At 36.2% G+C, this 72,089-nt stretch overlaps 2 long non-coding RNA genes across 2 annotated transcripts; both read left to right on the top strand.

The window, feature by feature from the left end:
* Window positions 1-35,545: 35,545 nt before the first annotated feature.
* Window positions 35,546-40,129, top strand: LOC128803667 (uncharacterized). The gene is made up of 4 exons (XR_008435801.1): window positions 35,546-35,908; window positions 36,060-36,200; window positions 38,475-39,543; window positions 40,001-40,129. It is a non-coding gene; the product is annotated as an uncharacterized LOC128803667 (long non-coding RNA).
* A 4,431-nt stretch (window positions 40,130-44,560) lies between these two features.
* Window positions 44,561-49,348, top strand: LOC128804189 (uncharacterized). Its single transcript, XR_008435964.1, has 4 exons — window positions 44,561-44,681; window positions 45,085-45,192; window positions 49,019-49,060; window positions 49,251-49,348. It is a non-coding gene; the product is annotated as an uncharacterized LOC128804189 (long non-coding RNA).
* Window positions 49,349-72,089: the final 22,741 nt, after the last annotated feature.

Below are 72,089 nucleotides of genomic sequence, written 5' to 3' on the forward strand. Positions count from 1 at the left end.
GTGTGGTTATAAGATATTGGTCCCTAAACATGTTATTTATGGCTAAGAGAGAATTTCCTGTTCTGGAACTCAGTATTATTTGAATGCATAGAAAGGAAAATAGGGGAATCATGATTTTGGTATTTGTGTCTGACAATATATACTTCAGAAATTGATTTAAAACTAAATATAAAATTCTGACACTAAAAGCCCCAACATATCATTGACTACCAAGATTTTATTCCATCATGTGGATACTTTACCATGGCTCTGTGGCAATACAGCACTTCTGAGTAGAAGTCACTTTCAAACAATCTTAAAGACTTTATTCCAACATCCATAATGACTTAATAAAGATTTTAATGAAATAGAATGAGAGAAGTAGCAGACCTTAACTAGGTAATTTTGCAAAGTGATGTGTAGTTAAGGTTGTTAATAAATTAGGTTTACTTTAGGAAAAAAAGTCACTAATTTTCCAAAATCCACAAAGCTATAGTGTCAATGTTCATCAGAAAAGTGTCCAGTTCACTGTGTTTATATTGTAAGCCTGAAATTATTTATTTTTGATATTTGAAAGATGCATTTCTTCAAAATATTTCAGTGCAGAACTGGAAATCTTTAATTTTGAATGACTGTAGTTTTTTTTAAAGGATTTGCCATGCTTGGTTATTAACTCTCAGTGTTAACAAACTCAGGGGAGTAAGCACCTGCTACTGCTTCCAGTTTAGTCCTTTACCAGTCTCCAGCTTTACACTGTTGGAAGAGGAATTTAATATTTCAGTGCAAAAATTTTGGACATATTTTATTTGGTTAAAAAAAAAAAAAAAAAAAAGGAAATCCCCCAGCTTTATTGGAATTCTGCTTGTTGTTTGAAAACCTGATTTTATGTTCACAGTTCAGAGTAGATGACAAATAAATATAATGTGGACAGGACTGGAAAAAGGGTTAGAGACCATTGATTTCTTTTGTTTGGTACTTTATTTACAACCATAAAATCTGTACTGTGCTCTTGAATCATGTTCTATTATGCAAGTTCATGTTTACGACATCTGTGTGGGAAAGAGCTGATTCTATGTTTGAACACTCTCTGCACATTGGATTCTTAGAGCACAGGTTTCTAAACTCAGTGACTTTAGATTGAATGTTTTCAAGTGCTTACTTTAGCTTGAAAATCTTTTTCTACTTAGTAAAATCTTGTGTTTTAAAATGCTGCTGGAGCTGCACAGGAGTTTTATCTGGAGTATAAATTATGAAAGATCTCAATATTAAGTCTCAGAAGTTTTAGGTATATTAACATTCCAATTGAATGCAAAAACATTGTTTTACTAGCAAGAACTTGATGCAACTTGACCTTATAATGGGAAAATGGGATTTTTCTATTCAGGATTTCTAAATGCAGTATCAGGGCAGATGTGGGAAGAAAAAACCCATCATAATATTTTAAATGCCTCTTACAGCAACTGCATTTGAAGTACTAGAAAAGAAGTTGTATTTAAGCATTTCTTTTAGGAAATCCAAATTAAATACTCCTATTTCTGTCTTCTCGTCGTATCTCTCACTGCTACATTGTATTAGGCTGTTCCTTTGGAAATGCTGCAGAGGAGCAAACATTTTGTGAAGGGATTCCTGAGTGCTTCAGTGCAGTTAATTTAAGGAAAGATTAATAGATATTTCAGCTGAACATAAAGGCAGCCCAGAAACCTTGAGACAGTTGCTTAAAAATTGTTTTTCCATGATTGCAGAAGACTGCATTGCTATTTCTGGAAAAAAAAAAAAATCCAGTATGTTGCTCTAGTATGATAAATCTTCCTGTACAGCCTAAGTATTTTAATATTGCCTAGATATCTTCCAGTTGAAATCTTGGGTTTTTATTCACATTCAGATTTTGATAAATGTAAAAGAGAACTCTTAGTAAACAATAATGGATTAGATGGATAGATCCTAAACACAGGAGGTGAGGAAACTGCAAAGCAGTAGTGGTTCTCAGGTTACAGATTACCTAAGGAACAATCTTCATGTACAAAAAAGAAGAAATAAATGACTGATACACAAGAAGTCTAAATCTATGTCAAACACTAAATAGAAATTATGAGATGGTATTGCTAAAAATTTGAAAGCTTGCTTTAAGCATCCTTCTACCTCAAAAACACTCCGAAGTTTTGGGAAGCAGAAGGCTTTTAGGTACTGCTATATTTTTTTTCTTTTCCTTTTTCTTCTGCTTCTGTCACAAGGGCAAGAACAGCTGACTCTCAGGGTCATGTCAAATTGATTTTGTGTTGTACACTTAAAAGGACATTTCTAAAGTTTTGCTTTACTATTACTTTTCTCAAACATTTCCATTTTTATTATTGATTCTAATTTTTTTCTTTGCTGTGAAATGCTGTAGGAACAAAAGACATTATTTTCATGGAGCAAAAGTATAATCCTGTATGGAATAACTGTGAGCATTTTGGTGTTGTACATCAAATTCAAAACAAACTAGACTAAAAATGCCAGTGTATTAGAAAAGAACTACAGTGATTATTGTGTGTGTTTTTTTGTTAACTGTAACAGATTTTGTGCTTTAAAGGGCATGACCCTCGATATAGGGGGTGTAGACTAGAGGACAGAGAGCTAATCGTGGGATTAATGTAGATTTTATTTATAATCCCTCCTGCCTTTATATGTTTTTCTCCACTGTTAGTGTGGAAACAAGACAAATCCCCTTTTAATTCTTGTTATTAATGAAGATTTGTCCAAAAGCTTTATTGTATTTTCAGTGAAAGCCTCATGCTTGGGAAATGCATAAGCTTACCATTGCAACTGGAGGACTTAGAGGTGTTATTCCTGAGGGACTTGTGGTACCACCTAAGGTTCAAGAGAGGCATTGTGGGAGGACATCTGCTGGTGCATCACATCATGTCTCATTCCGTTCTGACACAGAAGGACCATTGCTGTGAACGTGGATGTGGAGGGCAGTGCTTGCCACCAGCTCCATCCTGCCATTCCCTCCTGGATCCTGACCATTGTTACAGAGTTATGCTGAGCAGAACCAGCTTGCTCTGAAGAGCGTAGAAATCCTGAGTAGGCATAGGTAGGCTCAGGGCTATTTACACAGGACACTGAGCATTAGTCTGACTATCTCTTGGTGCATTTAAGGTTTTTGTTCATAGTCAACATGGTAATGCCTGAACTTTGAAGAGAGGAATGTTGTGAATGGCTTTTGTGAATGGCATGAGGAAAGGGATGGAGAGTGAGTGTAATAATTTCAAAAAAGTTAACCATCCAATTTTGTACCTTCTTGGCCAGAGCTGACTTGCTGAAGTATCCTTTTAAACCCCTCCCAAGCTCAATTGAATGTTGTGGAAAATCCCTCGCCTTACTCTATGGTTGGAAGTATTTGGTTCAAGGGCTCACAAGTTTTGGTTCAAGATTTGGTTCAAGATTCACACCATCTTTACTTTTGGAATTCCTTAGAAGGTACTTTTGATAATTTTTGTTATCCATAGTTTTGGAACATGCCTTTTTTCTTTGTTGAGTATACAGCTGCTGAATGCTCAACTTAGTGAGACTATTTTGTCAAGGTAAAAGCTTGATATGAGCTGTCCAAATTTTAGGGCTCTATAAGGCACAAAGCTAATATAAACTGAATGGCTTTTGGGTTTTGTTCTTTATTGATAACCTCAGCGCAGGATTTTTTTGACAGAAATGCCTGTCTCTGAGTCCGAACCAATCCATTTTGAAGGCTAAATTACAATCAAATGTTTTATTATCTTTGTGTCTGTTGATGTTCTATCAGATAATATGCTGTTGGGAGCTTGTGCCTGACCAAAGTACAACATTAATAAATAGACTATCTGTGCTTCCTGTGGTTTGAGCCAGCATCGTGGAGTGTGCAGCCTGAGCTACAAAAGGAATGTGGGAAAGAAGAAAATACCCAAATAGTCACCAGATTATAACAAGAATGACTCAAATTATGAGGGAGAGAAATCTTACGAAGGTTTTCTTGATGAAATTACTTTCTTCACTGCATGAAAATTAGAGAATCCCTAGATTCAAGCCCCCTTAATACCCCAGAAAAGCCTCTTGCCACCACAGGAAGCCAATTATCTCCATGGTAACCAAAACAAGCGGTGAATATTGCTTTAGCAGCCACAAAGAATAAAAATTGCATCTAAAATTAATTTATGTCTTGGGATCAGACACTTGAGATGAGAGAACTGGTCCATAAAGTACCCCAGAGGAGGTAGCAAAAGGAAAAGAAAGTCACTCCCTTTGAAGAGCACAGGGAGCTGTGCTTGGAGTGCATAAATTTGTTTTCTTGCTTTTTAAACAAATATTGTCAATGTGTCCATATTTGCATGCATATTCCCTTAACTTCCCTCTATATTTCCCCTTACTTTTGGCAAAGGTTTGGCAATAGTTGCCTGAAAAGACAATTACCTCATAATCCCCCTTGCTGTGCAGAAGAATCTCTTTATTACATTAATTAATTTGGGATGAATTAATTTATCCTTCCTTGTCTAAAAAAATGCATATAATTTGTTTAATATATATTTCAGTGGAATAAAGAAAAAGAGAGGTAAGCCTTGGAACTATATAAAATTTCCTTTACATTTATAAAGTGTGAAGGCAAGCTCAATATAATAACTAGTAAGGTGAATCAAAATAGGGAGAAGGCCACAAAAATCATGTGATTTCCATGTAACAGTGCAGCTAATCTATATATTTGTGCACTTGCAGCCAACACCAATACTGTATTTTTCTTTAGAGTCCTCCTTTTCTACTGCTGCAGGACAAAGTGTTTCGTCTTTGAAAACAATTTTATCGATATATCTGAGATATTGTCTGTATAGATAGGCTTTGGTTCATGCTACACAGCCTAGGAAATAGCATCCTTATCAGAAGTGCCTTCAGTCACTGACATTTAGGAAGACCTAGCTAAGCTGACGTCATTTGTCACATATACCCTGTTTCTGTCATTAGTCACTAAGCAGCTCTGTTAGCCACAGCCAGAGAGAGTACGAGTGAGCCTCTGCTGCCAGGGCATGCCTCATGTTCTTACAGTAAGCATAAATAATGCCCAGAATCTCAAAATGCTTCAAATCTGGCATCTCCTACTACAACACCTCAATAACTGAATTTTCAGAAAGCTTTTTCTCAGGTTGACCTGCTCCATACTGAATGCCTGGGAAAGTCTGTCCCTTTGCCTGAATTTTTGTGTCATTTTTCTTATTTGTGTATTATGAAAAGTGTAATTTAGTTCTGTCTTAAAAGTATGTTTTCCCTAACACCCTACCCCTCCTCACCTCCCCTGCCCCCTTTAAGAATACAGTATTGTGACATTTGTATTTGTAAAAAAACACCACAAAAATCTTTGGACTGTTAGTGAGACACAGCAAAAAGAACCTGGAAAAGTACACAGACAGGCAAGAATTGCTGCTATTTAAGTTGAATAAGTCTTGCCACATCTTTCAGGTTTTGCTGTAAATTATCATCTTTCTATACTATAATGCAAAGAAAAAAAGCTAGCAAAGAATTTTGATCCTTATGCTTTCCACAGCTGATGACATTTTCTCCAATTTAACAGAACAAGAAAGTGGAAGAGGATTTCTTGCCATTTGAATATTATTGCCAATTATTAAATGATGAAAGGACATTACAGCCAGCTCTAAAATGTCCCCAAAGGGAAGAGCCTGTTCTTGGTCCATTTTTTCCTTTTGTTAATTTATTTAAAATTGAAAAGAAAACTGCCATATTAGAAGTATTTTGAAATTATGGTCTGTGGGCTAAAGTTGATTGCAGTCACTAAAAATAACTCAGAACACCTTTTCCTGTTAGCTGTAGACATTCATCTTCTGGCCTGGCTGGCCAGTTAATAAGTGCAACCAGACATGACAAATCTGAGCCGTAGCTCCCTTTTGCATTCATTAAATTTCATTAAAGAAAATGCAGACATTTAAAATAAAGTCCGGCTGTCACTTTAGCAATTTCTTTCATGGAAAAGGGATTCTGTGTGACTGCAAAACATGCCCATGAGATAATACTTTTCCCAAGTAATCTGAAGCTTAGACATCCAGCTGTATTTGTCATAACTCATTGGGACTGACAAAGAAGGGCAGGCTGGTGGCCACTGCTTTGGGACCAAAATCATGTGGCTATATGTGACATACCTGTTGTGAATAGTCTCTCGTACATTCTAGTTCCCAGATTGTGCCCAGGAGTTCTTTCAAAACGTGGGAATTAGCATTGCCTAAAATCATGCCAGGCAAAGTCTGAGTAAACACCACCAATGGTCTTACCTGAAAGGGATTCTGTGCATTACTTACCCTGTTAGCACGCATCAATCCCCAGTGTAGACATCTATCCCTGTGTGAAAATTCATGTCTTTTTCTACTCTAATTAAAGAAGGAGTAAAAATGACCTGTCAGGACCACTTGCCTATATTTTAGAGGGCTGAATCCAGAGGAAGTAAATATAATTCCTATAGATACTTAATGTGTTCAAAACATTTTCTTCAGGTGTTATTTTATACTTGTCACAAAATATCCACATAGGACCTTAAAAAGGAGAAGAAAAATCTTTTAGACAAACTGATGTGACAACCTCTGTGATACACTCTGTCTTGGGTCAGCCAGGAAACCTAGAATAGAATAAAATAATATGTAGTAAGAGAAAACAAATGAAGGAAAACTCTTATATAATGATTTTATTAATTGAATAAGGACAAAAAAAATCTAGAATATGGAACATGTTAGTAACTGTAGTGTAAGTATTATTTCTGGGCTTTAAAGAGGAGATGTACACTTTATTAATCAGACCTTTAACAATATTCTGGTCTAGAACTTTAAGTATTTTAGAAGTTATTGGTAAGAAATCTGCTCAAATCATCTCCTACATGCTCAATGTAACTCGACCTTTTTGTTACACTGCAGGGCTCTTGTTCAGTGTTATCTAGTAAGCTTTGGAAAATTCTTAAATGTAAAATGCAGAACAGTAAAATGGAAATACAACATTGTAAAGGGGAAAAAAAGAGAAAAATTTAGAACATGGACACATGTATTTACACTAGGAAGAGGTTAAAATCTGGATGATATGACAAGACATAGTAAACAAACCAGGAAAATTAGGAAATTGGACAGAATTAATGTATTTCAAAAAAGATAATGAATGAGTCGAATAAATTACCAGTAAAGGCAATTGAAACAAAGATTATAAATAAAATATGAAATATAAAGTATAAATGAGGTTGGAAGACTTAGATTTATTTCCTAAGAAATAGGAAAGTGAATGACCACACAGGGAAAAGAGGGGAAAGTGTGAAGGTGAGACTAATACGTTGCAATTGCATTCAATAATTTACTTTTCATACTTCATTGAAGTAATAATTAAAGATAATTTATAATATCTAATTAAGAAACAGTACTAAATATGATTTTTTTTCCTTGCAATTTAGAAAGACCCCTTGACAAAATGGAAAATCATCAAGAAGAGCAGCAGCACAAATAAAGACCGTTATGTATAAGCTAAACTTGTGGTACTTTACCCGAAGAAGTTACAATGTAAATATTTAAAGAGAACAGACGAATGTGAGGACTCCCAACATAAAATAAAGGGGAATAATAAATACCCTGAAAGTTTGAAAGGTCAAAAGTCTCTCAGACAGATTAAATTTTCATGGTGTTTTTGCTAGAAAAATGACTGTGTTCCCTTAACAGAACCATGACCTCAATTAATTTGTGCTCTAAATGGAGAAAAGCAATACCGAACAGGCTTTTTATTGTTGCAAAATAAAAATAAGTATGCTAAAAATCTTCCATACACAACAGACAATTTATAAAACTTTATGAATATTAAGTTTTTCCTTGATTTCTTTTGCACATTCAATGTCATAATCTTTAGGAGTAAAAAGGTTTGCTGTGAAACATCTGCAAATGTCCAATAGAAAACCACACTAATTTTTAAAAAATTATTTTGTAGTTAAAGAGAACAATAGCACTATGCAAGGATATGCAGCATAATTTCAAAGAAGAGAAAAAAAGGATCTAACACTGAAATAACCCGACTTTAGCAGGATGGTGCCTGTGTATAAGGATACTTTTGTTCTAATCCTGGTAGTGTTAGTGCCTTGGGCAATACATTGCAGAAGACAAAGAATTTCACTATTGCAGTCAGTGCCACAATACTAAGACATCAAGAACACTAACCTCAGCCAAATCTTTTAAAGTTGATGTTTTTTAGCTCAGTGTTTTGGCTTTCTCAAGGGCATATCCCTTCTAATGCTAATTTATTTGCAGTCTTTTATCTCCATAGGAAGAATCAATGCCATTTAATACTCAAACCTCCTGGAGGGGAAACAGCAGAACCTGGGTTAGGTAAAGTCCAGAGTGAATTTTAATCAGCATAGCATGAAAATATACGAAGACCCTGAATTAATTTCTGCCTCCTCACAACTGGTAGCCCACAGCCTGAAAATTACTTTTCTCTGGCAACATTTTCCTCAAAAGAAATGTGTTACAGTCCAGTGTCTTCCCTGCTCCTGCACAGTCCTGTGCTTACCAACCATTTCACTCTGACAGAGAGGAGTAATAGGGTAGCTCTCTTGTAAATGTGAGTGACCCAGTAGAGATTACTGGGCTAAGTTACCAAGGCAGAGGCACAACTGAGATTCCTTTACTGCAGCTGTACCCTATTTCTAGCCCTGGGGTTTGAATGGAAGCCTATCACATACGGGACTACAGAAGTAAAAGTTGAAACTAGAGTTTGCAGGTGACATTCCAGAACTGGAAGTGGTCTGGTCTAGCAGCACTGAGTTACGCATGTTTTGCCATAGGTGTTCATTATCATTTATATATAATGATTAAAATAATCAGAAACAAGTAAAATGGAAATATTTCCAAACGTTAGATTCAGCTTAGTGGGAGTATTTTGTCAAGGCAGCCTTTACAGCCAGTGGAGAGGAGCAGTTTGATAAGGCTGATTGCAAGCATCTAAAATTAGATTTTTATTCTGAATCAACTACAGAAGGAATCACTCTTTTAAATGGCTGTAAACAAAACCTATACAAGCCACTTTTGATAAAGTAAAAGATAGGCTTTGTGAATACTTTACACACTCTCTTCTTAAGTTTCATAATTTGGATATCTTGGCTATAGCTTTGGATTTTATTTACTCTGTTGTGGTTCATTATTTATTGAAGGAGAGCACTCATTATGCTGTTGAATTCCTCAAAAATAATTTTCAATTTTAAACACTTGACCTAGAAAGGCTTTTCAGGCCAGCAGGGTTTTGGTAGTGGAGGGCTACCGGGGTGGATTCTATAAGTTGCAGGAAGCTTCCTCCTACGTCCAACAAAGCCAGTACCAGCCGGGTCCATGAAGGACCCACTACTGGCCAAGGCTGAGCCCATCAGCCATGGTGGTAGCACCTGTGGAATAACAGACTATGGGAGGGGGAAAGCTGCAGAAATACAGTCAGAGGACATATGAGAGGAGCAGCCCTGCAGACACCCAGGCCAGTGAAGAAGGAGAGGCAGGAGGTTCCAGGGGTTGGAGCTGAGATTCCCCGGCAGCCCCTGTACCATGGTGTAGATCATGGTGAGTCAGGATGTGCCCCTGAAGCCCATGGAGTTCAGTTGGAGAAGTCCACCTGTAGCCCATGGAGGACCCCACACTAAAGGAGGCTGCATCTCCATGGGAAGCCTGTTCCTGGCAGGACCTGTGGGCTCATGGAGAGAGGAGCCCACTCTGGAGCACATTTACTGGCAGGACTTGTGAATGCATGGGAGACCCACTGGAGCAGCCTATTCCTGAAGGGCTGCGCCCTGGAAGGGACTAATGATAGGGCAGTTTGTGAAGAACTGCAGCCCATGGGAAGGACTCACATCCGAGAAGTTCATGGAGGACTGTCTCCTGTGGGAGGGACCCCACACTGGAGCAGGGGAAGGGTATGTGGAGTCCTTCTGAGGAGGAGGAAGAAGCAGCAGAGAAACTGATGAATTGTCTTAGAATGAACCGCTGAAAAGTGTCCAGTGACTGTGTTAATGGGTTTTGCATTGTCTGTAATCAGAGCTTTGGTTACTATATAATTACTCTATAGCTATATAGAGTTAATAACTCTATAGCTGTTTTCTATTACAAAAAAAAAAAAAAAAAAGTGAATTAAAAAAGCTATTGTAGTATGAGGAAATTCTGATTATTGTAGAGGTGTGCCTTAAGATAAGATGTAACACCATTCTATTTCCATATACTGTCAATAAAAGGATATCTAGCTGATTAGCTCAGATGTGAATGTTTATGTCTTACCACTTGAAGCAAACCCAAAAGTCCACCTGAGTGTGGTGTAAGGAAGGCCTGTTTGCAGATACCTGTGTTTGACTCTGCTTACAGGCTCATCCAGTGATTATAACTTTAGTCTACTACTCTTGAGACAAGACCTTTGTTTCATTCTTGGCTGGGAAACCCACCAAGATCTATGTATTTTTGATTTGAATGTAAATACATTGTTTGAAAGGTGTGTTGTAGTCTGTACTCTCTACACTAATAGCACTATTGTCATGCTCACTAATCCTTCCTTTCATTGTGCCAGAAGTCTTTCCTATGCAAATCAAGTCACAGGAGCACTTTAACATGTAAATCACAATCTGCCTCACATGTGAGAAATTGATGGATTTTAAATTCCTTGTCTGTGGGGAAGTAATGAATGGTACTTATTTAATATAGACTACTACACTAGGTGCATCTCCAGTACTTAGTAGCAGTCTGTACCAACTCTAATATAGTGCCCATGATTTTGAGAATACAAAAGAGAAGGACCAAAAATCGATGCTAAATGTATTTCTTTTCTTCTTTTCATCAGTAGTAATCTTGATAAAACATTTAGTGGTCTAGGATTTTTTGCTGAGAATATGGTACTGTTCTTTCATTGTGGCGTGACTGCTTACTTCTAGGGGAAAATGTTTCTGAATATTTGTAACTAAACCTAAAACATTTCACATTAAAAAATGAAATATAGAAAATTTGTCAAGTCAGAAGAGAACTGATTCGCCAAATGACAATATGGTATCCACAAAATCAGAGGCCAAAAAAGTTAGACAAGCTAAATTTGTGAAATTTGACCATGTAGAAATTATCAATTCTGAATAATATGCAACCTCATGTATAAAAGGAATGACAAAAAATACATGACCCAATTTTTTTTGCTGAAAATTTAAGTGAATTTCAGGAGAAGGTGGGGGTTTGCGAGGGATAAAACACCCAACACTAAAATTGGTATAAAAAAATAAAATGCTGTGGAGTGTACTTACCAGAGAAAGGTCACAGATTCTGTGATGCATGTGACCATACCAATATGAATGTATTGTGCTAAAGGTACCTAAGATAATCTATCTAAAAGATAGATTTATTTCTTTACCAAAAAAATTTGTTTCAATTTGATTTAAGTCAAAACCTGAAATTTAACCTAATGATTTAACATAATATTTAATGATAAAGTGTTTGCATGTTTTGTTCTAGCTATTTTTTCTCTGTCTGCAGTGTGGTCAACTCTCTTTTTAATAGTTAAGAATTCATTTCTACCTAAATTTGTACGTCATTCTGCATTCCCTATCTGTTTACACTGAAGAATGACAATGCGAATGATGTTAGTTTTAGAAAGATGAGAAGTCTAGACGATTTTGATTGGTAAAGAACATAGACCTACTGGGTTTATCATTACAGAGAATATAAATGTCTAGGTACATTTTATGGTGCAGAATTGCAAGTTAGCTTTTATCAGCACTTAAAATGTAAAGATTTCCTTTTAAAAATTGCACACCAAAATCAACAGTGTGACTTTTCTGAAGTTTCCCTTTTATCTTTTATCTGAAGACAAAAGTGTGATGCAGTGCTGTTTAGGAGATCAGAAAACCATTTGCAAGTGGAAAGAATCTGACATACCATACCTGGAAGGCTGGAAGAATTAAAAGTATTTAACGGGTTCTGAGAAGCATTATGTTCAAACCATCTGAGAAGGAAATTAAGTCCATGTAAAATTAAAATCCAAATCATCTTTGGAATTATATATATATACACACTAGTCATTTTACCATTTTCCCCCATGACCCCTTCCCCCACCTTAAATATGGAAACAGTCACTCTCATCTGTTAGTAATATGTAACCAAATCCACAATACTTAATTTTCAGATCTTTAATTCTCCAGACTAAGAAAACATAATGAAAATTTTCAGAAACACTTTGAGGAATGAGAACCAGTTCACTGAATGTAGGTGTAGAATATGAAGGACTACATCCAGGTAAGTCAAATCCCTCTATGAAGAGAAATAGGCATTTTCAGGGCATGAATCATCTGTTTCTAAAATAGGTCAAAAGAGTTGTGCTTTCAAATGCCCATCTTTCTTGACTAAAAATAAAATTTCAGTTGAATGACTCAAGTGATTCAGGCAACATAGGTGTCTAAAATGAGGTGAAAAGTATATTTCCCATAATTATTTCGATGAAATTATTAATTTGAAACACACTTTTATAAAGATGCATTTGCATTATCATCTCTCACTTGCCATACAAGTATACCCAAGTACATCAAACATTTTTCTGTTGGGCTACAGCATATTTTAAAATTACTACTTAAAACAATAAAATTTCAAATTATTAGGTTGAATAAATTATTATATTAATCATTCTCTAAAACCTTCTCTGGTACAAAGGTGTTTTCACCCATTTGGCTAAAAACCAAATGTAGAACTTGCATCTCTCTCTCTCTCTCCCTCACATAGTGCTCTTTCTGAAATTGTTTGAACTTGCACAGACAGTTGACAGGTTATTCCTGTTTCTTTGCTTTTATAGGAAACATGCTTGAGATTTTTACCTCTTCCCTCTTTTCTCCTTGTAGCAGCTTTACATAGATGTATGTGAGCAAACAGAATCCTCAAAGAACACCTTTTCTTCTGTGGTCTAGTGGCCACAGAGGTCATATTTATCTCAGCTAACTTTGGTCACCACTGCAATTTTCTGTGGCACAATTAGCTGCTATCAGTCGTAATCAGTAGTGAGAAATAGGTTTTTTAAGGCATTATAAATTAAATATTAAATTTCTGTAGATTAATCAGTCCTGAGACTGATTCATTCATTGGAAAGAAACTTAATATGTCAATCTCAGTAATAAGGCAGCTGTACATTTCTCAGCAAAACTGATTGAAAGAGCAAATTTTTGAACAGGAATTAGTGCTATCTAGGTTCTTGACTCTGTATTCCAGTTGGGTCTCTCTTGCCAGAGAGACAGAACATATACAGGACGGAATAGGAGCTGTATAATGTCAATTAGTCTTGGGGGCCAGGACTTGTTTTCTTACTTTGGCCTACACATAAATGTTTACTTAGCAGATTGTCTGCATTTACTCAAAAGGATCCCACCTAAGGTCTTTCCTTGTATTTATAGTATCCTGGAAAACAAGGCAATGTCAAAATTGCTTCGTTTCCCAGAGGAAAAAAAAAAGTCAATTTACTCTGTCCAGCTTGTAGGGAATATTTTGAGTGATATCCTAAAGTCATAGAGCACAAGTGGCACTACTACTACCCTAGATGAAGCCTATCTGAAAATATGGCATCTATAAGAAACAGACCTTTCTTTGTCTCAGTAATTGCAAGCATGGGGAAAACCAGAAAGAAATACAAGACTGAAGTAAACCAGAAGGCATTTAGTGGCATGGAATGGTTGCTGTATGTGTGATATATGATTAGGAAATAACTTGGAAAAATTACTGTTAGGGTACAAATAAATTCAGAGTTGCCAAGTTTTGGCTTCTCCTGTCATGACATTTTCCCCTCTCTTTAATATGCCAGTTCATACAGAGCTGTGATTAAGTAATAAAATGCATAGCATCTTCAAATAAACAGCTTGAGGACAAGTGTGGCATCCAGTGGAAATTTAAGCTTTAGTGGTGATCCAGTAGTTAGAAATGTTAGAGAATCATACCTTAGTACACTACGTTATTGTAAATAGTAATCTTAAATTTGTTTTTCTCTTTATGTGCCATCCAACACTTGTGATGTATGCCAATTTCTTAATTTAACATTTTTACAGTACTTCTCTGGTGCTGACTGATTCTGTTTAGTTAGATGCTTCTTAAAAGCACAATAAGATGATATTTTGTGCCCTTTTCCCTAACATTTATGGCAAAGTTATAATGTTAGTAATTCACTGTTTTTCCACAGTTATTTAGTGGTTTTTTCCCTTTTTGCTGTAAAACAGAGCTGAAAAAGATTTGATAATCCCTCTGAGAAAGGTATTTTTTGCCTTCCATTAGAATTCTTCAGAGTTTGACTTTTTTAGGATACCTGTTTCATGTTAAATGCATTATGCTTTTTTAAAAGTAATTTGAAAAAGTGGTTATGTACATTTTCAATTTTCTTCACACTCCTAGGTATCCAAAATGAGAGTGAAAAACAAAGTGGTGAATTTTCATTCCATTCTCTTCTAGGCAAATCCTAACTGCTTGCAAAGGAACCTAAAAGAAATGCTGTGGCTTTAGAAACCATTTAAAGGATCTTTTGTAGGTCAGTTGTAGTGTATGAAAAGGTGGTGACAGTACAAAGAAGTGACCTTTATTTATGATCTTTAAACACTCTTGATATTTTCAAAATAAGTTTCACAGTTTCAGTGTTCTGGTGGAAGGGTTTTGTTTTGTTTTATTTTGTTTTGTTTTGCTTTGTTTGCTAGTGTTTGAAGGTTTAGACAATATAAGGTCAATAAGCGACTTGTTCTGATGCTGTACCCCTTCATTTCTGCTGATATGAGCAGAATTGAGACTTCTGCCCTTTATAGTAAATAGAGTTGGATTTTTAAGAGCACAGTATAGCATGCACAAAATTTTTGAGGCTGCGTTTTTCATGTTTACATATTTAAAAAATAATATGCTGCATACTCTCCAAAAGACACAGAGAGAGCAAAGAAAATGCCACCCAAATAAATGCGTGCCAAAGTATATTTACAAGATCCTTCAAAAACATGCTCTAGGTTTTTTTTATCTCTTCTTTAAATTAGTTCTCTTTGTGTCTGCTTATATACACATATGAGTTGTTAAGGAAAAGAAGTCAGAAGAGTGTCAGAAGAGGAGTTTCTGTTGTCACAATTTGATGTATATTCATCAGTCCATAAAGCTTTGTCTAGTTTTGATTTTATTTTTTTGGTTTCTAAAAATCATTGTACAATGAGAATATATGTGTTTGTACAAATTTACTTATCTGTGTACATTTTAGTAAGGGAATTATTTTGCCTGGGCTGGCCGGAGGGCACCTACTTGTTAACATGAAAATGTCTCTGCACCTCTTTGCTGCCAGCATGGCGTTAGGGTGGATTTCTGTGAAAATAAGCTCCTTATTATATTTATATTTGCCAGGTCTCAAATTATTCAATAATAGTATCACCTTATGTAGCTTGGATCAACTATGCCATTTTTGGGTGAACAAAGTGCTATTGCATTAATAAAAACAGCAAAAGTGCTGTTCATTATATTTTAACAAATGAAGAATTTAAAATCCATCAGATTGTCATGTGTGAGACAATAACGTCATTTACATATTAAAATGCCCCTGTGGGTGGATTACCATAGAAAAGATCATTACATAGTAGGGCTGTTTTTTCCCTTCATCAAAATCTCTTTTAAAATGTCTCTTAGAGAAACAAGTGAAGTGAAAACTGTCTTGATTATATATCTCATTTCATTTCTCTTGTCTTTAAAAATCAGAGAAGTTGAAAGCACAATGAAAAAGAAAAAAAAAAGGAAACCTTAAGAAATAAGAGTAAAAATCCTTGACAGACTGAAAACAGTTATGGAAAGAGGAGGGAAAAGGTGGAGCAGAGGAAGAGAGGAATGTATTCTGAGTTTATCAATAAAAGACTTGAGTTTTCACAAGCAGAATAGGCCTAAAAAAATTTATGTCAAAACCAACCTGGAATGATTCTTCCAAGATCAGCTACTGTCATGTGTACAAGGTCAACAAATGAGAACCCATTTATTCGACAAAAAAATCAATTCTATGAGTGCATTTTTCTTCTCTGCTTATCTATAAGTACAAGAACAATAAAATTGTGTGGTAGACAAAAAAGGACTATATTATGTAGACTGTAGTCCTACTATATAGCATGTAGCAGACTTTGACTGAAGGAAGTTTTTGGTGTAGCAATCAGTCGTGTCTCAGATATTGTACTCTCATAACTGCAGAATAACTGCTTTTGCCTAACATATAAATGGTAACACTGAAAGTTCTTGGAGTTAGAATTTCCATCTGTAAAACATATCCACATATATGGATGTCTGCATGCAAATTTACTCCTTGGACCTCCATAGAATTGATGCTACAAAAGCATCTAGACAAGTGTCCATACATGTCTTTTAGACAAAAGAGAATGATTTGAAAATGAGACAATTAAAACCTAAATTTCCTCACAGATTTATTTCATGGCAACTCTGCAGACACTGGTGATTTTTGATTTTCAGTGTGGCTGTAAAATTTTTTTTGGTGTGGGGGGTTTTGTGGTTTTTTTTTTTTTTTTTTTTTTTTTTGTGTGTGTGTGTGTTTTTTTTTTTAAATTGTAGATTTTTTTTTTTGTTTTGTTTTCCTTTCACAGAACAGACTGCAGTGCCTTTTCTGTGATTAACATTGACTTCCTCTGATGAAACAATGCAATGATACTTTGTAGAATGAAGCTTGAAAAATTTCCTAAACTGTAGCCTGTAGTCTGCCTATGACTTGCAGAAAAGTCTTCCTTTTCCTATATAGATTGCTGCTGTTAACATAATCCAGCCCTCTTGTTTTTCTTTTCTCCTTATAAATCATCCTAAAAAGAAAAAAAAGAAGATTTGAGATATCAATTTCCTAATATTATGGTCTGATGAAAATGATGGCTACTGTGTCTAATCATTAGTTAGTTGATAGTGGTCAGTGTGAACAGAGGGTGGTCCATGAGACAGATTCGATCTTTAAACATGTTCTAAAAAGAAGTTTCTGGAAACCCTATCTTTTAAAAATTAAATTGAAGCTGACAAAATGTCTCTGCACTGTCTGCCACAAATTCCTAAAGCCTCTAGCTGCTGATATAGAGATTTTTTTGAGATTGTATATTCTTAAAGCAAGTTTAATAAAAAGATTCTGGTTTTGTATAATCAATCTTTTTGTCTGTGTGTTTTCTCTGATCCAAAACCTATTAAAGTCAATTAGAGTGACTGTGTAAATGAAATGATGCAATGATAATGTAGGAGTCATTGTGCTATGACTTGCATTAAGCTCTAAGCCAACTTCTTGTAACTAAGCTATTTCCATAAACCTCAGCAGATTTGGACTGACCAAGTGATCATTCAGCTAATGAAAATATCATACTCTATCTGTTGATAAACCTTTCTGGGAAATAGTTTCTAATAGTACAGAGGATTTTCCATGTCTTTGCCTCTAAAATTCCTTTTGTTTGTTGATTGTTAGTGGTCTGTATCAAGTAGCACTGATATTCTTTGACTTTTTATCAAATGAAAATTATACTTAAAATTAAAGTTGTTATTAATATCATATTGATGACATAAGAAATGAATAAGTATTCACTCTACAGCTTCGGCTTAGTACATATAAATTCTGCCTAATACATGCTTAGAAAAAAATGGGGTTTTTTGACTCCCATTTTAAAGAAAATAATATTGAATTTAAATTGGCTGTTCCTATGGGTTTTTTTTTTTTTTTTTTTTTTTTTTTGTTTTGTTTTGTTTTGTTTTGTTTTGTTTTTTGTTTTGAAATCTGACCTTTCCTCTTAGGAGAAAACATGATATATACATGGATGGAGAAAGAAAAAAATAGCAGAAGATAAGAAGAATGTAGATTATGAAGATGGATGTCAATTAATTTGCTAAAAGACTGCAAGGATGTATGACAAGATCACTGCTACCATCACAGCGTCTCTAGGCTTTTAAAAATATTTTGGTTTTGTTTGTTTGTTTTTATTTTTTCCAGTGTGGTACAGTCAAGTGTTTTTCTGTTAGTTCAGCATTGATTTTAACATGAAATCAAAATGTTAAGAAGGGAGAAGAGTAGTGGCAAAACTGGAACCCAGAAGATTGATAGAAAAATAGAAAAAAGATAGTACTAGAAAGAATGCTCTTTCAATTTGTTTTTAGGGAACATACTGAAAGAAATTCTGTTATTTGGTTTCCCTTCTTAGCTTGTTCTATAGCTATTTTTTAGTGATCAAGAACCAAAAAGCAGGAAACAGCATTGTTATCATGGGGTGCTAATGAGGACTGAAGTTCCCTAAAACGTAAGAATGAGAAGTAAGATGCCAAATGAATTAAGAAATGTTTTTTTAAAATAGACACACAACTTTTCTCTTAGAACTATCCATCAGATCAATAACACAATAGTGTAAGAATTGTGTAAATGCATGCAGCCATCCCACTGTAACAGCACTGTGGTCTTGGTGCTCCAGCAGTCCTGTAAAATATCCTTGTCTGGATATGTGTCCATGTAGTTAACAGGCCTAATCCAATAACTATTATTTTTTTTTTTCATCCAATTTTTCTGGGTTTTCTTTCAATAACAGTTTTACTCCTGCTATGTAATTTTATAAAATGGGTTTTATTGTCACAATTGTGAGGTTTTTTTTGAAAGTGAAAGGGCTTTAATTAGCTCCCATGAAAGTAAAGTTAGCCCCAAGCTTCAGATACTCAGAAATTGAAAAGAATTATATTTTCAAATCTTTCTGTGATCTTCAGCCTTGCTACAGTTCACTTAAACCTGCTTAGGACTTCTAACTCAATGTTCTTCAGATACAAAGAGCAAAAGTCTTGCAACTCATGTCACATACTTTAGATAAGGAAAAGTTATATATTTGGTCTGAGCTAGATGCTACCCCATGGAGCCAACACACTTGATCTCCAAAGTGTCTCCTCCCATTCCAAAAGGTTTAGGCCTGTTCTGAATGTAACTTTTAATGGAGAGTTTAATCTCTTTAATAAGGATTATTTCTCTTCTTTAGCTCTGAAATCAAGCTTCAGTTAGATGTATGTTTCTTAGGTAGTTACACCTAAGTGAGAAATCCCATTGCTTAGGAAGAATTTGTCTGTGAACATCTATCTACCATAAAGCATCAGTATTGCCCTGAGTAAGATTCCTCATAATTTCCCAGTCAGGAGATTTTCAATCAGTGTTTCAATCAATAATTGCCACAGGAAAAAAATTCCTCAGAGTTATCAATCAGAGGCAGAAGCTAAGGAGCACCTTGCAGCACTTTAGAGTCCTGTTTCTTATCCATGGAAAGCGCAAACTTCAGTCTCTTTAGAATATTTTTATAAATTGCATTCAAGAGATTCTACTGTACCATTCGAAGTACTGCAAAAAATATTAGAACAAGACAGTAAGCTGGATTTTTTTTTCAGTAATAATCTTGATGTCACACTGGGTAAGATTGAGTGCTGCTAGCAGAACTTCTGCCTTTACTATGGCAGACCATCTTCTACTTGTCTAGTACTGCTGCTGGGCTAATACTAGGGGGTCACTCATTCATTCCTTTAATAAACAACCTGTCTGAGCATGAAAAACAAGGGCCACAGTACATATTCTGTATTATTTAAATTTATCTTTATAATCTTACTTACATTTGCCTGTTATCAAGAAAATAGCATGAAAACGAAGACACAAGCAAAATATACCAAAGCTTTAAAATTTGAGTTAGGACATTTTTTGGTAATGTAGCAAATTTGGACTAATTATTGTACAGTGCCAAAGGCATTCTCATCAAAAGCATGATGAAATTCTTTCCTCCCATGTTCCCATCAATTTACTTTTACCTCTGCATAGTTTCTGCTAATGTCACTGTGATTCTGTTCTAACAGAATCTGAAAAAAAAAAAAAACCCTGACCCACACCGCCTCAGGAGAAATTACTGAAGTTTTTCTGCAAAACTCTTCAAAATTTTCAGTGTATATATAGAATATATATGGTCGGAACTGCAACATATTTGAAAGTGACTGTTGCCTTCATTGAGATAGGACTCATTTTTATGGTAGCAGTTCGGTATATCCCAATCTTCTTCATATCTCTTTCTTTAGGAGCACTGGGGCTCCTCAGAGAGCAAAGAAGGGACATTCCATACATCTAACAATTCTGATTGGTTTTTATTTGGTTTTTATTTATTTATTTATTTCAGAGAGCCATAGAATGCCAGATTAAAAATCACACCAAGGATCATTTGGTCCAAGTCTTCTTGGCAAAAGCATGGTCCAAACAAGATGACCCAGCACCCTGTCCAGCTGAATATTAAAAGTGTCCAGTGTTGGGGAATCCACCACTTCCATCGAGAGTAAATTCCAATAGCTGATTGTTTTAACTGAGAAAATTTTTCTTTTTGTTTTCAATTGGAATCTCTCCAAGAGGAACTTGTACCCATTATACCTCACCTTTTCCATGTGACTCCTTGCAAAAGAGACTCACCATCTAAAGATGTTTTTTCTGCTTTTTCTCATCTTGAGAGGCAGCTAAGGAATGTTTGTACTGTTTTTATTGTCCTGGTTTGTTCCTCAGTTGCTTGCAATGGAGTTGCCAGTTTGGACCCCTCCCTGGGGTCTGTTTAAAGCCCACCTCACCAAGATGACCATCCATCATAAGACAGGTAAACATACAAGACTATTTTTTCTGCTTTTTGGCATGGAAATGAAGTTTAATTTGCCCCTATATAATATTTGTCATGTATAGAAGAAAACCTATAACGATTAAGTTAGCATGCTCAAATAGAGAAGCAGGAAAAAAAAAAGCAAATATATATACCTAAAAAATCTCTCCCCTGAGTTCATATATTTTTAAGCATCACACTTAGTAATAAAATAAAGATTTTCATTTTACTTGTCTCCTAATCAGCTATCAAAAGAAACTCCCAGAAGCTTTTGTGTTGACATTCAAAGGCTTCATAGGCTGCTGAAGCTGCACATACTTCTATAGAAGACAGGAATTATATGCCTTACAAGGCAAGATTTTGCTGGTGCTAACTGGGGCAAGCTGTACAGTTGCTGTGTGAGATATCTGTAATAAAATTTTACTCACCTAGGGGGACAGCTGAACCACAGGTTTCCATCCTTCTTCTGTTGCTGTTGCTGTGTGTACGATCTCTAGTGCATCATTTTTTCTGTTGACATAAACATAGCTTACCAAAGAAGTATCTTCAGTAAATATTTTAGAGCAGGCTAATATAGTTTCTATTTCAGTGTTTCTTTAGAATTGAATTCCAGGCTTCTGAGTGACACCAAAGAAAACAAAACCATTTTGTTTCAGTGAATGAAATAAATGAAATACACTAATTGTATGAAACTCAAATAGTGGCAACTGAGGTTTCCTCACACCTCACACACTCCTTAATTTTCTTTTGATGGAAGACTTCACAGCAGCAATTTTAGATGTGCAGCTGAAGCACAAGGGTAATTTCATATGACTGTTGAAATAAAACAGCACTGACACATATTTGGGTGGAAAAGCATAGAGGGAGATTGTAACCATACTGAGGCTATCTTGCTTAAAATCTAGAATTCCTTTGCCAACAAACAAGCAAACAAAAGTTTTTGATTCACAGCACTGTACTTAAAATCAAAGCCTTTTTTGTTTTTTTTGAACTTCTTACATCATTGGAAGCTAGTTTTAATTTACCAAAATGACCTCTGAACTGTAAAGAGATGGAAGATAGGATGCAATTTGTGACAGCTAAATAACTTGCACAATTTCTCAGCTTTCCAAGAAAATCTACAAAGACAGATACCTCAAACTGTTTTTACTTTTAGGCATTCTAAAGATAGATGGAATGATAATGACTTACATGTATCACCCCACCTTTCATACAGAAAGATTCAAAATATATGTCATAAAATGAACATATAAAATAGCCTGAAAAAGGGTAGACATATAATCACATCTGTATTATAAATTCAGTAAATGCTAAACACTGAGCACCACTAGAAAAAAAGCATAATGGAGAGTAGAGAAGATTACTGTATCTAATTGAAAAACTGCAGCAGGGAAATCTGGTTTGTGTTTAATTACTCACGCTGAAATTTTTCTCTATTCTACCCAGGTTCTGATACAGCCCTCACCAAGGCAATATGTGAATATATCCCAGAAGATCATTAATTGATGTGACTCGCATTTGTCACATCTTATTCTCACTCCTTTCTTTCAAGTGGAAAATTATCTGAAGTTTTTTGACCTAGGAAGATGCATATACTTGTATAATTCATGCCTGAGATGCCATTGATATTTGTGATTGAAAATAAGATCAAGTGAACTCTTACTGGATTTGAAACGGCAGCCGCTGAAATTCATGTAATGATCACAGAATCTGGGAATTTCTTCTGTGCTTTGAGAGGGGACCGACCGACAGCTTTATACAAACATATTGTGTTCCAGACTACAGCTGCTGTTTTGCCTGCTGGTTGGTTTGGCTCTGTGTTTGTTCTGTGTGTGTGTGTTGTTTTCAAGTACTGTTTCCTTATTTACAGCAGCATAGGAGTGTCACTGTGGAATAATGCACTAAGATTCATTGGTATTTACCTCAGAGGAATAGATTAACTTTGGATAATCACAGTGGCTAGCAGAATTCAGCAATGCTACCAATTGTCAGTATAACAGAATAATAATAAAAAAGAGAATAGAATGACTGTATATTACTATTTTTTTATTTTTTAGGTTCACATTATGATGTCCTCTATAGATCTAAGAGTTTTTGAAGATACTTTCATATTTAACTACATTGTCTTACACTGTTTTCATGAGTAACTAAAAACTCCCAATTTACTCGCATAGAATGGTTAACTGTAAGAATTTCCTTATTGCCAAGAGAATATTTTATTTTTTACTTCATCTTTAGTTTGTGGTTGGATATTTGTGACTGTGAGAAATCTATCAAAGAAAGTGAAACTAATTATTACCTTTTCTCCCTTAACATGGTCATTTAAGAAGCTGATGATGAAGCACTGGAAAAGAAAATGAGAAATTGAAGAGGGCTGCTGGAGGATACAAAGAAATATCAGGCAGATCTCGAAAGAAAGCCTTGAAAATAGACTTTATGAGATAAACGGAGTAACATGAAAAGAAAAGGATCTTATTAATCTCTCATGTTTTTCTCTCTTTACAGATTGAGCACTAAAACACAAATAATGCAGCTGTTTTGAGATCAGCAGTTTTGTTGCAAATAGAAGTCTGAGGAAACAATTCAGTGAGCACCAGAGTGTTATAGGGATAAGGATGCAGATTCTCCCTTAGCTCAGCCTTTCAAACCATTCCAGCCTACTGTGATTGTTGTTGAAAGGATAAGAGAGGCAGGACTCCCAGACCCATAAATCATTTAGGAAAGTCTGTTATATTAAATTTAAAAAGGAGGAAAAAAAAACCCAGTTACTCTGTTGCAGTAATTCTGCTCCATTGTTGATTTATTGTATCCTAGCTTTAGGATGAGTCCTGCATGCTGTTTGGAATTTGACCATTTGATGGAATGTACTGTAAAGGAGGATTTTCCTTTGAGTTTAAAAGATCAATACAAAACCGACAAAATTTTTCATTACTTTTTAATCTAATAGAGATTAGCCTAAAAGTTACAATTCCTTTAGGATCACATTTGAAATTTCAAAACTGATTTAGAATTTTGCCTTTAATAGCAGTTTCAAAGGTCAAGGAGAAACTAAGGGTGGATATAGACACTCTGATGTTATTGGCTAAATTGTGAATATCTATTTGACTGTTATCTTGTAAAGTGGATTGAGATGTCCTTCAGAACTGCCCCCTCTCTTTTACTCTTGCTCTGCAGTTACCCTGGGAGCCATCCAGACTTTAAGATTCTCAAGGTCAAAGCTAATCAAAACCACTTTATCCCTCTCCACTAATTCAGTAACTACACTGTCTCTTCCTTACCTCAAAGACATGTAATACTTCTGCAATAGAAATTATCACTGCCTGCTCTGCTCTGAGCTGTAGTACCATGATGCTGTTGACAACCAAAGGGACATGTTTTTAGCATGTTTAGAGGATGTCTGGTTACTATGGCACAGTCTGAACCTACTCTAGCAGTTCAGACAAGAGGTGTGATGTGCTCCTTGAGTTAGCTCTTCTGCCTCTGTATTGCTTCTGTTGGAACATCTGCAGCTGCAATAGACCTGGCATGTTGATTTTGAACTGGAAGGCTTCAATAGTCCTTCCTACTTGCATTTAGAAGACTGCATCCAGGCTTCTCAAATGAAGACTGAATTTTGGGGTGGAGCAAATTTCAAGAGTCTTGGACCTTTTATCGTGCAAGTAAGCTCACACTTTGTGTTAGTGAGAGACATAAGTCCGTATATTTTCTCTTTAATGCTCCCCAAAGTTGTGTTATATTGGTTTCTAAATCTACAAATTGTAACTGTGAACTGGTTTTGGCTTGATCCATGAAATACAATATTTCAGGACCTAGATAAGACAAAGAGCAAGATCCCTTCCAGTTGTGAATTGTAAAGCCTATATTGTCTCATGGAAGAAAAGCAAGAAAAAGGATAATGATGTGCAGAAAATGTGTGAAGAAAAAGTCTAAAAGCCAAGGAATTAATTAAATTGTGTGAGACATAAACAAAGGAAATGAATTCTAAGAATTTGCAGATTCTGATATAGATTTTCACCAAGAAATGTAAGACTTCTCCTAAAAACCAAAACATGCAAATACTTAAAATGAAGTTATTTCCCTGAAAAATTGGCTTAATCTGTTTCTTCCTAGAGAAATACTAAAAAACCCAACACTGTATCAATAAAAAACCCCACTGACCTGAATCAGGCGTTGAGACTGAGCAGAGAACTGCATTCAGCCTGTGGCAGCACTGCTGTATCAAATTTAATTCAGAGCATTTAATGTATAATTTTCTTTCTTTTCCACTCGTTTCAAGTATTTACTCTATAGACATTTGAATGAATACAAAATATGTCATTCATTTCAATTGGCGAGACACAAGAGACAGCTGCTTCAATGCACCTCTCTTTTTTAAAAGAGCAACTATCTAATGCAGATTCTCATCTGGCAAATATATCATGATCCTTAAATGGTGTTATCACACTCATCCTCTCCTTTCCCCTTTACATTGATCTTTAGAATAGACAGAATATTTTAACCTTTGGAATTTATCACAGTAGCTTTTCTTGCCTTATCAATTCTAGTGGGTTGAGCTAACTGTATCTGCATGGAGACCTTTCCTATCTTCTTGCTTTTCTCACATTTCAAGAAGTCTGTCTTGTTGCAAAACTCTTGTTAGAAGACATATATAAATGTTTTTGGGTTTTTAATCTGAAAAAGAAATGGCTACACTCTCTGGGAATTAAAATTAAGTCTCCAAAGGAAATAACTCTTCTTTAGGAAATCTAGATGTCCAAAGAAAGATTATTATCTCTGACATGATCCCATCCCTACCATGCCATTTACTGTTTTTCTTTTCTCTTTGGATTGGATCATATTTCTGCCAGAGCATTTAGTTTTATTTAAATGCAATGACACAAACATTGCTAATCTGGTTTCCCTTCATTCGTTTGTGTACTTGCTGTCAACAATGGTTTTATCAGCCATCAAAATCTAATTGAAATGGCAGTGCTGCATGTAGTCATCCAATAATTACAAAATGAATAGACTGAACATTCAAATGCATTTGAAAAAAAAAAGCCCCTAAAGTGACATAAACAGAATAAGGTAATTAAGGAGCTCCCTCTATGATTTTTAATTCTTTTAAAATGCATATTAATCTGAAGATATCACTTCTAAGCTCCAGAGGTAGGTTACTATGCCTTGTTTCCGTATTTCAAAAAGAAGACTGGCTGGATGGAGTTAATTTGGAAAATTGTTCTAGTAAATAGTACAAAAAAACACTTCATCATCATACCACCAAACCGTGCTTTGCTTTCTCTTCAGAGAACTCCTGCAGTAATACACACATGACAGTTAATAATAGATTAAAAAAGCAGCTCCCTTTATCATCTGAACACCAAATCTTTAGAGGCATGCAAATAGAACAGTCTGTTCAGTGATTGCAGAAATGTGACGTCAAAGGCATGCTTCTTATTTGAAATGTCTTCATGTTATTCTAGATACTCCACGCCCTATCTTTGAAAAAATTAGGGTTGTGCATTGTAGTACACAGACAACAGAGTTTTGCCTTAATGGAAACCATATAGCAGTAGCATATTTAAACTTTTGGAAGAAAGGGTAACATAGCTCTCAAAATAAGCCCTGGTCATGAATATATATATATATATATATATATATATATATATATATATATATATATAGTCCTATGATGGGTTGGCATAGCAACTATTTCTTAGAACTCTGTTGCTGCCTAAGTAAACAGCTAAAGCACCGAGAATGTCTCAGCTAAGCCGTGCCCGTCTGTAGTACCAGCATGTACTGTGCACGAACATTTTCTTCCAAAGATGTGGATATTCCGGTGCTGCTCATTTATGCTGCCATTGTTGTCAGTGTTTTTATCAAAACCCCTGATTTCCTTACTGATTTTATGATGTAATTTATCTAAAGATTCTATTTTTTTTTTCAATTCAGAACAAAACGTGGCATAAATAGTCTCAACCTAGACACTTTTTTATGCCCTTAATTTTTATAATTTTGATGGCATATTTTTCTGAATGCCAGAAAAAGCTAAATGTGAACATAAATTAGTCATGGCAATCAATTTAAATGAGCAGCATACCAGACTGTACATATCATGAAAAGCTATTCCATAGTTCAGTCTTTTTATTTGTATTTGTGGCAATTTTTATTAATTGTGTCGCCCCAACATATTTTTTAAATGCTAATCACTTAAGCTGGTAGCCTTTCTTAACTGCAAAACATACATTTAAATGTATAGCATCTGATCCTGAAAAACAATTGAAGCTTGTGATCCTTTACATAAAGATACATTTATGAATAGTTTGTACTGAGTTTACAAAATTATTCTTTAAATTGGTTAATAATTTATAATGAAGTCTAACTGAATTGTATGTTTTGTATAATCAGTTCAAACACCTATCAACATAGTTATAATTATCTGCAGCAGATGGTACTAATGTCCATAATATACTGGTAAACTATTAATAAATACTCTATAGATGGCAATAATCTGCTCATTAGAAGTTACTATTGATAGATAGCTCCCTACTATTCTGTTTGAATCTTTAAAAAATTACTAACCATTTTAGTTAGTAAACCTTTGCAAACCATTTATTAATTTCTAATGAATGAAAGAATGTTTCAATTAATGAATTCTAAGTGTCTGATTCCCAGCATGGAATGTTAGATTCTCTTTGATGTGGTTTCACTGAAATTTTTTCTCTGCATCTATCTCCCTAGTGAACTTGACAATTCATGCCATCAAGGGTCAGTAACATACTCTCCTCTCCTTTTGCTTTAATTTTTCTTTCCTAGGATCTTCTTAACAGTACTGTTCTTTCTGCTGCTTAGAAAGGTGCAATTCATGGGGAAAAGCCCTCATATCCCACCTGAGAGAATGCAGAGGATGGTAGGGAACCAAAATGGTTTTCCTCCTTCTCTACTGTATTTAGGTATTATACAATGCCTGCTAAAATACATCACTACAGCATTGAGAATTATTATAGTATTGTTTTGGGGAGGGATTTGTCTCACTTCACATTAGTCCTTCCTAGTCTCTTTCAGAGAAATAAGCATCTCTGAATAGGCACATGAGATCTTGGGAGAAGGTGTCTTAGCAGATTTGATGAATCAGCCTCTGGAATGGTTTAGTTCTCAGGCTTCTGCTGACTATGGGCAGAAGTTGGCAACATGCTTTGGCTACATACCAAACTCTAGATAATTGAAATTAAGTGATGTGAATATGCCACTAGTGTGTGCTTCAGGTAAAGGTTAAAAATCCTAAATTATGTGTAAAGTATCTATGCACCTATAAGTGCACTAGGTATCTAAACTTCCATTGTAGTTGGTAGTGGCCTGTCAACACACCAGTCTGGAGACTGAAGATTAGCTATCCTCTGTAACACAGGCAGATCTATTCCTTCAGATGAACAGTCTTAAGGACTTCCTTGTCTGCCTCAGTTATGTTTCCAGCGATTGTAATAGGATTTTGTGCTTCGACATTACATGTAGTTGCCTACCTTTTTAAACATGAAGCATGAGCTGAAAAGGTTCTGAATTTTGTCACTCATGTCCAAATAGCGTACTTCAATGAAGACATAATCTGTGTTCACTTGCAAACAAAATGCCAAGTTATAGTAATGGCTGTGGTCTGTTCCAAAGCCTGTTAAGATGCTGTGTGACTTCATTGTCTTTTGTCCAATATCACCATTAGAATAAAAACCTTTAGCAAGCATAGTGTCCTGTAGAATAACTTCTGCTTCATCATAAGCATGACAAAGCTATTTCTGAGATATCAGATATCTTGGCTTAGTGCAGCACTGCTGCAGAGTGTGCAGTGTCACTGCATTATGGAGGAGCAGGACGCTATTCCTGTAGGACTTCAGTGTGCACCTCAGAGAATTTATTTTTACTGACCTTGGGTTTATGATTTTATATATGATGCTGTGTTGGATTTTCAGCTCATCTGAGCAGTTCCAGTATTCTTGAGAAGCAGATAAGGCTTCTCCCACGGGGTCTGGCTGTCCTGACAGAATGTGACAGAATGATAAATGCAAGCACTTGTAAATCTAAGTCTTGTATCATTTGTTCTTAGATATGTTGTGGCCTCTACCTTGAAACGGCACATTGCAGACTTAGCTGATGCTTCTGTCTTTCTGCATTTTCTGCATTAATATCAGGCTAGAGATTTCACACTCTTGTTAAGTTACTGTAGTTGTGCACTGCAAGGCTGCTCTGGATAAGAAATCAGCAATGTATTTGTCAGTCTCTTTCATGCTTACACTTTGCAGTTTCAGTAGCATAGTCTAAAGGCTTTCTGTGACTGACAGTGTTTTTTAAAAAGCACTCCCAAGTGATTTATGGGCACTTCTACTGGAATATTTTATCTGTCGTGGACTATATTGTTTAAATTTTTTGCATGCAAACACTGCTACAAGAAATTCCTTTTCTATTTTGACTTTTTTGGATTTGGGTCATGCTAGTAATCCTGGGCTTGACAACTCTCTTCTGTATGAGTATTGCCCTGTGTCCCATCTCACTAGCATCACAGGGAAAACAGTTTCTTTGCTCTTATCTGTGTCTTGATACATTTAATTGGTATGTTTTATTGAACTATTTGTGATATGACATCTTCTTTCAGCAGTAGCTTCAAAGATTTGTACACACGGGTTGTTTCCCTCTCCCTATAAATGCATTTTGTAATTACTAGTAGTCTTTGAGTAATTAGTATCTCAGGTATAGACATTGCTCACTTTTGCTCATGCAAAAGAACTTAAATCTGGGGTCTGCTATACGCTCTATACCCTCTACAATACTGTGTCTTTCCAACATCAGCTGTGGTGTAGTTGGATTAATTTTCATTCCAGGGAACATCAGCAGAATGTGGTGAGGTTGTTACTTATGCTACTCAGGAATACTTGCCAATATCTGTCTTTTGAATTTTGGAATTTGGCACCAAGTCTTTTTCCTGTAATTTTTAATTTTTGCTTTTGCCTAGGCAATATTTCATGGCTTGAGACATTTGGCAGTGAGCATATTTTGTGTTTTATTCAAATAGCTCGACTCTATTCAAATGTGGTTTTTGCCTGACATTTCAGTATCTACCACACTACATAGCCAACATGTATTCTCTGACTTTCACAAAGATGTCTTTATCTATCCTATCCTTATTGGCCCCTCTTCTTTGTATACTCTTTTTCTTCTAATGCACTTGATATTTTGAAAAAAAGGTGCTGTTCCAGCAACACTGCTTCAGCTATCTTCATGTGTAATGTAAAATAAACCATTTCAGGTTTTCTAAAACATGCTAACCTTTGGCAAACAAGTATCACTGTGGGTTTGCCTGCTCTGTGTGTTTGGGATTTACATGTTTTTAAATTTTGATTACACTGAATCACTGCTTTCAGCCTGACTCTACTAAATTCTTAAATTAACTTCTTTTATCTGAAAATGTTATTCCTGTGTTAAATAAGGCACTTGAAATTCCAACCAATTTCTTTGGTTTTATGCTTGCAGTTGTTCTTGAAAATATCATATGATTTTAAAAGAGGTTAGCCTAACTGCAGGCTCTGTTGCTCATGTAATACTAAGGAAGTCTTCATTTAGTGAACTTGCTATCTGCCCTTAAATTGCCCATATTTTCTATTATCTTGTCTTTGCAGTTGATGATAGTCCACACTATGTAAATGATTTAATTTTGGTAGTTTCCACTGCATTGCTGTGATATATATGCAAAACCAACTCCCTTTTGTATCAATACTTATTTTTTTGACTTAGCAGACTGATTTCTTTTTAGTGTAATAGTTCTATATATCATCATATGCAAAGCTTTTCCACCACTGAGCTCTCAAGTCTTCCTTGCAGCCTTCACTCTGCACTTTGTTGTGCTTAGCCTTTTGGATGACATGCACCTGTTGCTTTCTGTAGATCTTCTTTGGGATGCCTGAGCATTTACATTTCAGCTGCTCTATCTTTCATCTATATTGCTGGTTTCTCACAGGTTATCTTCTTGTGTCGAACTGATCTCAGCTGGCATCCACCCAGTCATTCACTCACACCCATCCTTAGTGGAATGGGGACAAGAGACAGAGGGCAAATGTGAGAAAAACTTGTGGGTCAAGGTAAAGACAGTTTAATAAGTGAAGAGAAAAACACCAAGGGAAACATGAGGTGATGCAAAGGCTATCACTCACTGCCTCCCACCAGGAATTTGATGCCCAGTTAGTCTCTCAGGAATGCCTGCACTGGAAGAACTCTCTCCCACAGTTTTATTGCTGAACATGACTTTGTATGGTTTGTGATATGTTCTTGGTCAGTTTGGGTCAGCTTTGTGCCCTTCCAGCTTCTTGCCCACACCTTGGCTCACCTGCTGTGTAGGTCAGGGTGAGAAGCAGTGAAGATCTTGACATTGTGCGAGCACTTTTCAGCAACAGGTGAAACACTGCTGTTCTAGCAACACGGTTTCTGTCACAAATCAAAACCACAGAACTGTATGAGCTGCTGTGAAGAAAATTAACTGCATTCCAACCAGACCTAAAATTTCTGAATTACACACCAGCCATCCTGTGAAATTTAACAATATATATTTTATTTTATTGGTCTTCATTTTAAATTATTGAGAAAACTCATGTAGCATTTTTCTGTATACATAAACCTTTTCAGAGGATTTGTTTTATTATTTAGGATTTTCTCTGAGATGCATAAATTCCATTAAAGCTTGGACCATGCATTGCAACTTATGGAACATAATTTTGGTCTTTTCTGCACTGAGGAGTATAATAGTGCTTCTCACACTCAGACCCTGATAAATCTGTCTTCTGCACTGTCATTCCAACTTTGGAATGACTTTGGAGTAACAATTTCTCTGCCTCTTCTTCCCACCCTTGTTCTTTTATGAAAAAAATCTGAATTTGAAGGAGGAACATGGTGTGCTTCAGTTTTGTCTTCCAGCTTGAGCAGTCAAGGGAAAGGACAAAGGAGGCACAATCTTGGCCTCCAATCTTGAAACATTTTTCTTTTTCATCCTTTTAAAATTGATTACTTTTCAGTTTTTCCTGTATGGTCTAAAGATCGCTTACTTAGGGAACGTTCTCATGCTTGTCTCCTTATGGGCCTGAATTGTGACCTTTTCTTTTCTTAGTTCCTTTTTTTTTCTTTTGGTCTTTTTTTCCTGCTTTTTGTTTCTGATTGTACATTTCTATTGGAATCAATTTCTTATACAAAGTGATCAAAGAGGGGAGAGAGAGACAAAAAGGGGGGTGGGAGTGAAGAGAGGAGCAGAGCAGAAAGCCAGCAGTGCCTCCAGATATTATTTCTTCCTTTATTCCAGCTATTGTTTACTACCAATAACCTCCTGGAGCAAGAATGCTGTAAGATCCTACTGATCACAGTATAGGGCCACCCTGTCAGGACGCTATTTATCTTGGCAATATGAAATATGAATCCAATAGCTGAATTTAGCTGTAACAATAATACAAATATCTGGATCAACTGGAATCTGTATTTAGTGATGATGGTGATGATGATGATGATAACAGCAATACTACTACTAATAATAATAGTAATAATAATAGTACAATAAAAGTTTAAGATCTACTATTGGTTTCTAGTCTTGTAGTTCACAGTCCCTGCCTATGTATTAGTCCTAATTTATCTTACTGTGTTACAGAAGTGCTGAAAATTTTCATTAGTGCTTGTAAATAGGATTAATATGCTTGTCTGAAATGTGTACACAAGCTGTAATGAAGTAAACATGTTTCTTTTAATGTAGTTTTACACCTCAGACTTTTGTGTTAAGACAAAGTGTTCTCTGTACTAGACCATAGGATGAATGTATGAATATTTTTATTGGAAAAGTAAATGCATTGGATACTGAGACCTATCAAGCAACTGTCTTGCATACAATGTGACTACATTATAAAAGTTTTAATATTCAAATTTTTTACCCGTGCATGGTGTGTGATATTAATCGTAGATTTTTTTTTTTTGTGATGATAGAACACAACTGCTTTGAAGGAGGTATATTGATGTATAATATTGATACAGTGTATATTAAAATTCCTGTAGTTTCTCCTCAATAACAGCAGATTAGAATTATTATGATCTTTTGTTCTCAACAATCTGAAGATTCTTTTTTTTCTGTTTAACAACATAGAGAATGGGGAAGCACAGGCAAAAGAATAACTGAAACCTGGGGAAAATATAAACCAAGAAATTCACATTTTAAGTTTCAAAACTATTGCTTCAGAAAGTATGTATTGATTTCACAGTCCTGGGAAACAACAGCGACGCAGAGCTTTGGTAATGACATACCCACACATAATTCTTTTAGTGCAAACAACAGCAATTTCAGAAGTGCAAGGTAAAATTTTGTCCCATTCCCGATGAAATCTTAGACATAGGAAAAAAATGCCTCACAGATTTTATTTTTTTTTCCACTTTACTACTAATCATCTGCTATCTTGTATCTTTCAAAAGCATAAGAAATAAGTCAAGAGGGTGTTGCAGAGTGGACTGCAATTGTTCTGTTGAATTCTTAGTGGCTGAGGTCAGACAATACCCTGCATAGGGTTATGTGATGTGGATACAGAATAGGAATACTGTGGGCAAGAAATAAAAGTTGTAGGGGGGGAATGCTCTAAGGGTCTTGTGTGAGATACTGCAATGGCTTAAATGTTAGGTGTTGATGCAGACTGAACATGCCTGGGGCTAGAAAGCTCAATCCAAAACAAAAAAAACCCCACATAATGTTGAGCTTTACAATGCCTAACTTTTACGCCTCAGACCCTGGATTACAGTCTAGGATTCTCTAAGGCATCCACACTCTGTGCAATGTGCAGGAAGAGACAAACACCTGCAGAATGCATTCACAGTAAGTAGCATAGTGTACAGGTGCTGTCCAGAAGCAATCCATAAAGAAACATGGAAGAAAGGGACGTTGCTGAATGCCTCCCTGTTTCTAAAGTCCAGGCATGTAGATATTGTGTGTTTTCACAGCTAAATCTATAAAGCAAGCAAGAAAAAAAAATCTAAGCATGTATTTTTATCTTTGTTCTATATGCATAATACCTTTCAGAGAAATTAGCAATTGTGTTTTGTATGGAAAGGCTACCAGTTAAAGATATAGTCTGCCAAGAGCTGTACACTGCAAGAAATGTGGTTTGGGGTAATGTGTGTAGTTGTCTCGAGGAAAAAGCACAAGGAAAATTATTGCATGGTGTGGCACATGATAGTGACTGGGAGAGCACACAAGATTTCTCTAGGGTCAATTATAAAAGCAGGAAACATTTCCATATGTTGGCTTCGGAGATACCCCCTGAATGGAGCTCATGTAGTTGGTGTGTCATCCTGCAGAGCAGATTTGTGTCAAGGAATGAGCTCAGATAACCAAAACAGTGCTGGAAGTGACAGTTGTGGACTGAGCCAGCAATCCCAGCTTCTCAGCAGAGCTAGAAAGGTTTAAAGTGTGCTCTGTTGATAGTTCTGTATCCCTTCTTGCTAGGAGATAGCCTCAGTGATGAAGCTATTCCAAGGTTTTGATATCACACACACCATTGCTTGTTGGAGACATGCCTGAAATGTCTTGATTTGCTATTGACTGCTTCATTAGACTGGTCTGTATTTCATACTGACTAGAGTATGTTGTTTAATGCTTCAGTGTAAAATACCACCTGGGCTTTTTTTTTACTTTTGCTATTTGTTGGGATAACTGGTACCTTGAGAGTGTCACAAACACAGGTAAAGATTGTTTCTATTTAGACAGATATGTGCACTTCTGTCCTAAATATGTGACGACATATGTAATCTGTGTGAGGTACAGGCTTGCAGGCATGAAAGTACACAGACCAAATTCTCATTACAGTAATGTTAGCCTCCCCCCAGTCCATTAATACATAGTTTAAGGTTCGACACAACTGGAAATTAAACTTTATTGGGTAAATAAAGCCTGAAAACAGGCTTTCATTAAGGCCTCAATTGTACCCATTGTTTGGTGATAGAATAGGTAAGGTCTTTCTGTGTTAACCCTTCAGAATCATTATAAAAGCATTATCCACAATCTTTAATAGCAGCTGAAATAGCAGCAACAATAGCAATAATATGTTGAGGTTTATTTTTATAGTGAGGAACCCTTTCATTTTTTTTATTATCATTGTGTTATTGATCTGCCTTTCTTTTTGTTTAAAACCCGACGGAACCTTGGGGAGCAGTGTCTGCAACACTGATGGGGAGCTGCAAATACTGTTTCTGTGTATGGGGGTCTTTTCTTTCCTGATATTTTTGAAAGGTATGCTCTTGATCACACTAGCAGGGATCTATTGATTTATACCTTAGGCTCATCTCCTGAGGACAAGTCATTCTACATTCTGTAGGCTGTATAAAAAAAATGCTGTTGTATTCCCATGTGTTGATAAATTCTGTGAAGAAGGATACATATTATTAAAAGAACTTCAGTAATAATACTTGTAAAATCTTACCATGTAGGTGAGGCATGACTTTTGTGCCACATATAATCCCACCAATGATCCCGCTGTTCTCCATTGCATATTGCTGACAACACACTCAAACACTGTACCCATCTATCAATTTCTCCTCTTTGCTTTTAAAGCTCTGAAATTCAAGATGAAATGTTCCACAAAAAAGCAGCCTCCTTATTCTAGTATTGGGGGGGACTTCGAAAGAGTCTTTCGTTAGCTCTCTCATACTCATGCTGTTGACCAATGGCTTCTAAATTTTCCTTCCATGATGAAACAGTTAATATTCTGCTAATATTTTTTGTGAAATACTGGAATACCTGGAAACATTATCTGCTGAGTGTTAGTGCGGCCTTTACCTGCTATGACCTCAAGCAGCCGAGAGGCCCTGGCTAGCGCTGCTTTTGTGAGATCGTAGCCGCCATGTGAATGGGCACTCCAGGGTTCTGAGTGTCCCGGCGTGGGTAAGCAGCTTTGGTAGCTTCATGCTGAGAGGAAGAGAAGGGACGAGAAAGGCACACTTTGCTTGCAGGCCTGAGAGCTTTTATTCCATGCGTGGTCGCAGCAATGGTCGGAGTGACCGCTCCCAGCGCGATGCAAGGCAAAATGGCGACAGGACAAAGAAAGCATTAAGTTAAGTAGGGGGTGGGCGGATAGAGGTGGAAACCCCCCTCGCACAATAGGGACAGACAGCAGGGGAGTGACATAGAACTTAACAACCTATGGGAACATAACAGAGGTGGGTACAGTGTTCTGGGACAAATAGGATTGCAAAGGTGGGGTGATTGATACAGAACTTTCAAGAAGAATCAGGGAGTGGCTACAAGATTGACATGTAAGAGCTCCTGTGGTAAGTAACTTGGAGCAAACCATTGTGAGGGAAAATAGGGGTACTGAGAACCAATCTAACTAACATTTATTAAAATCCCTAACTGAACCAACCCAGCATAGAACATGTTAGTGCTGGGATGTTCAAGTACATACTTGTCGTCTTAAAACAGGATGGTCAGCAGAAAGTTTCTTCACTTGTGTCACCATAACAAGTTATGACTGTGTTACTTAATCTCGAATAATGTAAATTTCATTGCATGTTATGAGCACCTGAAAAGTGCAAAAGCATTTCCCTTTTATATAAAAAAAGGGTGAGTATAAAAACTTCACACTGCTTTTTTTTCTTTTAGTTTTATGGCTAAATCATAACATTGCAAAAATTGTGTTCTGTTTCATTTTAAGTAGAATATTTTAGTTTTGGTCTGAGTAAAATAAAAGGTTCTGAAAATTTACTTTCAGAAAAAGAAAAAAAAGATATTTATGTGCTGAAAATGAAGGTATTTCCCTTTTCTAGATATCTATGTTTTACAAGTTCAACTTTACATTTTTCATTGCAATTTAATTTCAAACGGAAAAATACACTCAAGTATCTTAGTTTTTCTAAATTCAACATATTCACTTGAGCAATACTTGTGTAGTTTAAATTTGCTTATAACTTCATTTTTCATCTTAATTTTTTTGCCTTACAGGGTTTGCTCAGTCATAATTTGTACTTGCAAGTTTCTCTAGAGATATGAAAGTGCTATTGGCAAAACGCAGTTATCCAGTTCATATAGATAGCATGATTTCTTATTTGACTTATTCTGATGAAATTGTTCTCTTGCTGAAAGCATCTAAGACAAGATGGCAGACAGCATTCCTTATTCCTTATTCCCTCTTAGAAAAATTGAGAAAGTTTAACCCATTCTATCATCCTGTCTGATGAACAACAATTAATTAGAAAACTATTTAGGTGCAAGAGATGTTATATGCAAGATTCATTTTAACTTTTACATCAATTGTTGGCAGCTTGCCATTCTAATCACTTCTTTATTTGAATTTGCCCTTGTATCCTTATGCAAATTTTTTTTTACTATAAGTTTCTTACATGAAAGACAGTATTGTTTTCATTTTTTTATAATTAATTCTCATAAAAAATAAATTGTTAAGATGTAATGCTTCACTGATGTTATACTTCAACTTAACTATAAGATGATCAGAGGCTGATTTCATAAGCTTTTTGAATTTGAGCTATATTTTCAGATATTTTCCAACTACCACTGAAACAACTCTAGTCTAACCTTTTAAAAATAAAGACAGTCAAAAAACAGGAAGTAACACCTTTAGATCTAGATGCTGAAAATTGCTTACCCTCATGTGTATGGGTGCATCTAATTCCTCTGCAAGATTTTTTGTTGTCTGTAACCGAAATCCTTCCATCCATATTTAGATGCGGTTGTGTTAAGCATAGTATGTTTGGCAGGAGTGGGTACAATACACATAACCATGGAGTCATCTGTAATATTCATTTGCAAAGCTGGCTCACGGAAATGAGACTATAAGCGTAGGAGCAACGAAATTCTTCAGTTAACATAAACAAATCTGTGTCTGACTTGTCAAAAACATAAGTTATTTTCCTAGTAGGGCTTTTGTTCTTGTTGCATGAAGTAAACACTAATATTTACCTTACAGATATTGTTTCCAAATATTGTCCTTTGTTTTGGTAGGCCTAAATGGTCTTACCATATCTTTTTCAACATTTTTTTCCTATGTTACTCTAGAGTTCACCATGTGTGGTACCTTTCAAGAGCTTCACATGAAACTGAGAGCTCTTGCTTCAGATAAGACTAGTGACAGTGTTAACCATTCCAATCTTAAGAGTTAGGACCACTTTTTGCAGCTCCCCCTCCTGAGCAATTATTCTGAGGATCTGATTTCTAGGGTAAATTCAGTTTGATGTACCAGTACACTTTAATCAGTACTACCTCACTCCTGTCAACTGTTCTGGAGAGAGAGTACACAACCCTCAAATCTTTCTTAGACTTGTGTTTGATTTGCAGATCTGATCACCATAATAAAATAAATATATTTTTTACTTTTAGGGAATGGGATCCACTTGTTATAGCTTAGTCACATTACTGGCAACTGCATTTTAGCAGCTAGTGAACAAGTTTTCTAAAAATGCATTCTTCACTTCCCTAAAGTGACTAAAAGGCAGTAGATGCTTGTGAGCACCTCCAGGGGGAGATCCTGTCTGCTGGAGTTTCACATGCCTAAGTTTTAACAATACATGTCAAAACAAACAATTTGTTTTCAAATGTGGTTGGTGTCTTGCAATTAAAGACGTGAGCCATGATATATCCAATTACTAAGGCTACACAGAGTCTCCTTCTGTGCTTGACTGTACTGACACGCAGGTTTCATTAACGATTATGGCTCATTAGGCAATTGGGACTAGACTGCTCTTATTGGACTGGATGTGAATCTGGAGAACTTAATTTCCTTTTCACTGCCAAAGCACCTTTGGACTAGGGTACTCTTTTTTTTTTAAGGTCTTTGAAAGTGTTTACGAATGTTTGCAAATATCTTTTACTTTCTTTCTACAGAAGCAGTCCTGTTCTCATTACAAATATTCTTTCATACTTTATCACTTCAAGGACTCCTTGTATTTCTTCCCTGTCATTTTGGGCTGGCATGATGATCACAGACTTAATCACGTCAAAAACAAACTCATAACCTTTTATCACTTGCAATGTTTTCCACGTTCATTAGTCCCAGGAATCTGCATGCTTGATTGTTTAATTTGAAATCTGTTGCTGTTTTTCTCCAAAGCTTTCCAGAGATATAGGTGATATTCTTTTGCTTTTTTTTCCCCTCTATATCAAAACATGAGATTTCTAACTCTTAGAATATTCTGTGACATTAGAATCAAAATACAGTAAATTAACTAAGGTAGGCTTTTTCCTTAAAAATATCTACTGGAAAAATTTTTGAAATATATAATAAAAATAATTATTGGGTTGTCTAAATACTTCAGCATTGTTTTCTTTTTACTTTTCTAAAAGACTCATGTAATTCTTTTTAGCTATATTTCAGTAAAAAGTTGTGACCTCTTTTTCTATTTAATGAACACTGAGTGTACTCAGTGGCCATTCTGTGACTGTATGATCTTAGAACAATGAGATGGATTCATTCTTAATCGACCTTTATTAAATTTGAGCTTTTCTTTGTTCCTTGAAAGAGAATGTCAAACTTCTAGAATTGTTTTAGTCTCTCCAACCTCTAATAAATGCAGTATTGCCATAATGATAGAGTTCCACATGGATAGTTTTAAAGTATACTTTTACATCTGCATCTTTTATTCATTAGCCAAAATCCACTTCATTTCATTTAAGATAATTATAATCAATAGCTATGACCTTTTATGGAACCAGATGTTGGAAACAGTAACTTCCCCCACCCCAAATTCAGCCACCTGTCACTATCCAAAGCGCTGAGAACACGTGTATGTGCCCATATGGATGAAGAATCTTTGCTAGTTACTGTTTTTTTTACTGTTTTTGAAGATATGTATCTCTGTGAGAGAGATGCACTCCAGAGAAGCAGATAGGCAATGCTGTAAGCAAGGATCAGATGTATTTTAAACAAATCCTGGAAGTGCATCTTGAAGAAAAGGTAAGATTAAAAGCTTTTGAGAAAAATTCTGATTGGAAATAGCAGTACAAACTATGTCCAAAAGCAATGTTTAATACATTTTAAAGTTATTTCTTGCTAATTTCCTACTTTGCTATGAAAAGCAGGATTATGAACATTTTCACAAAAAAAACCCAAGATTATCAAAGAAAAATCTGACTCTATTACCAGTTTCTCTTTGAGATAGAAATCATAGTTACATCTTCTTGTTTAGGTAGAAGGCAGACTATATATGTGTACAAATATATGTGTACATATGTGCATATCTCTAGCCTTCTAATGCTGATTTTATAAATGTAAATATAAACATAAAAATAAATAGACATCAGAAAACTTAGTCTGAATGGAGTGATCTGTATTCCCTAAGTCTCTGTGCTTTTAATTTACCAATTACACATTACTTATTCACTCTCTGTTTCTTACTCCATTACAAAATCAGTGTGTCAAAACATTGGTTATTGGTCTGTGCTGTTGCAGAAGAATGTTCCAGCTACAAAACACAGACAGGAGCACGTGAATTATGACAAGTTATTTTTGTTATACAATCTTTTTCCATAATAAACATAAGTAAGCATAGCATTTAGTCTTCGTTTGGAATTTTATTTATTGCTTATTATTAAGGAGTTGTGGCCTTTGAATTGGTTTTCATATTCATTTCTGTATAAGTTTGTACAGAAATTATTTTTATTTTTTTTAAAGGAGATTGAAATTGGATTGCTTTTTCAATAAATAGCTGAATACAAATTTACCTTCTGAAGCATTAATTGTCTATTTGTTTAAATATGTATTAGGACTTTTATGAAATATATATTACTTACTGGACTGCTAATTCATAACATAGCTCTTGAATAACATGCAATTCTGCAATTCTAAAAAGTTTTTGTAATATCAATAGTCTTTTTCATTTAACACTGCTATTTGGAAATTTATGTATTGAAAGAAAGTCCAGCGTACATTAATATAATGAAATACCTACTTAATAGCAAAATTAGGCAGTTTTTTATTGATGAAGAAAGACAAAAATTTGCCATCTAGGTTTCTCTGTTGGTATCTGAATATTGCAAAACTAACATTTATACCCTTTCTGCTTTTCCCATGGGGTTGCTTTACTGCATTAAAACCTCATAGTAAAAAGCCACCTGCTGAGTAGGCTCTTTTTATCTTTCTTAGTTCTGGAGATCTCAGTCTGTTCAGCTGGGATGTTTCCCTTAGGAAGACAGAAACAGTAAAATGGTTCTCCCCTCATGTTTGTTATCTTCCAGCAGATAGTTCTAGTAAAGTTGCAGAGATATATATTTAATGTTTGCTAATAGAGGACTTGAGATTTATTGTGGCATCTTTGAACAGTCACTCTCTGACTTGTATCCACCCTCCACATCTTGCCTTTTGTATGCTGAGGGTGTGATGTTTCCTTCTTACTTTCTTTGCAGATCTTTGTTTGGGATGCTGACAGTTAACTTGGGGCTTTGAAAAATGAAAACCTGGCCCTGTGCTAATAAGGATTTTCATTGCTTTGCTCTAAAAATATAAACATTTTACTGTTAGGTTGAAGGTTTGCACCTCCACTTTCAGCCTAGAGATTCTTAAAGATGTATTGCTGAAGCCCAGTTAGAAAAGTGAAGCCCATTGTATAAAAGAAGAACGTGCAACGACGAGACCTTCAAGTTGGAATGTGGCTTTGGCACAGCCGTCACTAAAATTCATGTGGATGCTGCCAGCACCCTTCTCTTCACTCTTCTGCTCACTGATGAAAGTTAGGGCCATCATCCCATGGTACTATATGTGGTGTGCAAGAACATGGCAGGAGCTTTCTTTAGCTGGCTTTGCATGTTTGTATAAATGAATGTGAGTTGTGATTCTGCACAGCCCTAGCACTGTGGTGTCTTACCTCCAGTGAAAATTGGATGAATTAAATTTAAATGGATGCAATTCCTGCAAAGAGATATTAATATATGATATTGTTACCATAAAAATACTTTTTATTGATTTTCCACTGGGAATTTTTCCTTTTTATTTTTTTTTTTTTTTCATGAATGAGATGCTTCTCTATAATTTTATTTTGCATGAGAGCAGTTCTGTAGAAAACTGAAACTTATGGGATTGCAGTCTTCGTAGATCTTTGCATTCAGGCTTCAACAATGATATTCAGCATTTTCAGAGATAAGTAGCACTGATTGGTGTTCACATGGATACCATTGCTTCTGATGGGAGAATATAATCAACAGTTGTAAGTGGTTGATTTGCAAAAGCTGTCATTAGTAACAGCATCTTATTTTTCTGTCCAAAATTTGCTAACAAACATCCTGCTTATAGAATTTAAGATATGAATAGTGCTGGCTTGTGAGGGAAGGAGCTGGATTTTGCTGCACACACGTATACACTTCCCTACTTGTCTCTGCCAATACACCACAATCTTGATTAGTGATACAGCCTAATATTCCAATCCATCACATCTCCTGAGTCCAGATTTCCACCCATGCAGAACTGTGCCATATTTGGAGGTTCAGGGGGTGTGATAAGCAACTCATTTGAGACTAAAAGCAGTTTTTGAATTTGGATCTCCTGAGGTAAAAGGCTAGTTCACTTATAATTTATGTTATCTAGCTCATTCATGACAGAGATTTTCTGCACTAGAAACACCTTGACAGGTGTTAGTACAAGACACTATAGTTACAATTAATGCAACAGCTTTATTAAATTTGACATTGATGTGTGTATTAATAATCCTCAGACTGGCATAAGAAAATCACTCAGTTATAATTTGAAGGTTTGCTTATACATGTGCATATTTGTGCTTGGTGTATCACACCTAAAGCCCTTTTTCCTTGTCTAGTGCCTTCTGTCACATCACTATTATAAAGCAGATGTTTATTATAAATTATAACTCTTTAATATATGAGTATGTGAGGATGCAAAGTGAGTTTACGACTTTTCAAGATTGTGCCTAACAAATTACACTACATATTAACATCAATCCTACAGATTCATTTACAAATAAGATTACCTGAAGTGCAATATAGCATAACTGAATACTAAAACTCTTAGAGAAAGAAAGTATTTACCAACTGTTGAAGCACCAAAATGTATCAAGTCTAAAAGAGACAAAAGACTGCAAGGAAAAAAAGTAGTCTCTTTTACTAACAGAGTGAAAGATTTCTGCATTGTTTATTTTCTTAATATTCTTTTCCACTCTCTGTTGTTTGAATTCCTTCCTATTCTGAAAAAAAAAAAATCTTTTCAAGTAATTGTAATTCATCTGTAAATTTGTTAATTGCAGTTTAACCCTTGCTGAGTTGATGGCTTTGAGTACAGCTATACTAGGAGTGCATAAAATTTTAACCCCTTTTCTTTTGTCCAGAATTAGTACTTGTGAGTCCCCTAACATGCATGAAAACAAACAGAATTGTTTAGAACGAGTCAGAAGGAAATGGAGCCAAACTAGGAAAAAGAATGCTTACAGAAATTTCAAAAATAAAGGAATCTCTGAAGATGCATTTACAAATGGTTTCAGTTTTTCCTTTAGAATAAAACAACATTCCTCAAGTTCATATATTTTGAAATTTATTTTTTTATGAGGACATTAACAGATATACCACACAGAACAAACTTGCAGTGGTGGTGAGTTGGGTGACCTTTCAGTCTAAAATTAAGGGAAAAAGATAACATGCTTCTTCTGACCCACTTTGTGGAGATGAATCGAGGTATTTGAGCTCTTTTTGAGATGCTGTTTGATTTTTTATCTTTTTTATCTTTTTTTTTTTAACTTTAAATTTGTTACTTAGCTTTTGAATTTTAGTTACATCACATACTAGGAACTCTGGCATTATTTGTTCTCTTTGTCTTTTCCCCTCTTTTTCTCTCTTAGTCTTGTTTTCTCTTTTGTCTGGGTTTTATATGACAAATTAGAGATGTCTACTGAGGGTGTGGAACGTAGATGTCCATGTCTGAACTCCTATGGCTCACCCTAAAGAAAGTAAGACAGTACTGAAGTACAGTTTATCTCATCCTAATACAAACATTTTAAATGGGTCAGAAGAAACACCTTAAAAATGCCTGTTCCTCCCTATTGACTGCAAAAGGTGACAAAGGGGAACAACAGAAAGGGACATGTGCAATAGCAGGAGTCTAAAATTAATATAGGCATCTAAAAGAAAATGATAACATTTTGTTATCACTCTCTTATATACTCTCTTATATAGTATTAATTTCCATGAGTGCTGCTGATGCAAGATCAATCTCTGCCACAGGGGAAGGCTGCTCCTTGCAAGTCACACTCTACTTTCCAGTGCTTGGATTTTTTAGAGGAGTTGCTGCATCTCCCTGTTATTGGGGTGCAGGAAAGAATATCAGTATTGCCCAGTGATGAAGGAAGACAACAAATACAGCTCATTACATATTTCTCATCCAGTTTCTGATAGAACAAATGATAACTACTAAACAACTATGCTAACAGGCTAAACAAAATGCTAACAACTAAACAAATGTTGATGAGAATGGTTTCTTTTTTGGCTTTGGCTCTCCACTTAGAAAGAAATAATTTTTACATTCTAACCACACTGTACTAAAACTCAAGTAAGTTTGGAGCAATAAGGGAGAGTAAAGCTGAGCTAGGATTTATTTTAATTTTTAAATCAGTTTTCCTTGCACTACTTTTATATTTTTCTTATCAAAAGGGTTACAAGCCAACACTTAAAAAAATTTCTTACCTTTTAAAGACAATGGTTAATATGGTTAGAGGGTTGGAGGTCTAAGTAATGTTATTGCTGACAGTACCTTCCCATGTCTTCATATGCCAGATTTCTTTTCCATTCCTAGCAAAAGTGATCTTCTGATTTATTATTTAAGGCTCTATTTCTAACCAGTCCTCTTCTGGCTTTAGCTTATGGCTGTGCTTTTAGTTTAGCTTATGGCTGTGCTTTTTGGATCAGGATTCCCAGTGCACAGCACTTGTTCATGAAATGTTCGAAGTTGGTTATGCCTTCTGTTTTCATTCAGGAATGCAAACAGCATTGTATTACTTGGGATAAAGGTGGGGACCTGTGAAAATACCCCAGTGGAACCAGACAACTGAAACAATAGCAGTCACCAGCAGGACATTTGAAATACATACCAGTGTGGAGGTATTTTCTCAGGTTTTGTGTTTTTAAGGGTATGGGACCTTGTGACAGAGAAGCAAAAGCTCAGAGAAAGGAGGAAAGAAACAGGTTAGCAAGGAAGGAAAATGACATGTTTTCAGTAGCTGGATAACAAAACAAAGTCTGAATGGGTTGTTTATGAAGGTGAATGTTATCTAACACTGGGAGGAGAGGGTTAAAACTGGAAAATTTGTCAAAGGGGAGGGAATAGTTTTACTCAAAGTGACCTTGCAACTGCGGATGCTAAAAATGTCACTGTGGGAAAACCTTATTTTTTATGCCTTATTTTGTCGAACCTCTCCCTAGTATAAGAAGTAGAATTCCCGCAGACAGAGAACACACTCTCACAGACATGAGAGTGAAGCCATGACTAAAGCTTTTGTTATAGTGAAGTGCAGAGTGCCCCTCTTCCACCTCAGCTGCCCTCCAGGATGAGCTGAGCCTAACTGAGCCTGTGTGTCCCTGTGTGTCTCTGCTGCCTGGAGTTGTCAGAGAGGTAATGAAATAAATCTGCTCTTTGTATTTCAGCTGGGGTTTGGTGGTTGCCTTTGGTTACCTGTGTTTGTCGATTCACACACCTACCAAGAGCTGGAGGCACTTAGCAAGGGATATGCCTTGTCTGATTCTAGTTGAGCTCAAGGAAACCAGTATGCCCAATTTGTTGTAAATAGAGTACCTTCAATCAAATATATCTGAAACATCAATATGTTCCTCTAGTTGATTTTCTCTTCCCCAAAGCAGTGTAAAATTACATTAATTGATCAAATCAAATAATCTAATGGTACGCAGGGGAGTAGAATGGTTGGTGTTGGCCTAATGCACAGATGAAAACAGTAGTTTACAGCCAATACTGACTTTTTGCCTCTTTCTTCTGTCATTTTTGCACTTGAGAGGCCTGTGGGCTCTATTGTCATTCCACTGTCTAACCACTCACTATATATTGCACGGGTGGCAATATATTTTTGTAGGTCAAAGTGATCCTCCACATCTCCACATGTGTTTTACTGCAGTAAACCTGAGGGATTGCTTTTTTTTTTTTTTTTTTCCTTTTTCTTTTTCTTTTTCTTTTTTTCCCTAGCTGCTCATGTCTTTCTTAGATTATCCCTGTGCTTCTTATCAGCACAAAACTTGGGCATTCTTCCTCATGGTATACCCTGATGAGGGCAATAGATGCAAAGACTTCGAATGTCAAACTCTTCATTATTGAATCTTGAAAAGCCTCATTAGTAAGAAACAAAACAGAAACACCTACACCCCTTTCACTTATCTGTGTCATCAGTGACAGTTCAGAAAGACAAACATGTTTCCCCTCTATTACTGGCACCATTCAAATCATAAAGCTTGAAGGAAAACAAATGCAAATAAATACATGAAACTTACTGAAATATTTAATTATGGCTTTAGCCTAACATGCCAGCTGAATTTGAGCCAGCAGTGTGCCCAGGAGGCCAAGAATGCCAGTGACATCCCAGATTGTACCAGAAACAGTGTGGCCAGCAGGACCAGGGCAGTGATTGTCCCCCTGTACTCAGCAGTGGCGAGTCCACACCTTGAGTCCCATGTTCTGTTTTTGGCTCCTTACTACAAAAAAGGCACCCAGGAGCTGGAGTGAGTCCAGAGAAGGGCAATGCATCTGGGGAAGGGTCTGGAACACAAGTCCTATAAGGAGCAGCTGAGGGAGTTTAGCCCAGAGAAAAGGGGAGGCCTTATGGCTCTCTACCAGTATCTGAAAAGAGATTGTAGCAAGGTGGGAGTAGGTCTCTTCTCCCAGGTAAAAAGTGACAGGACAAGAGGAAATGGCCTCAAGTTGCTCCAGAGGAGGTTTAGATTGGATATTAAGAAAAGCATTTCTTCACTGAAAGGGATGTCAAGCACTGGAACAGACTTCCCAGGAAGCTGGTTACATCAAGAATCCCTGAAGATATTTAGAAGATATGTAGATGTGCCACTTAGGGACATGATTTAGTGGTGGACTTGGTAGTATTAGGTTTATGGTTGAAACTGAAGATCTTAAAGGTCTTTTCCAACATAAAAATTTCTATGATTCTGTGATTCTATGTATTGCAATATTATTCAGAACTAAGTAATGCCAGGAAATACTTGGCAGCATCCTATTTTTTTTTCAATGACGTCCAGTGCTCCTTGAAATCTGAAGCAGAATATCTGTGTTATTTCCATAGGAACTAAGATAAATGACCTTTCAAGAGCATTTCAAAAGGCATTTCAGAAGAAAGGATTTAATTACTCCTTTTTGATCTAAAACCAGAAAATAATTTGTCTAAAACTGAGTCACTGAGGAGTACACATATGAAACCCTCACAGATCATCTTCTGTGTAATGCATGTACAAAAACTGCTTCTACATTATTAAAACCTTTAATTACTGTGGTTGTGTGTTTTTTTTTTTTTTTTTTTTTTTTTTTTTTTTTTTGTTTGTTTTTGTTTTGTTTTGTTTTGTTTTGTTTTGTTTTGTTTTTTTTTTTTCAGAAAAGCACTATCTACAACCTTTTGGGCAAACTGTTGTCTGCAACATGTAAAAAATACAACTGATAAATGTATCAGCTGCACAAATATATGTACTATGAGATGAAAGAAAGTACTGTGAGTACAGAACTGCTACCACACTCCCCACAGTCTCATTCTCACTTGTTTCTCTGGTATACATGTGTGGTTTGCTGGCAAGTCACTTGATTACAATGTGGGAAGCATCTAAGTTCAAAGTTAGTATTGCATCTCTATTTTCCCTTTGGAGGTTTTTCTTCCTTACAAGTCTTTTTCTTGTTTCTACTTTTTATTTTTTGAAATGAAACTTTATAGCTCTTTATTTCAAACAAACTTTTTCATTTCACATTTTGCTGTACATTTTCCCCGCAGAGGATTAGAAGATGACTGAAATAACTTGAAAATAAAGCCAAATATTAAGCTGAATTTTTGTTGTTGGTTTCTCAAATGAATTTAAAAAAACCCCAAAACATCCACAGTTCACACAATTCTACTTGAAAGGCTTTTGTAGTGATTGTAGAGATGCATATGAATAAGCATATAGCACATAATTCATGCAGTAAACATTTAACTTCCCAGATGAAATGCCAATAGCATTTGGGTTAATGTAGCTCATTGTGCTTGTGTGCTTCAAGGTCTTCTGAGATCTTGTGTCATGCTTTTCATTTTCTCCACCTGGGCTCATGACTTACTTTCCAGTTATTCTGTCATTTACATTACACTTTTTTTTTTTCTGCATAGCTGCTAGTAAATGAAACCACTTGTGCCCATGAGGAGACACATTTATTCTTTTATTGAAATGTGTCCCATTTTATGTTTCAGCACTAAAAATATGACATGGTTTCTGTTTATTTTTATGTAAATGTTTTAGGTGCAAGTGTTTTATTATTTATTTTTTGCCTCTTGGGCTCTACATGCTAATAGCAAATCAGTTCTTTCACATAGCTTTCTTTTATTCAGATGTGTATTCGGGGTTTCTTTTGCAATGGAAGAGTTAGAGGATGCTTTTTTTTTTTTTTTTTTTACACTGTGTAGTTTAAGTACAAATTCTTCAAAGTGAATGTTTCTACTACAGTAGTAAAGCCTGGATTGTGAGATGTGTTTGGAAAAGTAATTCTTGCACCTGCATTTGCTATACGTAACCCCAGTCTGATGTATCAGCTGAGCTGATGGGGAGCAGGCTGGGGAATGTGATATAGGCTGAATAAGGTATGGGACAAAATAGCTTGGAAAATGCAGTATTTTGTTATTTTGAGTCTCACTGTACTGAGAGCCAAGGAAATGTGTGCTCTGTCCATCTGTAAAGCAAATCAAGTAAGATGAAACTGCATTAGTTTTATACAGGAATATTATAATAACAATAGCATCAACAGCAACAGCAACAACAGCAATAATAATAATAATAATAATAATAATAATAATAATAATAATAATGGATGTAATTAAATTGTTTGCAAAGTCTATGCTGAGTAAAAAAAAATCAGATTCAAACTGACTACATTTATTTACAGTATTTTCTTTCACATTCTCCTCTACTTTTAATATCACAAAACCTCAATTCTTTTAGTGGGATATTGCTACTGCTGATTTATTTTGAGCTTTTCAAAGGATTTATTATTGATAATTAATTTTAGATAGGAAATGTAGCTCCTTTCTAGACATCAAAACTACCCTTATGAAATTAAGCAACAAATAAGAATAAACTTTTGACTAAATATATAACAAAAGAAGTCTGTTCCTCTTATATTCACATCTTATATTTTTACTTTTAATGTTGTCTGGTTGTCTGCCTTTCTAACTTGGTTTTAATCTGTTTTTCAGGGTTGACCTCAGCAATATCACTGTTAGAACTTGTGCAGACAGGTATGACAGAACCCTGATAACTGGTCTCTTTTCATACTTGATGACTGGTACTGAGTCTTGATGCATCTTCTACTAAGACTCTACTAAGCAGAGTCAATTGACTTTAGCTCAGCTTAGTTAGGCTGAGTTGCTAGTGGCCTGTCATATCAGCCACTGATTTATTATTACTCTGTACTTTTTCTTTTCTCAGATGCAGCTTGGGTTGGATCATCCAAATGCATCCTAGACTGGATGTGTTGGCTGAAATCCATTGCAGCACTCACAGAAGCCCTCTAGATGGGAAGGCACTTACAGGTATATCAGGGGGTTGGTGCCTTTGCACTGTGGAAGTTTTCAATGTTTAATTTGTATAGTTGCTTAGTTGGCTCATAGTGAGTCTGAGAATCCTTAACTATTTATCCTAACAGCATCTCTGAGAGTAGGGAATTGCTTTTCTCACTGTTTTACAGCTAGAGCTGAGCTAGAGCTGAAATGTGCTGCTAACCAGCTTTCCCAAGGTCACATGAGAAATCTGCAGTGCAGAAGGAAGCTGTCTAGAGCCCTAACCTCCACCAGTGTGATCCTCCCTCCACCAGTGTGATCCTCCCTCTACCAGATACAAAGCAAGAACAAACTAAAACCTAAGCCTCAGAGGGAGTTTTTCAGGCTGCTTTGGCAGCATGTTGTATTTCTAACTATTTCTATTAGTTAAAGTTTTTCCTTTCCACTTAACCTAGATGTTCTCTGCTGCAGCATAAGCCCCTTAGTTCTGTCCTCATTGACTAAGGAGAATAATTTGTCCCTATCCTCTTTATAGTAACTCAGTGTATTTGTAGACATGTCATGCCTCCCTTCAGTGTTCTTTTGTTTAGTCTGAACATGCCTAGTTCACTTAACCTTTTCCCACAGATTGTATTTTATCTTTTTTTGTTGCTCTCCTCTGAACTCTTTCCAATTTGTCTGCCTTTTTGAAAATTTTGTGCCCAAAACTAAACACAGTAACCCAACAGAGGCTTAATCAGTGTCAAGAAAACTGCAATCCCCAGCAATCCCCAGGAACAATAAATCAGGTAAAGAAGGCAAGAGACTGGCATACCTGGGTAGGGAGCTGCAGGTCAAACTAAAGGAAAAGAACAAATGCACAGGCAGAGGGAACAAGGACAGGTAACCTGGAAAGAAGGAAGAGTACAGAAATGAAATTTGGTTGGGTAGGGATGGGGTGAGGAAGGCCAAGGTGAAACTGGAACTTAACCAGGCAAGGGAACAAAGCAAAACTAGAAGGGCTTCCAACAGCATGTGAGCCAGAAAGGGAAGATCAAAGAAGGTGTACTGCCCCTGATAAACAGTGTTTGTCAGTGAACAGGTAATAACAGATGAGGAGAAGGCTGAGGAACTCAACTAGGGCAGCACAGGCCCTCGCACTCTAAGTAAAGGTCATGTTCATGGCCACCTGGGGAACCTGAATAAGTTTATGGAACCCAATGAAATGCATTCCAGAGTTCTGAGGGAATTGGCTGATGTAGCTGCCAACCTGCATCCTGTGATATTTAAAAAATCATGGTAGTCAGGTGAAGTCCCAGGTGACTGGATAAAGGGAAACATTGTACCTATCTTTAAAAAGGATTGAAATGAGGACTCTAGGAACTACTGACCTGTCAGTTTCCCAGCTGTCCCTGGGAAGGGCATGGGACAGATCCTCCTAGAAGCTTTGCTGAGGCACAGGGAGGACAGGGAGGTGATTTAGGACAGCCAGCCAGCAGGTCAAGTCCTCCCTGACCAATTGAGTGACCTTCTGTGATGGGGTCACTACATCAGTGGACAAGGGAAGGGGGCTACAGATGTCATTTATCTGGTCTTCTGTAAAGCCTTTGACAGAGTCTCTGAGAATATCTTTCTCTCTAAATTGGCAGAGATTGATTCGATGGGTGGACTGTTAGATGGAAAGTTGTTACCCAGAGTGGTTAACCAGAGCCATGTCATCTACTACGGTAACATCCAGGGGATAGCAGTCAAAAACTCAGAGTCCCAGTGACATCAGTGATGAGTGGTGTCTCTCAGGGACCAGTGTTATTTAATAACTTCATTAATGACACAGATGAAGGGACTAAGTACACCCTCAGCAAATTTGCAGATGACACCAAACTGAGCAGTGAAGTTGACACACCTGAAGGACAGGATGCTATCCAGAGGGACCTGGACAAGCTCAAGAACAGGGCCAAAAGGAATCGCATGAGGTTTAACCTCCAGTGTCAACACAGGCTGGGGGATGCGCATATGGAGAGCAGCCCTGCTGAGAAGGACTTGGGAGGTGCTGCTGGATGACAGGCTGGACATGACCCAGCCATGTGCACTTACTCAGCCCAGAAAGCCAAAAGTGTTCTGGGCTGCAGCAAAAGCATTGTGGGCAGAAGGGGGAGGGAGGGGATTCTGCCCGCTTCCCTCTGGTGAGACCCCACCTGGAACACGGCATCCAGCTCTGGGGTCCCCAGCACAGGAAGGACATGGACCTGTTAGAGTGAGTCCAATGGAGGGCCACCAAGTTGATCAGAGGAATGGAGCACCTTTCTTCTGAGGAAAGACTGAGGAAAATGATATTATCCAACCTGGAAAAGAGAAGGTTTTGGGGTGACCTAATTGCAGGCTTCTAGCATCTGAAGGGAGCCTACAAAAAAGATGGAGACTATTTACAAGAGCATGTAGTGAAAGGGCAATGGGGAATGGCTTCAAACTGAAACAGAGTAGGTTTAGATCAGATATGAGGAAGAAATTCTTTATTGCGAGGGTTATTCTTCATTGTAAGGTGCAATTCTTTATTGTCAGGAGCAGCATTCTGGTGTTTCTCCCAGGTCCGGAGCAGCTGCCGTGCCCGGCGGGGCACCGCGGCTCCTCCGGTCCTGGTCCCGCCGCTGCTCCCAGGCTCTGTGGCTCCGGGAGGGTGGGTCGGCTACTTCTACCGCCGCGCACGAGGGACATTGATAAAGGGGGAGAAGGAAGGACCAAATTCCCCACGGCAGGAGCTGAGAGCATTTTATTGATGTTCTCCCAATTCCTGAGTTGGACAATATGGCCGCCCAGCCCCGGCCTCGTGGGAATTTTATGGAGGGAGGAGCAGGGGGTGTCACGTGGTCTGGGGAAGCCAATAGGGACGCAGTAGGGGATGGCACCAGGACCCGGGGCGGTCCCGGGGTGGTCCCGGGGAACCAATAGGGGCACGGCAGGGGCGGCGCTGGGGCCCGGGGCAGTCCCGGGGCTGCGGGGCAGTGGTGTGGAAGGCAGGAGCCAATGGGGAAGTGGCAGGGGCGGCGCTGGGGACCCGGGCAGCCCCGGCCACAGGGGACGGATAACAGCAGGAAAGGACCCACAGGAGGGATGGGAGCCAGGCCACATGGTCAGGCAGCTCGGGAACCAGGTACTGTAAGGGGGGGAAAACTGGGGGATACATGGGGGTACACAGGATTTGCTAAGACACATCAGAACCCCGACCTAAACCCAAAGTCCGGGATGCAACATTCAGGTACAGGAACAGGTTGCCTGGAGAAGCTGTGGATGCACCATGCCTGGCAGGCCAGGCCGGATGGTGCTATGGGCAACCTGGTCTAGTGGTAAGTGTCCCTACCCATGGCAGAGGGGATTGGAACTAGATGATCTTTGAGGTTCCTTCCAACCAAAGCCGTTCTATTCTTTTATTACTCTATAAAAAACAAAATAATTACCTTGCTTGTTTTACATGTGACATGTCTATTACAATTCAATATAAAACTTTTCTTTGTTAAAGTGTTCTGATTGTATTTAGTCTTTAATTTAGAACAAAGCCAATACTTTTCATGTAGCATTATTCTTGCTAACATTATTAGTTTTCATACCCACTGACTTGGTAAATATGGTTCACTTATCCTTATTACTGTTACTGCTTGCTTTCTCTGACTAATCTGAATCAGAGTAAGTCTTGTAAATTAAGGTGGGTAGGATCCATTCAGATTTGAGTGGAGTACAAGGCACCTAAGAGTGGGTGGAAAAGAGAAGTTTGGTGGAATTTATTGAATTACTACTGTTTTACTAGCATATTACTGAATTGTGGTCTCTGCTTTTAAATCCATTATCATGTTGTTCTTTCAAACGTCTCTGCTAAAGAGCCAACAATTCCTTGATTTTTCTTAACAAAACCCATGACTGTAAGAAGCTTTGACGAAAATGTCTTTGTCTTTTTTTTTTTTTTTTCTTCTTGACCAGTAGCAGCCTTTCTGCAAAGAAATGTAGGAATAAGAAAGAAACATCAAAACAAAGTTGTTTTAGATTGGGGGATTTTTGGTCAGTGGGGGATTAAGGGTCACTGGTACCATCCTACAGTGGACTTGTCTTTATTGAATCACATCTATAAAATCTTTGCACAGTTTTAATTACTATGGTAGTTGAATTTGTGTCATATGCTTGTCTTTTAACCTGTGGTTAGTCATTACACAGCTGCCAGTTCTCTGTCTTCTAAACATTTGTGTATTTCTATGGTGTGCCAGTCCATAATATTCAGTTCAGCCTTGAAAGCTGCAGCATGAATTAATAGTTCCCCCTGGTGACAGCTGGTATACAGTGATTTACATTTGTCAGCATGTAGCCAGATTTTAATTTATTTACTCAAAATATTGAAGATTAATATTTCAGCTATTAACCTACATATGAAAGGACAGCCTGCACAATGCTGAATAGAAATATCTTGAGTCCCGTATCATCTATTATGGAAAAAAAAATCCTAGTTAGATATTAGAAAACTAAGCTCCAAGAGAGCTGCTGAGCCGATGTAAACCAAACATCTTTGAGTGACATATTTGCCTCCATTGTTCACAAAAGGCCGCAGCCTCAACCAGTTTCTAATCACACTGTACTTCAACACAAGGCACTGTAATTCAGAGTAGAGGGAGAAAGCAGTTTCTTAAGAACTGTAAATCAAAACACACGGTATCACACTACAGTTGATTTAGCATTCTTTTGTTCGAGGCTGCTACCTGACACGCATCTAGCTGGGCGCTCATCAAAAGAGAATGTGTAACTGTGTTAATTATAGTCCAGTTATTGCATACTGACCTTTAACATTGTGGGAAAAACAGAGAAGTAATGTTTCCTTTGTCTTCAGTTAAAGTTTGCTTTGCTGTCACAATGTCTCCAGTAATTACCTTGTGTTTTAGTATTTTGGAAAATGAGCAGACAGTGTGGTGTATTTGTAGAGTTGGATCCGGTGCTAAGGAAGAGCAGTTAGAGCATTTGCAGACATATAGGTGATAGGGACCACACACGGCTGATTTAGATAGCATTTTAAGTAATTTATAATGTAAGAAAATAAGGCACATAACTGGGGCTTGGGCCCCTTCATTGGCATTGCAGCAGCTTTGCTCCTAGTCCAGTTTATTCCCTTCTGTCTTTATCACTGGATTCAGTAAAAAGCACAGTAACCTTCAGCTGCCTGGACTGACCAAGGCTATGGAAAGTAGTATATCACTGTATATACTCTAGCCCAACAACAGTGTATAGTGTTGGAGTCTCTCAATGCGGCAACACATTCCAGGATTTAACAGGAGAAAATTCCATGTGAGACGCTATGTCTGTTTCTTCTGTGCATAATTTACTGGGGAACTTTAACTATGGACCTGTTTAACTGTCCTAACAGCAGAGTTTCTAGGCCAACAGCTAAATCAGCTGCAGTGCTTGCAGTGCTCTGCATTTGCAGGCAGGTCTTATGATTTACAAAATTTAAATTTTTTTTTTTTTTTTTCAAAGACATAGCTTTTATAACAGTTGCCAAGAAGTTTGTCAAAGGTACAAGTACACCTTGGTATAATGAAAACTTTTTTTTTTTTTTTTTCTTTTTTGTGAAAGACATGTAAACCTTTCCAAGTATTGCTAATTCATTAACTGAAAGTTCTAAAGATCTGCTCTGACTGGCCATGGTAATACATTAGTGACTTTTCTAGCACTGCTCTGTGGCAGTGATATTTCCTGGGTAGCAGTGCAGTAAGCTGCTGGCAGCTGGAGAGCAGGAACAGGGAGTGAGGACTTACACTGACTCATTTGTAGCCTACCTTTTTTCAAAATGAGGGTTGCATGAAGCAAAGTTCCCTGTTTCAGCCAGATGATAATTTTCAGTGCTAAGTTTCCCTTACATTTTTAAGCAAATTATATTTTATCCTAGTATTTGGTTTCTATTCAAAGTATCACAACAAATTCCAAGTTTTTTAATTAAAAAGACAGATATACATCAAACACCCAAGGTAATTATTAAAGATGACAGATTTTGTTTATGTAGGCTAGTTAATCATTCTAGTCTATTGAATATTGCTGTTAGGAGGACGGAAAAAAACCACAAATTTTAATTTCCTACTGAAATTTGGACTTTGAAAAGGTAATAAAAGAAAATATTCAGTAACTGCAACATTTTATGCCATAAAATTTGAATTAATTAATTAGATATAATGAAACCTGTCATGTTTAAAAACTCAGTGCCCAACTTCAGAGGTCTTTGCTCTTTCATTCCTCCTCCATCGATATTTCTTCCTGTCATTTCTGGCTTAATAGCTAGGGTAAAATTTCCCAAAATTTACTAGTCAGTGCTTACATCAGGAGTACATTCCTTGTTAACAGTTTAACTTCTAAGTGTAATACTTACTGACCTCCATACCATATACAAGACAAATGGAGTAAAAACACTTTGATGCAATTATTCTACCCTGTTTGGTTGTAATACAATTAGATTATTTAAGGATACTTCAGAGGAAATTACTTTCCAGCCTGGTTAATTCCAAAAAGTTATTCCCTCCTAATAAAGGTGTGAATATTGGCAAAATAATGAAGCTTTTCAATTTTTCCCTTGAAATTTAGATTAAAAAAAACAAGCAAAAAGAAAATATTTTTCAGTGGAAATTATCTGTGTTTTAATTGTGAAAACCTCCACAGACCCTGTAGTCCCACTTTTCCTGAGCTCACTACTGGATATTTATGTTTGTGTTGCTCAGTGTAGTTGTCATCCAAGCTTGTGTTGTCTGTGTAATATGTATTAGAGAAATGTGAAAAAAAAGTCAAATCTCTCTGATTTTCTCCTAAATTGTAGAAAAGTCCAGTTTTCCACTTGAACTTGACAAGCTACAGAAAAATACTGTTTGCTTCTCCAGCAACTCCAAGACATGAAACTCCCCATGGCTTTAACCCAGAGGCACCTGTCTTTCATTGCAGGGTGCTACTCTTCTGTTGAGGCTGCTTGTATTTTTTTTGTCAGTTACTGTTTAAAATTTACTCACTCTTTCTCTTTAGGACAGTTACCCTAGTGCAAAAATAACCAGTCATTCCAAGTCTTTATAAAAGCAGTTTGTATCCTGTACTATGTTTCTTGTCTTCCATTGTTCCATCCCTTCTCTTCCCCACATCCACCTCCTCCAGCTTTCCCCATTACATGAATCACTTTCATGTAAATTATCACTACTGTTTGTCACTCAGCCTAACCCTAGAGAATATTACCCCTATTAGAAATGTATGCATTTTACAGAGCTATTTGGGAAGAATGTGATAAATAAAAGAAAAGAGACACGTTTTTACCACAACCTCCTTGCAGAATTCTCTTTCCATTGCAGGTGTATGGCAAAACACATTGCAATCAATGGATTTTTTTCAGTCTAGTTATTCATTGCAAGTGATAGATTTATTATCAGTATTATTATTTTAATTATTGTTATTATTGCTATTAATATTATTAGAAAAAACAGTTTTGATATTTTTCTATGTAATTTAAGTTACAAAGCAAAAGTGTCTTGTTTCTATCACAGAAGAACTCTTTTTGTTGTACTGTTTTACTTTTTTACATTATAAATATACCATAAACAGCTTTTAAGGTCAAGCAGAAAGGAAGATTTTCTTTTCCAAACATCTGTCAGCAAACACATGGAAGAGAAGACAGTACTAGCATAATTTAGCATGTTTTCACTTGGTGAAAAATGTTCCTTGGACACTGTGTCAGGACACATACTTTAAATAAAACTTTTTCCAAGTTCTTTATATTAACAGTGCATGGCTTTGTTTCTCTTACACTAATATTTTTCATTTTCCTTATTGTTTGAGGCTACAAATATATCAGAAAAGGATCATAAATGTTACTTATTCTTCTGGCATCCAGGCCTCATTGTGATAAGAGTGAGCAGTTGCCGCTCTGCAGATGGCAAGAAAACTGGTTCCAGGCTTTTGTGTACCTGGATGTCATTGATGGCTGTGCTGGAACACAACAAGCTAGTGAGAAAGCATTAGGTTTGGCAGGCAGAGTGTGGTTTGACACGTGTCCTTTTCTGTCAGGGGCTGCCACAAGGCAGTAATAACCACACATATCCAAGGGACTGGAAAATTATTTTCAATTCCCTCCTCTCATCCCCCCATTTGCATTTAGCGTAAACGTACAATGGAGCTGTTGCTTCTGTTGAGTCAGAAAAAGAAAAATTACTGAAGAATATTAAATCTGAACTGATTCAGTATAAATGCTCTTGGATCCTTCAGTAAAATATGCCTAAGCTGTGCTGGAATTATCTCCTTGGGTAGGAAAGACATGCAAATATAAGATATAAAATCATAAAATCCTATTCATTGCAAAACAATGTATCTGAAAGGAAGCAAATTTCTGCAAAGAAAGTAGGCTTTAAGCTTAACAGGAAAACTCTGACACACCATAATCTGCATATGGCAGATTCAAAGCCATAACCCTGTCACCTAGCCAACACAATGAGGAACCCAGGAGCCCAAGGAAAACTGAAAGCATTCTGAAACTGAAATCCTGTCAGACAACATCAAGGTCTGTAAAGACACAACTTATGTAAAGGGGGACCTCTTCTCAGTCCAGCAGTGAAAAACAACATAGGTAGACTTTGGGACACAAAGTCTACTTACTGGGTTAGATATGCTTTTTCCAACTTCATTGGAAGATATGAGATATATGGCTTCTTCATATCATCCTTTTTAAAGAATTATTTCTTTTCTGATAGGGATTTTATGATTAGATTACCATATCTGCATTAGCCTCTTTAATTGCATTTGTAAAAGTAAACAAATCCAGAGAGGAATTTGGAAGACTTTTAGGGCAGGTCAGAGGAGCTACTTCTGGAGGCCTTTTTTACCTTTAACTGGGAAGAAACCTGGCTAAAGACTTACATTCTGTATGTTAAAATGTATTAATCCCAACCCTCGTGTCTCTTACATGCTGAAACCATCATAGCTGAAATACTATTGCTTACAATTTTATTGTAAATAAGGCATATAAAAAGATTTTGTGGGATCTACTGAAGCCACTTCTGCTGCCTGCTTCCACAGCAGGTTGCATATATAGCAGAGTGGTTATATTGCCAATGTTTTGCTTATTGAAAAAAAATTATACGATTATATTGCTTCATATTTCTGCTTGTCTTCTGAAAGAAAATAGTGAATTGTGATGCCAAAGGAACCTTCTACTGATGAAGAAAATGGTGAGATATCACCACCATACAAATAGTAGTACAGGACAAACTCAAATTAATAAATAGAAAATGGCTTGTGAGGTAAAGAAGACTTGTATTTTTCTGTAGAGACATGTTGGTATATTATCTCTCCATAAGAAATAGGACTTTCCTGGAATTGATTACAACAAATACATTTATTCTATAATAAAAAGAAGTGATGAGAAAATTACGTTTTCCAAGCTGAATGAGAGCTCTGTGCAGACAAACTTGCAATAGAAACACACAGTACGCACAGCAATTGAGGCACCCAGTTCTGATATTTAACTGACTTTACTCCTCCTAGAGAGTATCAGCTTTCTCCCTTTTTTCAGTCATGAGGCTGCTGGCTATAGATTTATAGCAAGGTCTGATTATCTAGAGTTGCTGCATATCTAATGAAGAAAAGAAATGTCAGGAGTTTTTTAACAATGTATCTTCAGTTGGAAGTGATTTCAGGATCTTGTTTAGCTGCAAATTGTGAAAGTAGCTTGTGAGAAAGTAGGTAGTTTTAAATTATTTTACTTTTAAAATTTAGAGGATATGAGGGAAAATTTATGCCATGGGAGAGAATTTCCTGAATGGTCTGCAGTTCAGTGCCTGTGGATTTCACTTGAATTATGGAAGAGTCAGCTGCAGACTAAGTCTGTCGCCAGACTTGGCTTCTCCTGCAAATATTGTTTGTGTGAGAAAGGAAGCGTTCAGGGAACCAATCTTGTCCAGATTTCATTTGTTCTTGATTTTAGGTGCTTGACCAAAATGTCTATACCACCAATTTCTTATTTAGTGGTTATTTAGTGGTCCTTTATTTTCATTTTTTTTTTCTATTTTGATGTAAAGATCCACTAAAGAATATTCAGTTCTCTAAAAGTTCAAATTTCTTTCTGGAAATCATCTGCTCATTATTGAGTAGCTAGATAGGTAGGATAGATTTGTGCTTACATAAAAATAAGCTGAATGTATTTATGAAGGTACAATCTGGCAGCAGAAGATTTCATATTGCAGAATCACAGAATGAATCAGGTTGGAAAAGAACTTTGAGGTCATCAAACCCAACCTATGACCTAATAGCAACTTGTCAACTAGACCATGCCACTAAGTGCCACATCCAGTCTTTCCTTAAACACCTCCAGAGACTGTGACTCTACCATCTCCCAGGGTAGCCCATTGTAATATCTAATCACTCTCTCTGTGAAGAAATTCTTCCTAATGTCCAGCCTCGGCCACCCATGGTGCACCTTGAGGCTATGTCCTCTCCTCCTGTCACTACTTGCCTGGGAGAGGAGACTGACCCAGTCTCCTTGTAGGCAGTTGTAGAGAGAAAGAGATAAGGTCTCCCCTGAGCTTCATTTTCTCCAGGCTAAACAACTCCAGCTCCCTCAGCTGCTCCTCACAGGACTGACTCTCTAGACTCTTTACGAGCTTCATGTCCCCACTCTGGACTTGCTCCAGCACCTCAATGTCCTTCCTGAATTGAGGGTCCAGAACTGAGCACAGGACTTGAGTGGTGGCATTGTCAGTGCCAAGAACAGGGGGACAGTCACTCCCCTGATCCTGCTGGCCACACTATTGCTGAAACAGACCTGGATGCCATTGGCCTTCTTGGCCACCTGGGCATACTGCTGATTCATGTCCAACTGAGTGTTGACCAGCACCCCCAGGTCCTTTTTTGCTGGGCAGCATTCCAGCCACTTTTCTGTATATTTTGTGACTTTGTTTTTTTTTTTTTTTTTAATTCCAGTTCCTTTCTAAAGCACAGCAAAAAGTAAGTAGTTGAACATCAGCATTTTTTGTAAAAACTTATTTTTTAGTCTTGTCAACAGTTTATATTGAGTTCTGTATTGTTATTTAGTTTCCTAGCCTTCTACATAAGATTGAAAGCAATGAAAAGCACAAGTTTTGATACTTTTTTTTTTATTATGGTATGTAAGAAGTACTTTTTAAAGCGAATTCATCTTTTATTTATCTCACCAGAAAAATAGCCAGATTTCTGAAGAGTTCAGCAGTGAATATGCTGAGCTTTGGGAAAAAAAAATGTACATCTTGCAGCTCTGGACAAAAAGTTATGATGAGAGTCACCCACTCCAAAATATGGCTTTTAATATGTTGTGGTAGACATTTAATCAGTTTGGCTAGATCAGTTTCTGTTGTAATGTGTTAGTTTTGCCACTGAATTCACCAGGTTGAGGATTGTACCTTGATCAGTACTGTTTTACTATACTTGAATTTAAAAAATCTTGTTTAATAATGGATGATGAAGAAATATTCAGTCGGTAGGATATTGAGATCTTTCTTCCAGCACACTGATTACAAATCCTTAGTAGAGGTGGTGGGTAAATGCCCCACAGGCTTTCATGCCATAGACACACATGCTCTTAACTCATTCTGATGTCATCTTCCTTGGAGGAGGTTCATGAAAAAACATTGATGCAAAAGATATGTTAAAAAAAATCAATGACAAAATGTCACTGAGAATTGAACTCGTGGAAAGATCCTTAGACTGGTGGAATATAAAGTGAAAGAAATGCTGTCACTCTGCTTTTACCCATGTTCAAGACTAGTATAGGCCTGCAGCAGTGCTTAAACTATAGCACAAGAGCAGCTATTGACCTTAGCACTATTGTGAATCCATTTATTGGATTTAGCTTTTACTGATTTTGAACACTGACAAGATTTCTGTAAAGATAGATCTAGTAAAGGTTTCATTTGTATTTCTCAGGAAATTCCCCTAATTCTCAAAATAACAGCAATAACAACAGCAACAATAACAACAACAAAACCAATCAACCCACCAACTAACCACACAAATTAAAATAAAAATCTCACCCATAAATGTTGAAGAGTTTGAAACTCAACAGGAGTTTGTAATAGACATGACAGAAAAGCAGAAAATTTATTTACATTTTCTAATTTATTTCCATAACATGACTGGAAATAGCACAGATGAATAATAGTAATTCACCTTCTGATGAATGGAGATATTACCAATATTATACTGCCTATTAATGTGGATTTTAAAAGAAAACATTCTGTTTTAAAAATGTATGAATTTTATTTTTCCCAAAACTCATTAAAAAGAAATGAGGCTGATTGCAGAATTCCAAAGAGCTACTTTGGTCTCTGTTATGTGATGATAAATTATGTCTATGGTTTGGTTTCTAGGTCAGCTGCAAGTCGGTGGTAACACTTGAGTATTAACATGATTCCGTATCTTAAGTTCAGGAGAAACAAGCTGTCAACTTGTCATTTGCAGGTTTCATCCCTTAAGTGAAATTAACTCGAAGTGAACACATCATGGTGAAATGGTCTTGCCAAGGCATAATGAAGCATCAGGATAAAACATACTGGAGCCAAGTTTTGCCTTATGCAGTACTGGAATCTTAAGTCATGTAGGGAACCCAGAAAAATTTTGGACTTCTTTTCCTAACCTAGTTTGAAATGAAGTTTCCAACTAAGGATTTGTGAGTTGAAATGAGTGAAGAGGCGTGAATTATTTCCTGCCACTTTTTTCTGTTACTTGTCTATGATCAACTTGTGATTTTATGCACTTCAAGTTGCACTTAATAAGCAGTGGCAAAGAATCAGTCTCTTCCATTCATAGGTACAGCTTTCCAAATTGTGGTTTTATGTCTGCTTGTAGTGCATTTGAGGGGAAAGTTGGTGACTTGTTTTTTATATATAAAATATTTTTATGTATAAAATATAAACATACAAATTGAGTGACTAAGCATGTGTCAGCTATGATACATGGATGATCCTTGAAAAATATATGTTTGACTAATTTTCCGCTCTGTACCGGGTTTACATTTCCTACTTTCTGTGCTTTATATTGTTAGATTATAAATTTCAGTGATACTGATAAAGACTAGAACAGCGTGGGCTTGACTGAGGCAATGAAAACTTTTAAAGGTTTGTCTTATATCTCAAGTATTTCTCCTTTTGATTCAATTTAGCATGGGAAAACACACATATCCTGAGCATAGTTCACATTTAAAAATAGATATTTTTCTATATAGCAACAAAAGAAAAAGTAGCATGAACTGTATTCTACACAGAGATGTGTATGTATTCTAGTCTGCAGTTCATACAAGTGTACTGTATAAAGCACAACTGAAAATCACCAGTCACTTAAAATGTCATAGTCTGGAGTATGCCTGAGTTGTGCTGTCAGTATGGGAAATGAATTCAAATAATAGGTGCCATTACTGCAGCATGAAACTATTAGTTAAAGTTCACGGTGCTTGACTAGATCACTTAAACCTTTATTAGGAAAAAAAATGGAATTTTGAATGTTCTTCTTTTCTTCCTTAATTTGAGCAGGGGCTCAAAGTTTAACTAAAAGCATCTGGAAATAAGTTCCAGTGCTGTGCTCCTGGTTCAAGTTTGAAAGAACAGAAGGCAAAACTCCCTGAGCATGGTGCTAACTAGTATCACGGGGGTGTCAAACTTGATTTGAGGTAGATTGATGTGTCATTATTCCTCACATTTCTGCTTCCTTTTTAATGATCTGCACCTGAGCTCTAGTGTGTATTTTGTGACACTTATTAGCAATCTATGGGTCTGAGAGAACTGTTGTTTATCCATCTCTCACCTGTTAAAATGTTAACAAGACGAGACATTCCACAGTGTCTGGTGCCAGCTGAAGGTCATGGATGGAGTGAAGAAGCCCCTGACATCTGTCTCTCGCAGTGGGCTTTGCACTGTGCTTCACTGAGAACAGCAGGCTGAGCGATTTCTCACCATTAATATCAATGTGTTCTGAACGCCTGCTACCGGCACGCGTTCCTTGGCTCCAGGAGTGGAAGTGTGCAGCTATTAACACACCTCATTCACATCTGAATCAAGAGTGTTGAAACAGATTCACATGGCAGATAAACCAAATAAGTCATTAGGCTTATTCTTTTCCACATGCACTCTAGTGCCTGATGGTAACTGCCTCCCACTATTTTAAATCAAGACTGAGACTCAAGGCTCGTGAGTATGAATCAACATGGACTAATTTTCTCTTGCTCTTATTTTTCTGCTTCAGAGCAACTAGGTCTCATTGAGTAAAATATTTATTTTGATTTTCACACTGCAAGATATTACTTATACTCTAGTATTAATGGCATTTGTGTTTTGGAAAATGGTCATAACATTTCAATTACAAGTTTTTTAGGATGGAATAGATGACTCTCATGTAAAACAGTTTTAAATCATAGAATCAGAGAATGGCTTGTGTTGAAAGGAACCTTAAAGATCATCTAGTCCCAAATCCACTGCCATAAGCAGGCATACCACTCAATACACCTGGCTGCTCAGGGTCCCTTTCAACCTGGCCTTGAACACTTCTAAGGGTAGGGCATCCACAACTTCTCTGGACAACCTGTTCCAGTGCCTCACCACCCTCTGAGTAAAGAATTTCTCTCTAACATTTAATCGAAACCCACTCTTTTGCAGTTTTAAAATCATTGACCCTTGTCCTCTCACTATTTACCTGTAGAAAAAGTCCTTCTCCTTCGCTTTCATCAGCCCCTTAACGGGGCTGGAAAGCTCTGGTGAGGTCTCTCTGAAGCTTTTGGTTGTTTGGTTGTTCTTTTTTTTTTTTTTTTCCTGCTAGTAACATTTTCTTTCTTTTGAAAATCATTCGGACATTTTAGCCCATGCTGGGCTGTCACAGACACTAATAGCTTGTTGAAAAACCCTTCCATTTCTTGTGGAGCACATGAAACAATGCTGTTCAGCAGAGACAGTGGAAACAAGGTGTGCAGTCCTTTCAGTTTTTATTTATGGCAATGGGGAGTGTATTGCTGGAGGTACTAAGAACAGGTTTACTTTCTGAAAGAGTCAAATTTGTCTCAATTGTCTCTGGATGGAAACCCATCTATCCCAATAGCCGTGGAAACAGCTTTTCTGATCCCCTGCTACTTTGTGTTCTGAAATATTAGTCTGTTTCATGAATGGTTAAACAACTTCACTCTTAATCTCATTAGTATAAGGCTCTCGTGCAATACACACTGAAAACAGCTGAATGACATTCCCGAATTTGAGTAGATTTTAGTTCTGACACTAACAAATGTCCCACTGGCTTAGCCTTTCAAAAGGCAGACAAATGAAAAATAACTTTAAGCACTTCGATCAAAAATAAATACCATTTGTTTTTGGAGTTCTGATTCTCAGAGGTTCCCATTGATGTAGGCTATAGCAGGCTTTGGAATATGACATATTTTTATTGCCTTGTTCCTTTTAAAGCAAATTCCAAAGTATTTTGTTTTGTTTTGTTTTGTTTTGGGGGCTCATGGCTATTTAGAACAAAGTCCCAACGTCTTGCAAGTTACAGCTGCAGTCCTAAGTACAGTAGTGGGCAATAAATAGGAAAGATTAAGTATTCTGTAGCTGGGTTAGAGTGGAACAACAACAAGAGACTGCTGCATTCTTTCAAAACAAACAAAAAACATAATTGGAAAAATTCATTTATATATTCTCTTACATTAGATGGGGCCACTGAGTGAAACATTCACTGATGAATTACTCCTCTAATCTGTGAAGGAAAACCAGCTACTAGTGAATTAGAGTCCTGGAACAGAGCCATGAAAACTAAATGGCTAAAAATGAAAACAGGCAAACATTTGAAGAGTATTCTACAGAACACAGATCTTTCAACACCTCCCTCTTTCCATGGCTAATTCATTGTCATGGAAACTGAATTTATCAAAATGTTCTTGTTCACTCCTAGTGACCCAGTGAGTCGACTTACAGAGCTGGTGAAAGGTAACTCAGACTGAAGCAATTTTTACAAATGATATGCAGCAGTTCATAAGTCAGTAAATTTTGAATGGCATCATTGTACTTCCCAAGTAGTTTTCCCTAGTCTCAAAAGACTCTTTCTGTCTGCAAGCTGGAGGTGTCTGAAACACTTACTAATAAGTTAGCGTGGCTGGTATGTATGACTATAGCTCCTTTCTTCCCTCTCTGCTCTCCTTTAATGTTTTTCTCCTTACCCTGTGAATTTATGCTAAAATTTTGTTGTTTGTGTCATTTCTTTACTTGATACATCTTCCACAGCGTTTTCCTGTGTTGATATGTTGCCCAAGGATGCAAAAATCCTTCATCACCTCATGACAAACACCTCTTCTTATCTGCTACTGAAGATAGGTGTTGACTACTGAGTGTAATGCACAATGACTACTGTATGCAGCCAGCTCTGCCAAATCCAAAATAACCCTGGAACTCTGAGTGTTTTCACCATGTCTCAGAAGGTGGGGTTGCTTGCATTTCTTCATCATACATGGAAATTGTCATAATTGTTTGGAAGGTTTTTCACCTGCTATGTCACTGCCAAATTCCGTCAAGGTTGATTTTTAATTTATTTTCTGTTAGCAATTAGTGACTTGTTGTCATGGAAACCATGCTTCACACGATTCTTGAACTTAAATGGCTGAATGTGATCAGCACCCCTCATTCTTTAGCCTTAGTAATAGTTAAAGACTTATTTTCCGTGCGATCTTGATTACAGAATCATATAAAATATCTATAAACACACAAAATAATAGCAGAAGGATACATCAATTAAAATGGAGTATTCAATAATTCATTCTGTAATTAAAGCTCTTCCTTTTCCTATTGCAGTAACCTTTCAAGTTTAAAGCAGATATAAAAGCTAATAATTTGTATGAAGTATCTTTTTTAATTAGCAGTTTGCAAAACAATAATGAAGGAAAACAAAAAATGGATATTTAAATACTTTTGCTTTTACAGTTAATGCAGTGAATGGAAACAAATATACCATAGAGAAAATATTTTCTGGAGGATAAGTTTGTATCTGTTTGTGGACAGTATGCGTTTATGTACACAGAAAGGGATACACTTGTTTCAGCTTTTTGTTTGTAAATAGATTAAATTACTTTGGAAAAAGGAAAGGATATGTCCCAATATAAGCTCAATAAAAGATAGATTTGAATTTGTTCGTCCATTACATTTTTTTATCTGTAAATCAAAGTCTTAAAACTTTATTTCAGAGGCTATATTTTTCAATAGAAACTACACCAAAGGATTAATATATTGCATTTTTTTTTCACATGAGTGGCGTCTCCACCATTTAGAAATATTCCAGAAATATTGCTTCATCATAAAGATCTGTTTTCATTGAAGAACTTCTAGATATATTGCTCTAATAATAGGGGCAGTGTAAGCTGAAGTAGGTCAATATAAAGACTTGTGTGAAGTCTCCTATTCCAGATCCTAATCCCATTCCAAACTATCTAGATATTGCTATATTTGTGTGTGTGTGTGTGTGTGTATGTATGCACATGTATAAATGCATTTTATTCAGAAAACCAGTTCTACATATAAGAGTTATGCAGACATAACAATATTTTAAATTCACAGTTTGCACTGGTTCGATTTCTTTGCCTAGATAAATGCTTCATGTGGTTGTATGTTCGTGTCCCTGTCTGACTTGAAAAATGCTGAATGGTCTGTAATCAATAAGAGTTCAAGTTATTTGAACTTGGTAGGAAATTATAAGAATCAGGCCTGGGTATGTGAAATTGTAAATGTCACTAATAAATGCTAACTAGTAGACAGTGATTTTTGAAGATTTTCCTGGTGCCTGATACATGAGAAGACTCAGTCTTGAAAGGACACTGTACTTATTAAGCTTTTCAAATGTCTCTTTGAAAAATTAGAACTAAACAAAACTATTGGTTAATATAGCTGTCAGAGAAAAATGTAGTCCAAAGGCATGATATGACAATTTATTCCCTGTGGTAATATCTGAATTAAATGTTATTTTCCCCTATATCTCCTCCCATGTACTGGAGCCTCATTACTTGGATTCAATAATTTTAAACAGTAAAGATATCTGTTTGCTTTCAGCTTTTTATTTATTCAAAAACAAATATAAATGATTTAAGCATGCATTTGGAGTGTTCAGGGGTTACTTACAAAGAAGCAATTGTGAACTGCTTTAGTGGAAAAGTACACAACTATTTATACAGCATGTTATAATAACATCAAGCATTTAATTGAACACAATAATTTTTTGTGTAAAAGGAAGAAAAAAATTGGCTAAACTGTCTATTTCTTATACTTGGGATAGTAAATATATCTGCCACAAGGCACCATAGTTATAAAATTTAACCTGTTTGCTGAATATTTTTGTTAAACTTTGAGAGAACAGGTACATATATCATATCTGCTGTCTGTCTCTGTGCTCACTCAAGTTCTAGGAAATCAAAGCAATTATTCTGAAAACCAAATATGGCATTTCCTAATAAATTGCAAATGTGGGCCTTAAGCTCTTTTTTAACTGTGCTCCTGTGTTAATGAGTCAGATTACTTTTAATTCTTATTTCTCTAGAATATGTCTTTCAGTTACCATCTTCTCCTAAAATTTGTTAGAAATACAGTCTATACTTAAACTTTTAAAATCAAAACACTGTTATCAATTATTGTATTAGCCCTGTGGTACCCACAACACGTACACATTCTTTCCTGAACACCTCCAGTACATATTGATTTTCTAAAGACTTGAGTTTAACCAACACTTATTACTAGTTGCACAATGTATTTCTTTTCACAAATGTGTGAAATTCTATCTGTTTTTTTTTCCCCATTAAAAATGTACAGAACAAAAAACATCAAATTACTAGTTTAAGTTTGTACTGGAGTGAAACATTTGACCTTGCATTTGTACAGGGTCAAATGGTTCTGCAGAACTATTGTTATTATTAAAGCAAATTTAAAGAGACTATTGTGGAAATAAAAATACAGAAAATGGTTCTTCAATATGTACAATTAGGAAAAAGGTAACTCTTTAAAATCAGATGTAAATGTAATTTAAAATTATGAAGTTAAAAACCAGCTGATTTTCTTTGCTGCCCAGGATTCCTTTGGGGTATTATTTCTGTCTTGTAAACTTTTTAACTTTTTTATACTTGGAAAGAGAATGGAATATGACAGGTTCTTTGACAGTTTGCTAACACAAATTAACCTCATTTATGGGAGAACTGGTTGTGCATGAACATCTACTTTTGTAGTGCTTTTCAAGACAATGTCTAAACGACTGAATTTCTGGGAGGTCTGCTTCCTAAATTTTAAGCATTTTGCTGAGTAATAGCATTTATAATGTAACATGTATCTTATGATAGGCCTGCATATTGACGACTCTGTAATATTTGTAGAGGAAAGGGAAAAAATAAAACATGCTTGATTTGTTCTTTCAAACTAATGAAAATTCATTGCTACTTTGCATAAGATTTCATCAGATAATAGGGTGGGATCTTTGACCATGATTTATTCTTTAATTCATAAAGAACCAAATCTTAAGAGATTTGTGGTGGGGAATTGTCACATAGAAATAATTCTAGTCTAATGGAAATATGTAATGTAGTATTTTTTTCTTTCTAGCCTGAAAAATGAATAAATGATTGTTCCCAGGAACAAGGAGAAGAATACAGGAGAATCTGACCTAAATGTAATCCCCTTACAAATATTGGTAACCAAAATAACTATTAGGCTATTCTTATTTTGCTAAATTTCATTCTTTGTGGATGGATCCTATTTTATAATTAGGTGAGAGGTACTATATAATTTGGGTGAAGATGACGAAGAATATCTATCAAATAAAATCCAACACTAGTGGGCTTTAAAAATAAATTTATAAATGAAATGGCCCAATGGGCCTGTCTATCCACCTTCTAAAATCATGTGTATGCCTCAATTCAGTTTAAGATATACTGTTGAAAAAACACACAGCTATACAGCAGGAGACAATACAAAACATTATACAAACTCCTATGTTTCTTCATCAATAGTTTTGTGGGGTTTTTTTTGTGTAGAACCACTGGTGCTGAAGTAAGGACCACAAAAGTTTCATGGAGGGTGGGGACAAATGCCATATTATAGTCTCTATAGTTTGTCTACAATGAAAAATCTGCAACTGTACAGACAAATATTAGCTCTGTGGTAAACAAACAAAAAACCAACCAAATAAATTAAAAAAGCTGACTTCTTCTTGAGTATTCTAAGCCTGGACTGAAAATTTTCACTTTAGGCTACCTTTTCTGAAAATTTTTGCTATCAGTTTTATTTGTTCTGGATGACCTACATTTATGGTGGTAAAACCTTTAATGCATAATCATTTAATCATATTTTCTGTACATGCCACATATGTTAGAAATAAACTATTTTAGGTGCATATCAAAGAATTAAAGTATGTTTATGGATTATCTCATACTGTTAAGGTAAAGTTAGATTCCCTGTTTACTGTGGGTCCACTTGTGTGAAGGTTACAGAGGGAGCCTTTGAAATCTCTAAATATAGCTTAAAAGAGTTTCTCTATATCTAAAATGTCATGACATTAACATCCAGTATCTTGGGATGATCCAAAGTTAGAAACTGGGAAACTGGTCATTTCCAGTGGCATAGAGCTCTAATTTCTAGCCTTACAACTATTCAAAGAAATGGACCTACCTTCTGACATTTTAGATATAAAAAAGGTTTTGTGAGTCCAGCTCATTCTATATATTAGGAAGCCATATTTTCTGAGGAAGAATTACTAATTTAAGAAGGGTTAGAATGAATGACTTGGTGTTGTATTTAATTAATAATAATAATAATAAAAGTCTGTATTGGTTCTTTACAGGTATTCTATAGTTCTGACTTTTATAATAGGGTGTCAGGTCATAAAAATGATATTAATGACTCAAAAATACATATAAATTATATTATAATCAACTTCATATTTATGAAAAATGGACCTACTTATGTAGTCCTGAGTGAAACTAGAGTTTGAAGATGCAGACATAAATGCTTTTTATGAGCAGAGAAAGGAGATTTTATTTGTTGCTATTAAGAAGTAAGTTCAATTAAAGAGAATAATTCAGATGTAGTGTGTGCTCAGTTTTTCTTTTACCCAGTGCTCATCAGCAGTGATTGTCTGTTCTGGGTTTTTTTTTGGTGGTGAGACTGAATGTGTTATTAATTGCAGATATGAATATAAAAAGAAATTGACTTTCTCAGTGGTCTTCAGTAAAGCATTTCATTGAGCTGGGTGACAAATCAGTGTCTGAAGTTGTGTGTCACAGCCCGACTGCTTTTCCATTTAGGGTCTATTTCTCACTGACTGAAAAATGGTAGAGTGGTTCAGCTCCATTTGCTGAATAACCTGGAGGTCCTTAGGGGAAAAGGGGAAAAATCTGCTGTGTTTCAGAGAGTGTTGGATCTAACTTGAATTCTTGGCATGCAAGTAGTCTATTTCTCTTGCTTGCAATAACTTACACTAAGCCTGGCTTTGACTAGTGTGATGGGGATATCCGACATCTCCCCAGAGTAATATTTTGCAGTACAGCAGAAAAAAAAAAAAAAGCAGTTATCTGTATGTTTGCACAGAAAATTATATATACATTTCTGAGCTGGATCAATAATGCTTCTTGATATTGTACATGCCAGTTTATGGAATAGAATTCAAAACCAAAAATTTCAGAATTGTCAGATATACTACCATTTTTCTGCCTGGATACTTTGGAAAAGCCTTGTTTTTAAAATATGAATTTTAACAGCATTATGACCATAATGTCATAACTTATCTACAGAAGTTCATATTAATTTACACCATTTCCTACATAATGTCTGCGAAAAAAAGTATAGTATATGTGAATATATAGGCATGTTAAAAAATTGCGCAAAAAAGGCATAGAACTAGACACATATACCAACTGCTTTAAAGTACAGCAGTTTTAAAATATTCTATGTTATATCTATAGTTGATTATGTAGCAAAATAGTCTTCTATATTTTGTTTACGTGAAATCTAATTTAATAATGATCTATAAAACTGATCATCACTGACTCAGGAAAGGCCAACATTTGAACTGCAGAAAAACTGGAATATTTAGAGCCAGAAAAATCAAGAAACATTTGAATTTATGTGAGTAGGAAATGCTTGCTAGGTAGTGAAAGCATGTCTGGTTCAATAAAACTCAGATGCCAGTTGGACTGTTTTATTTTCCTTTTGCATTTTCTCTTCTTTCCTCTATTATTTTATTTCATATTGTCTTTTTTCCAAATGTAAGGTTCTAAATCAGTTATTCTTAGTCATCTAGCAGTTCCACAAGACTCTTAGAGAGGTAAGAATGGATAAAATTGGATAGATTTCTTTTCTCCAGATTTTGCTTCTTGCTGACAGATGTTGAACATGATCTGAAGTGAATTTTAACCCTAAAGAAGCTTTATAGAGAAATTCTGAGATAACCTTCTTATAATGAGTTCTCTGTTAACAATTCTGAGCTGTACTTTTGCATTATCTACCGTGGCTTATAGACAAAGAATACTTTTAATTCTCTCGGTCCAATTCAGCATATCTGACAGTGTTGTAGCTGTAGTGATGTGTTTTTGCATGTAATTGGGGCATGGAAGCATCCTTCACTGATATTTTTTGCTCCTAGGAAGCCTTGCATAAAAAGAGGATTGATCAAATGGTCTCCTACAGGGGTACCATTGCTGCAGGCTGGTCATTTAGGGTGGCCAACCAAAATAGAAGGCAAATATGAAGCAGATAAAAATAAAAAAGAGCAAATGAAG

The sequence above is a fragment of the Vidua macroura genome, chromosome 2, assembly GCF_024509145.1.
Source record: "Vidua macroura isolate BioBank_ID:100142 chromosome 2, ASM2450914v1, whole genome shotgun sequence".
Classification (NCBI taxonomy): Eukaryota; Metazoa; Chordata; class Aves; order Passeriformes; family Viduidae; genus Vidua; species Vidua macroura.